General features: G+C 47.1%; 4 protein-coding genes across 4 annotated transcripts; 2 read left to right on the top strand and 2 right to left on the bottom strand.

Annotated features, from left to right (window-relative positions):
* Positions 1-6,266: 6,266 nt before the first annotated feature.
* On the bottom strand, positions 6,267-14,587 carry LOC129387913 (uncharacterized). Its single transcript, XM_055077675.2, has 3 exons — positions 14,345-14,587; positions 11,539-11,849; positions 6,267-6,379 (listed from the first exon to the last, which is right to left on the bottom strand). Exons 1-3 carry the CDS (start codon positions 14,366-14,368, stop codon positions 6,307-6,309), a joined length of 408 nt encoding a protein of 135 aa, XP_054933650.1. The 5' UTR covers positions 14,369-14,587; the 3' UTR covers positions 6,267-6,306.
* A 6,548-nt stretch (positions 14,588-21,135) lies between these two features.
* Positions 21,136-39,975, bottom strand: Cdc23 (cell division cycle protein 23). The gene is made up of 5 exons (XM_050191821.2): positions 39,545-39,975; positions 35,927-36,259; positions 32,627-33,090; positions 26,338-26,524; positions 21,136-22,505 (listed from the first exon to the last, which is right to left on the bottom strand). The coding sequence occupies exons 1-5, from the start codon at positions 39,938-39,940 to the stop codon at positions 22,146-22,148; spliced, it is 1,740 nt and encodes a 579-aa protein (XP_050047778.1). The 5' UTR covers positions 39,941-39,975; the 3' UTR covers positions 21,136-22,145.
* Positions 39,976-45,108: 5,133 nt separating this feature from the next.
* Positions 45,109-47,579, top strand: LOC126544482 (heat shock 70 kDa protein 1B-like). Its single transcript, XM_050191820.3, has one exon. It carries the CDS (start codon positions 45,299-45,301, stop codon positions 47,147-47,149), a length of 1,851 nt encoding a protein of 616 aa, XP_050047777.1. The 5' UTR covers positions 45,109-45,298; the 3' UTR covers positions 47,150-47,579.
* Positions 47,580-51,572: 3,993 nt separating this feature from the next.
* On the top strand, positions 51,573-70,809 carry LOC126544485 (uncharacterized). The gene is made up of 3 exons (XM_050191824.3): positions 51,573-52,707; positions 53,362-53,470; positions 60,347-70,809. The coding sequence occupies exons 1-3, from the start codon at positions 52,241-52,243 to the stop codon at positions 61,226-61,228; spliced, it is 1,458 nt and encodes a 485-aa protein (XP_050047781.2). The 5' UTR covers positions 51,573-52,240; the 3' UTR covers positions 61,229-70,809.
* The last annotated feature ends 354 nt before the right edge of the window (positions 70,810-71,163 follow it).

Genomic DNA, 71,163 nt, shown 5'->3' with positions numbered 1-71,163 from the left:
AGGGACATCGTCGACAGCCTCGGGTTCTACAGCGTCAAGATCCTACTGGCACTGGGAGGATACCCGGAGGACGGGCCGCACTTCTCTAAGCTTGGCCAAGACCCCGTCACCCTCAACAGACTAACGGCGAACGTGGTGGACGCGATGCGCACTTTTCGTCTCGACGGCGTGGCCGTGCACTGGGTCGACCCTGGGTCCGGTTGCGGGGGTCCAGACGACCAGGGGGCCGTCGCCTTGCTGTTGCGTATGCTTCGGCAAGTATTCGATAACAACGGCATGGCACAGGCCCTCGTGACTGCAATGCTGAACGGGAGCGATTCCGTGGAACGCCTCATGTACACTTCCAAGGACGTAGTCAACTATTTCCTTCTCACCGATCAACACCGGTATCAAAACGTGTCGAGCAGACCCTACGACGCCTGCTCCACTTTCACTAACGACATGGTCCTGACGCTGCAACATTACGTCACCAGAGTGCGAGGGCTGCTGCCTCAGCAGATATGCGCCGCCGAACCCACGGCCACTCTCGCGCTCGACGGTGTCATCGACAGGACCAGCGGCCACTTCATCCCGTCACAGGCGCGCAAGTCACGCTGGGCCCCGATTTACGAAGCTTGCGGCAAGCCCCGCTTCTGCAGGGTGGAGGGAGTCTCGCAGTCGTGCGTAGTGCACTACGCCAACTGGGGCTACCTCCCAAACTCGACGAACCTCCAGGCCGCCACCTTATACTTAAACGACCTCACCCTCACGTTACGCGGACGATTCCTCGCGCGCTCGCACCCACCGACAAGCGACGAGCCGTGCACCTTCGCCACGTTTATCGAGTACGACAACTACGCCGGACAGTGTGGCAGTCGCTACATTCCGCATCTACTTGTGCGCCAGCTGTACTTCGGTGCGCTCGGAAGGTCCATACATAACGGGTCCATCGATGACGCCGCACCCCTGTACGACCCGGCAAACTGCTGACTGATGCTCGGTTCATATTTTCTTTCTTTTTCGACGCGCATCTTGTCGTTCTAGAGGTGTCACTGACACCTGACTATCATTGAAAAGCGCTAGCCCACCCGCAGAACTTTTTCGTCTGTCCCTTAAACACTACACGACTCAGAATCAAGCTAAACTGCGAGAACTTTCATCTGTCCCATTCATATCATTTCCCAGCCATGTCCGTATCGCATGGCTGCTGTTCGCCATGTTTAAAGCAAACGCAACCCACGTTGTAACCCTCAAACGAACGTTTTGTTGTGTTTAATTGTATCAATCTAATTTTAATGCGGGTCTAGAAGAACATCTGAAAATGACACTCCATCATAGCAGCTAATAAAATGCGAATCTACATAATGATGAGCATTACAAAACATATATGTTGCATCACAAAGCTGCATAAAGAGACCTTGGTGATGCCGATAATCAAACGTGGTAAAACTGACGATATGGTCCACAACAGTGCTTATTTTCATCTTAGGCAGCGTGCAATCGCATGCAGTGTTTCATCACCGCAAAGTCCGAAACGCAAACTCCAAATCAGGTAGGTGCGCAGCGGGAGATGCCTACGCAGCGTCGTGGCGAGGACGATGTTCGTCGATGGAATAATTGTGATCGTCTGTGCCATTATTGAGAATTCGTCGTCATCCTCAATAATTGTCATGACAGGCGTATGCACAAATAATCACGGGATATACCTAAGCACAGTCAAACATTTCATATCACTTGTGTCGCAGTGGCACGTGCCCAAACTGGCGGATTGGCCGAGAATCGGCACAAACACACAGTGGCACATTGCAAGTACTTAAAGCATAAGCTAGTCAGTGTGCGTTGTTTGCCTGTGTCATGGAACCGCAGAAAGTAAACGAAGAAGAATATACACTGGACACAAGCCCCACTTCTCTGCTTGAACAGAATGTACACTAGGACAAATGGTAATTTGAGGTGATGTTATTCATTTCAAAAGCAAAATTGGATTTTGTGCGGCAGTATTGATGGATTACTAATACATGTTTCTGGGCTAGATTCGGCGTGCTGAGTAACGCCTGAAAAATGTGAGAACTCGCAGCCCTCCGGGGGTCACGGGGAGCACGACGCCGAGATTCGGTGATGGCTCGCGTCTATATGCAAGTAAATAAGAAAAAAATCGCGGCTTTGCCATCGAGGTCGAAGCAATGACTGTGATAGCAACACGCTAGAATATTACCCGAAATAAGGCAGGCAGCTTTAGTGGCCGTATGAATTGCAATAAACGCAAGCCGACCAAGTAAACACGTGTGGTTGGGCTTCCGTGGGTACAGATGAACAGAGAGAACTGGACAAGGGCGAGCACACGTCAATGAGAACTGCAGCAATATGTCGGCGTTGTTGCTTTTTGCGTCGGCCTCGCTTTCCCGTACACTGCGGCAAGCTCACGGCGAGCACGATCTGTGTCCGCTTCTCGGTCAAGAACTGCAGTGTCTTGTCGACGTCGCCGCTTAGCCTCGGCTTCCTTGAATTTGCTTTACCTGGAGATCTTAGGCCTACTCAGGGTGTCTCGATGTCCTCCTTGCCTGCCGCTCCGTAAAGAGTGCAGCCAACCGCGGCATCTCCTACGCCATTGGGCACGCGAATGGCGGACGCCGCCACAGTAGACGCCTTTGACGGACACCTTAGGGACGCGTTGCCAGCGCTCGCGTGTGTCCGCCATTTGTGTGCCCAACACCGCTGCAGACGCCGCAGTTGTCGCTACCCTGTACGGAGCGACGGGCGAGGAGGACGCCGGGACACTCTATACTACGTTTCATGCAACGCTGTGGAGCCTACGCAAGAAGTCTGGTCATCAAAATTTATCACTCCACGCGTTCCCGTCTATGCTTCGCTGCGCGCCAAGAGGCCTTTGCTCGCGCAAGCATGCACGTGAGACTGCCATGAGGGGCAACGAAAAGCAAATTGATTTAAAGCGACGTGTTAGCAGCCGTACGAGCACATGGCTTGTTTGTTTGTTTCTTTGTTTCTTTCTAAATGCAAATTCTTTCTTTTTTTCATTCAAAACAGCTTATATAAAGAAAACTTTTCGCCAACATCGGGTCAAGAAACACCGAGCTATCCTAAGTGCGAACGTAGCCACTGCAAAAAGTATATCTAGCCTCCACGGCGTTGCACCTGACGTTTGAAACGAAGCATAGGCCTCCTGTTGTTCCCGCCGAGGCACACCTCTGGGCGACTCCAGCGTTGAGCTACGCGCACGCAGCAGCAGGTCATTTCTGCGACTGGACCTCGGAGTGGCCTTGTCATGTATGACCTGCCATGGCATTGCCATGTCATGCCTTGCTTCAGCGCGATTAGTATTTCGGCGGATCTCCTCGGCCGGGGTTCTGACGACACGCGCGGGCGTGTTTGCGCGATGACCTGCCAATGGTCGTCGAAACATTGGGTCTCGACTCGCTTTAAGAAAACAAAAAGAAAATGATGTGTGGCCGATTGATGAATCGAGCCTCTACCGTTGAGTACAGCAACCGAGTGCTCTAATAATAATGCCACGATCGCTTTTTTTTTTTCCTCACATGGTATTTATTGCATCATTTATATGCGAGAAACGTACTATACGCGACAAACGTTTGCCCGCTGATTTGTCAAAACCGGCAATAAAGAAAGAAAAACAAAGCAATTCGCTTTTTCCTTTTTTTCTTCTTTTTTTTGAGCGCCGGTTTTGACAATACAGAACCGTGGGCACGGATAAAGAGTCAGTCGGTCTTTACCGACAGAAGTGGATTAAAGTTTAAGGTATAGTGACTGTTGGAAGCGAGATTTTGATTTGCGGCCTGAATTTCCTAAAGAAATTTTCCAAAAATTCGTTATATTCAAAAACCAACGGACGCACGAAATTTACAAATTCGTACCTCTGCACTAAAAATAGATATGGCGGTTCTGTAAAATGCATCTGTTAGAGCATTCAAAGCTGACAGATTTGCGATATCAATTTATATCTTACGTAAACATGTTACATTGCTTAGAACGGTTCAATTCAATCCAACATCAAATGTGTCCGGTTTAGATGTACCATTATATTCAATTTACAAAACTACTTCTAATATGATTTTTCATTGCCGAACTTCTGAGCTGCCAACTTGATACTTTCGTTTTCTGAAAATTTGTTTTCAAACATCTTTGTTGAGAAACTTGATGTCCTAAATCAGAACTTTGCTACAAACAGTCACTAGATTCTAACTTTTTTCTAGATGCAATAAGCCCCATCAAATTCATTGCAATGGGTGCCGAGAGAAACGGTTCCTCCTTTCCCATGTATTTAGACAAGAGCCCCCGAGCTAAAGCTTCCTCTTAAGCGAAATAGGATGCGACCTGAATTCTGCGTGAGAAAGGCCTGAGCTAACATAATGCCCAAGTAATCGGCAGCACTGTGGACGTCAGTGAGTGAGAGCTAAATGTGCTGACGTGTACCGATAAGGCTAGGCCCTATGACGTTGCTTACCAAAAAAAACGCAAACAAAATACGTGCGCGCGTTTCTGCGCCTGCGCTCGAGCTTGGCAGGCGCAGAGAAACCAATAACAAAGTGAGCGAGAGTATCGTGACGTCACAGCACATCCAGCTCCTGGTTACGAAAACCAAAACTGTTTCTCGCATATAAATGATGCTATTTAGGGCGCTCCGCCGCTTTGCACTGCTGTCGCCTCTCGCCAGTTCGATCGGTTAATTCGACTTTTTTGCTTAACTCGAACGCACTAGAGAGTCCCGAAGAGTAACTATATGGCAGAAGAAATCACCTATTTCAAACGCGAAAGCTTGCCGATTCCGTTAATTGGACCCCGCAGTGGTTACTAAGGCTTAAAGACCATCCGCCGTGGTTGCTCAGTGGCTATGGTATTGAGCTGCTGAGCACGAGGTCGCGGGATCAAATCCGGCCACGGCGGCCGGATTTCGGTGGGGAGAAAATGGAAAAACGCCCGTGTACTTAGATTTAGGTGCACGATAAAGAACCCCAGATGGTCGAAATTTCCGGAGTCCTCCACTACAGCGTGCCTCATAATCAGAAATTGGTTTAGGCCCGTAAAGCCCCATAATTTACTTCTAATTTTTAAGGCTTAAAGACGCAAAAAATTCAGTGTACAGCGCCTCTAGGCGTGAAGCATTTACTTCGCTTTCACTTTACCTTCATTTCAGAAATTTTCCTTTCAGCTTATTTATTTATTTATTTAAACATACCTTACATGCCCCTAGAGGCATTTTGTAAGGGGGGAGAGTACACTCAAAGGTTATACATAATTATAATACATATTTATTCAAAAGAACCTTACAGGCCCTATGGCAGGGCATAAAGTAAGGGGGCATATTAAACAGTAAAGGTATAAAGTACAAATTTCCAACAGGATCAGTGCTATAAAAGATTACTGTGTTACACAATATTGAAGGCACTAGGAATACAAAGCAATATCTGAAGGCACACGAACACTTGTTATTGTTAACAGAGCAAAGTAATACCGTTTATGAAAATGATATACAACATGGCAAAAATGCACGATAACATACACTAGATTGGTTACTCGTGAACGGTATTAAATGGGAAAAGCATGAGTAACTGAGAGCGGAACGTGTCGGGATTAGATATGGAGGCTATATTATCGGGGAGGTCATTCCAGAGACGAATGGCACGTGGTAGTGCAGATGAATTAAATGCATTTGTTTTACCGTATATGCGCATGAAACTGAACTGATTATGTAATCTGCGTGAAAAAGAGTGGGGTGTTTGTAGTTGTAACCGGGTTCGCTTATTAGTGTAAATATATTTGTGGAATAAGCAGAGAAGAGCGATGTTGCGGCGGATATCTAAAGGCGGCAACAGTAGGTCTAGTTTAATTTGTGTAATGTGAATACATATACAGTTGAACGCTGAGGCAAGAAGCAGAATTACAGGCTACTTCGAGCAATAAACAAAAATATTTGAATCAATTCATTCTGCCACCGTTTGTTACTTAAATCTTTCGTATAATTCGACCAAATCTTTTTGCTCTCGCAAAGGTCAACAGGAGACAGTGTATTTTTTCCCTTGTTAAAAGCGTTTGGACCCTTCATTTACGGCAATAAAAAAAAGTGGAAAGTGCCATGGAACAGTGGCACCAGATTATTTTCCTTCTGGAGAGTATTTCGAAAAAGCTGCATGGTCAACACAGCATTTTACAAAAAAAGACGCGAACTAATCCGACCATCAAAAGTACGAGCGGCAGCGCCAAATTCGCAACAGCCGCCAGTGAAAGCAAGCAACCCAAGTAGAGCTTTCGCATCAGGTTTCATCGGCGTGCGCGGCGTTTATTTGCGGTCCGTTAGTCGAAAGCAATGTCGGAAAGCGGGCGGGGACTGCAGCAGCCTTGTACGTCCGCACTTCCGCTGGAGCCGCTGGGAGAGGGAGAGAGAGAGAGAAAGGCGATATATGGAAGATTGTACACTTACATAATTTAATTTTGACAGATTTGCAGAGATCTAATTTTTGACCGCACGGTTTGTCATACGTCATTTTAAATAGATAAATGTGTAACCTTCATAAAGAAGGTGCGTCAGTGACCTTTGAAACTTTCCCTTTATTTTTTATTTCTATTTATTTTTCTTCCGTGACTTTTTCTCCCTAGACGCATCTGCCGTGGATGCGTCTAGGGACACTGGTCTAGGTGCACTGCTTACCCCCAAGAGCACGTTGGGGCACCTCGCAGAGACTTCAGGCGCTGGGGCCCCAGGTTCAGATTGCGGAAGGTGCAAGGACCGCCCCCTCAAGCAGTCCTCCACGCCTTCACACACGGCCGGCATTTTTATTCAATAATACGGATCGTTCGAGCCACATTCCCGCCGTCGAAGCCGCCGTCGTGATGTCCCGCTATCGACGGCGCATGCGCGGATCGCGCGCGGAGGTTTAGAGCATACATGTTTCCTAATGAAACGACTAGAGGAAACCGTGGAGCTTCGATCCTTCAGTTTCCAGGGCAATGATAGATAAATAGTGCAGGGATTAGATCTTTGTGCTTGTGGCTTTGCGTACTACGCTTTATCTGTCAGATTTATGTTATGTTTTAATGTCGGAACCCGGGCCCCTAGCCCTCCACCCTGGGTTACTGCCCTGTGGTTTCCTGTCGGTCTCACCTCGTGCGCCATAAATGAGCGACGCCTCCAATGCTACACCGGCGGCGGACCCCCAAGCACGCCAGCATTGTGAGAAGCCTGGCAGCCGCCAGGGTGCTGTTTCTTCTGCCAATCATCAGTTGCTTTACGAGCTGCGTCAAGCTAGTATGTCGCACTGTCGCTAACATTGCTGTGCCTTTCGGGCAAAACTGCCATTTTTTTTTCATTTACAGTACATTGACCAATGTCACCAAAAAATGACCGCAACGAAACTTCACATTGGTTTACAGACTATAGTTTACATACTATAGAAGTAATCTCAGGAAAAGCCGCAGGGCAAGTAATTGTTTCATATTATGATCAACAGCTATGGCAACCAATGCATAATTAGCGGGTATGACGTAAATCCCGTACCATGGCCCCCGAGATGTGTTCAACGCACCGCAGACGCCTCCAAATCTCGGAGGTCATGAAACAGCACTGGATCTCAACGTTCTGGATATCGCGTTGTTTTCGGCGAGCAGTAATAGCGGCGTTTTTTTTTTATCAATGTTGAGACCCTTGCGGTGCATAAATATAAACATTTCATTAGATTACGCGTTGCATCAGACAAAAGTAAACTCAAACTGGACGCATCGCGGTCAGTTGTACAGCATTTAATTAACCGCTTCGCTAAAGCTTCGCTTCACATATTTCCAACATGTGCGTTGGATCTGTGTTTTATTGCGATAACAATTATATGGACGTTTCTGCCGCCGGCGTCGCCGTGATGTTCCTTATAATGTCTCAGAGTGATAACCCCGTCGGCGCGCGCCGTATATGCCGTATGTGCGAGTGAAAGCGCGCGAGGGTAGCCGACGATCGCGGCTCGGACAGGTTTTGGCAGGCGGCATGACAACGTGACAACGGCGACGACGCGACGCTGTCGGCCCGGTAGAAAGCGCGCGACGCTGTCCTCCAACGCGCCCACTACACGCCTTAAATATCATGCAGATCTCACGTGCATACTGTGGGAGTCTAGCGGAACCTGTGGTGAGACAGCAAAACGAAACCACGGATCTTCACAAAAAGACGCAGAGTGGACTTCGGCGACCCCGCAACCGTCAGTCCAGGCGGCAACTAAAACGCGACACAGAGCTACTACCGATCTCAGCATCTAAGCCTTTGGACGCTACAAAGCTACCATGCGAGATTACGTGCGTCCAAGGCCTGCCTCTCTGTGACGTCGGCGCCACGTGAGCGCCTACCAAGCCACTTCGAGACTCTGGCACAACCCTGTTCGGTCCGTGACCTTACTTTCTCTTCGCCTGCTCCGCCTCTACGAAACCCTCTCTACTTCAGTGGGCCCCAGGCAGTCCATCCGCTGTGAAGCCTCGTGTATAAGCGAAAAAAAGACCAATAATGTACACCGAATCTCGGGATAACAAGCATTGGGCTGTTTCGCCCGAACGGCAATGCACTGATATATCGAGAGCAACAAATACACCGTTGCGCTGAAGCTCCTCGGACGGTGTTCCAAGAACACGCGGGGACGACATGTTGTCGTGATACAGCACGCAGGGCAATTGTCGCTGCACATCAGAAACAGCGCCCTGGCATTTATCGGGCGTCTCAGGATGCTGTAGGAAACTCTATGGCTGGCGCGACGAGGAGCGGCATTGCAGGCCGTACCTCGGTGGCGCGCAAGGTGAAACCGAAGGGAAACTGTAGGCGTTCGTACCATAAAGTTGGCCGCACCCTGCCCAGCTAAACCAGTGTGTGCACCACAGTGTGGTCTGCACAACCGCTGCTCAGCAGGAACGCTGGTTTGCATGCACACATGCAGTCACGGTCGTGTGTGTGTGTGTGTGTGTGTGTGTGTGTGTGTGTGTGTGTGTGTGTGTGTGTGTGTGTGTGTGTGTGTGTGTGTGTGTGTGTGTGTGTGTGTGTGTGTGTGTGTGTGTGTGTGTGTGTGTGTGTGTGTGTGTGTGTGTGTGTGTGTGTGTGTGTGTGTGTGTGTGTGTGTGTGTGTGTGTGTGTGTGTGTGTGTGTGTGTGTGTGTGTGTGTGTGTGTGTGTGTGTGTGTGTGTGTGTGTGTGTGTGTGTGTGTGTGTGTGTGTGTGTGTGTGTGTGTGTGTGTGTGTGTGTGTGTGTGTGTGTGTGTGTGTGTGTGTGTGTGTGTGTGTGTGTGTGTGTGTGTGTGTGTGTGTGTGTGTGTGTGTGTGTGTGTGTGTGTGTGTGTGTGTGTGTGTGTGTGTGTGTGTGTGTGTGTGTGTGTGTGTGTGTGTGTGTGTGTGTGTGTGTGTGTGTGTGTGTGTGTGTGTGTGTGTGTGTGTGTGTGTGTGTGTGTGTGTGTGTGTGTGTGTGTGTGTGTGTGTGTGTGTGTGTGTGTGTGTGTGTGTGTGTGTGTGTGTGTGTGTGTGTGTGTGTGTGTGTGTGTGTGTGTGTGTGTGTGTGTGTGTGTGTGTGTGTGTGTGTGTGTGTGTGTGTGTGTGTGTGTGTGTGTGTGTGTGTGTGTGTGTGTGTGTGTGTGTGTGTGTGTGTGTGTGTGTGTGTGTGTGTGTGTGTGTGTGTGTGTGTGTGTGTGTGTGTGTGTGTGTGTGTGTGTGTGTGTGTGTGTGTGTGTGTGTGTGTGTGTGTGTGTGTGTGTGTGTGTGTGTGTGTGTGTGTGTGTGTGTGTGTGTGTGTGTGTGTGTGTGTGTGTGTGTGCGTGCGTGCGTGCGTGCGTGCGTGCGTGCGTGCGTGCGTGCGTGCGTGCGTGCGTGCGTGCGCGCGCGCGCGTGCGTGCGTGCGTGCGTGCGTGCGTGCGTGCGTGCGTGCGTGCGTGCGTGCGTGCGTGCGTGCGTGCGTGCGTGCGTGCGTGCGTGCGTGCGTGCGTGCGTGCGCGCGCGCGCGCACACGCACACACACATACACACGCACACACACACACACAGCAACTGACAGTGGTTTCCTCAGCACCTTATTGGCTCCAGACCGCGATCAGCTGCACCTCGCTCCTCGAAAAAGGCAGGACGTGTGTCGAGTGAGCTGCTGAGCAACACCTCGCAATGCAGTTTAAACGCGGTTTAAATCGTGGATCCGAAACCTAAAGGAGGTGCGAGAGTAATGCTGGTGCGTTTCTTTCGCTCTGACCGCTAAATCACCAGTGATTTTCATTTTTTGCTGTCAAGCGCGCTGCGCTCCTCCCGCGTCTGCATAGTGACCCTCTAAGCTTAGACACACGTGCCACACCTGTGCAGTCGATGCCGTGACAGCACGGCGACGGCGCCAAAGCACCTTGAGCGTCCGTATAATTGGCATTGCAATAAGAAAAACGAAAATAGTGAGCCGAGCTTATAACGTACTGTTTCTAAAGAATGACGAAAAAGGAATTACATCGATAGAACGACAAAGACAAAAAGAAGGAGGACGCTTAAGCTTCGCCTTTAAGAGTAGAACGCGACAGCATTCAAAGCTTCTCACTCTTCCCGGCAACTGGATGGTATGTAACCGTAATGTTTACTGTGAAACGCTGGCCGCGAACGCTATGCACGAAGGCGGGCATCGTGATTGAAACGCGGCCTCTTGCGTGGGCCACAATGCGGCAGAGGCGACCGCCATCTGGAGGTATTGCAAGGAACCGGGTGCGCCGCTCCGTGGCCCCCCGAGATGCTCACGCGCCGGCGCGCACAAATGGCGGACGCCATGGCCGGTCTATGAATGGTAGAAACGTTGAAAAGGGGTTTCTTTGAGTTTTCGCGTAACAGAATTATGTTTTCTCGTATGGTCAAATTACAGACCGACGCTATCATGTCTGTAGGTTGTGTGTAAGTCGCACTTTGCGATTTTTCTACGTATTTTAGCTTGAGAAAGTCAATTAGTTCAGTACCTTCCTTGCGCCACGTGGAGGGCCTGGGTATGGGCGGTTCACAAATCTTTTTGCCGAAACGACGTCCGACGCTGGACGCTGACACCGTATTTTCGGAAACACGGGGCCCTTAACGCTCTCGCGTTAATATGACGACGTTGGCTTGACGACAGTGGGGTGATGTTACTGAAGTGATGACGGCAAATGAAAGCGTGACGACGACGGCATGAAGACGACGGAGATTCATAGCATGCAGCGCACGTCAGAATTTTGCGTGATAATCGCTATCACCTCAAAAGCCCAAGTCCAGTTCACGGAAAATTAAAAGAACTTGGTCACTTTTTTTCTGTACAAGGAGATATACATCAAAACAAAACAAAAACACAATAAACAATGAAATGTCATTTTACTTAAATATGAATTAGTGTAGCAATTAATTATTAGTGATTGCTGCGCTGAGCTACCTACAACTGAAACTTCGCTCCAGCCTGTCAAAAACGCGGCTATGGGTTTAAGCATATTGAGGCCTTCAACTCGGCGTATCAAGGCATGTTTTTTGCATTGCAAGGTCCATAATTGACATTTCACGTATCGAGTAAGCGACACGAGCCCGTACATCTGCCGCTGGGCCTCGGCGACGGACACGTGCCCGGACGACTTGAACAAGAAGGACTCCGTGCCGGTCACGCCTCCGTAAGCGGCGTCCTGCTCCAAGATGTCCGCGTCGAAGTCCGGCGGAACGGAGTAACGGTAGATGTCGGCCACGATGCCCTGCTGGCTGCTGGGCAGGCAGGTGGCGGCCACCACCATGCCTCCCAGTGCGGCCAGATACAGGCGGTACATCCACGTGGCCACGCGGCACGAGAAGCACAGCACGAACGGCCACGACAGGGGCATCAGCAGCAACACGGCGGTCACGGCCGAAAACTGCGCGCCCCCAGAAGGCGGGTGCGCCAAGGAATTAAAGGGTATACACTAACGAGAAACGAACCCTCCCCGGCTTTCACTGACCGTGGCTGCTGCTGTCTTGCAACATACACAACACGCAGGACATGGAGGAAAAATTGCGATCGTGTTGGAACATCGGATGGAATTACGGATGGAACATCGGTCTCCTGGTGATTACGGACAATTACGGATGCAACATCGATCTTCTGGCACAACACCCCGGTGATGTAACTATCAGGCCACAATTACCTTTAATGCAAACGTTCCTCTGCGAGCTCTCCAAGACTTTTCTGAGAGTAGCTGCGGTCTTGCTAAATATATTTGTATACAAAAGTTACACGAAGTGGCTCATTGTATTCTGATCACGTAAGTCCAGCTCTGTTCCGATAAGAAAAAAATTACTCTACATAAAGCTTGCACGCCTGTTCGCCCACAGGCATCTCTAAATCACACCGGCCTGTTAATGGAATGGCAAATTACATTTAACGTATTCCTTGATATCCTTTGCTTTCTTTCATTTAACCACTCAGTATGTGCCACTGGATCCTTGGACACTCCTCCAGAAATGACCTGCCTAAATATGTAAGATTCCTACATAAAGCATGAACATATAACGTCGGCTTATAGACATCTTAAAGTCCATGATTGAAGTTAACTATATTTCACGAATCCTTTGAATTACTTTTTTTTATTTAACCATTTGGTATGCACCACTGTGGGAGTGTCCGTTCTGGCCAGTCATCCAGATTGAGTATGTACTACTGTGACATAAGAGGTACAGAATCTCTAAATGTTGCTTGATACGTGTCGTGCGATTTTGTGCAAAGAACTGTCATCACCAAATTGCAAGCATCACCGTTAGCTGTAATGTAATTAACTGCTTTGATTAGGCTTCACGAATTTGCATACATTCCAACATGCACGTTGGACCTGCTTTCCTTTCTTTTTTTTTCTTTACTGTGGTGTATCTGCGCGGTACGGGTTCGTCTGGGGGGACAGCTACAAGCCAACACTTTCCCACACAGCACGAAATACCATCTCATTTAATTACCCCACACTTTACGAATACGACTGCAAATTCTGCCACACGCCAAACACCCCGTACCACATGGTATGGGAATGCGACTGAAACACCAACGTCCTCCACAGGGTAACAGCGCCAAATGACGGATAAGTAGAGGAACACGCATCAGCGCTGTTCCCGTGTAGAGTATGTACCGACTAGCCAAGCCGTCACGGTGCTGCACCAACATCCCTCGATCCCCAACCCCGCACCGGAGCAGTGGGAGGCCCAGCTCCCCAGCCTCAACCTTGATGACCAGCGCCAGCTGGTGAATAGAGCAAACCGAGCGGCCAGGTCACATGGCTTCCGGGACTGAGGCCACCCGCCAAAGAAAGGCGACCAAACAACTCATCTGCTCTCAAAGTTCAATCTCTATCTTTCTCTGCCATACCATTAGGCCACAATAGCACGCATATGTCTCTCGCGCGAGCGCCAAGTAACTGTTCGTCACGTCGCCTAACCCGTATGCACGAGAGCACGTGCGCGCAAAAGAGCACACGCGCGCGACAGCCTCCAATAGAGGCACGTGCTCTCGAGCGAGAGCGTTGTGACGAGAGCCGCCGTGTCGCGTCTCTCCGCTGCCTTCGCTGACGGTTACGGCGAGCGTTCGTCGCCAGAGTACGCTGCGCGTCTCTGATCGAGATGTGCCGTTTCGTCGTGGCTGTTGGGCAAACCTTCGCTCACACCGATACCCACGGCGTCAGCACACAACAAAAAAGCCAACCTTGCGACAAGAATTAAGAGGAACTAAGAATTAAAGGCGAAACAGGCAGGGTCGCCGTGACGTCATGGATTTCGCCGGCGTCCGCTGGAGCCAAGTGAATTTTTCAGCGGTAGAAATGAACTTGCACTGTATTGTAGAAGTGCCGCGGACTGAGCTTAGCAAGCCGAAAGAACATTTACTGATCCACAACGGCCCAACACGAGCAAATGTGTCCAAATTCCTGACGTCACTCCGATGACCTGTCGTCGCTGGGCTTTCGGCGCGAAATTAAAAGGTAGATGAGACTGACCTTCACTTTCTTTTACATTAACCAACTTACCATAATATTAACGAAAATGAAGTTTCGAAGCAATACCTTATCAGCCTAAACTTATTTAGCGTTTCCCATTAGTGGTCCCTTTGAAACGGATAATTCTACGCCGCATGAGCACAGTTTTCACAAGTCCACCGTCTACCCATCACGCGCGTTCTGGGTGAAGCGCTTTTACTGGCGACGCGCGCAGGCACTACTAGCGCATTTTTTTGTCTAAATGCCAATGACAAGTCTAGAACGCAGGGCAGGCCCCCCACACAGAAACACGCTGCGCCTGCTTTCCCTAAGTCCGCGCTCCCGGAAAACAAGAGAATTTAGGATTGCCTGCAAAACGCGTTAATCTTCACCGAATCGGTTGGGTTTCGCGGACTCACGTTGCAGGTGTTGGAGAAAATCATGGCACAGCTATCTCAGCGGTGCCGTCGCCCGCGGGTCGTGGCCTTGGCCTCAAGTCGACGTGCGCCTCCGGCTGGCTCGAGGTCCGAGGGCAGCAGGACGGCGCTGCCTAAGAGACCGGGCGCGCCAGCGGCTTCTTGGGTGCTTCGGCAGCAATCCACCGTGTCGATACAATTTTGGTCGCGCGCGGGTAAACAAACGCGCCCTGCGGGCGCGATGACGATGGTACTTGACGATGGTGTTGGTTATGATGATGACCTCGATGAGTTTGGCAATACCCACTCACGGGCATTGGTCAAAAGCCGGGCAGTCTTTACTAATCTGTTCGGGTAGTAAATTTAAAAATCTATAATCTTGTTTCATAAATTCAAAGCGATGTATCTTCGTCTTCGCTGTCACGAGCAGAAATGCTCTTCTGGATACTTACGATTTCCGCCATATTGACGGATTCGTCATCTTGTCAACTTTGATTGGCCCAGAGGGTGGTTGCGGCCTCTCCGATTGGCTGAAGATGCCGCCATTACAAGACCTGACAATATGGCGGAATTCCACACTGTCCAGAACAGTATTCTGGAATAGGTAAACGGAGCGCTATTCCTCACATTAGACAATTTTAGTGTCCGGTATTCCGGCAAGCGCGGGCGGTTCGCCAGATGAGCGGGGGCGTAAACGTGAGTGGCCATATTGGTGGCGCCAGTTGGTGGTGCAAATCTCAACCACCTAAACACAGAGCCAATTACTATATCCTTCTTAGCTGGGGTGCGAATTTTCGACAGCGGGGTGATTGTGAACGCAATTGTGAACACAATTACGCCACTGCCGAAAATTCGCTTCAGCAGCGAAGCAGAATATAGTAGGTTACTGTACTTTTAGCTCTGTGTTTGTCTGGTTGAGCTCTACAACACCAGCCGGCTGCATCGCTTCGGCCGCTCACGTTTACGCCCCCGACCATCCAGCAATCCGCCCAAACCGCCCCGGTTTGCCGGAATAGTCTGTATTGACAAATTCCACCATGTTGCCAACTCTTACCGACGGCAGGGCTGCTACGGCTCCTTATTTGCTCCAAATGCCCCCATTGCATTATTCGACAACTCCTAGTAGCCCCGAGCGTTTACGGCTTCTTCAAAACACACGCCCAAGGCTCAGGCGATGCACTCGCGCGGCCGGCAGCTCTTCACTCTGCTTCTCCGACCCATTTCTCCTTTGTCTCGGCGATTTATCGACATCCCCTTCCACACGGGGCAGTGACAAATAGTCATCTGCCCTGCTTAATTAGGCATGCTATACATGCTTTTCATTCTAGAAGTTCTGTATACATCTCCTTAATATTGTTACGGGGATGTTGAAAGGATAGAAAGACTATATTTACAATATATATATACAGAATGAGTCAGAGTAGTCACATCAAAGATGGCTGACCACCAACACGCAGCAGCCAGCGTCCTCTGATCTGCTTCTTCTCTCTTCTTTCATCCTTCCGTAACAGTACCCCGGGTGGCGAAGCGCCGTCTCGGCGCATGGTAGGCGAAGAATTGCGAGCGAAGTATGGCGTCAGCCGCGAAACGTGCACGACGTCAATAGGCGTTCGACTTGGGGATGCATCAAAGTGTAGCGGCGAAATCTCGTAATTTACGTAAATCTCGTAAGCACCTGGCGCGAACTTAACATCGCGATGGCAGCGATCGTAACGCTCTTTTTGCATATGCTGCGAGGCTAATAAACGAGATCGGGCGACTTGACGTGCCATGTGAGCGCGATCGATGACTTCACGAGCGTACTCAGTTGCAACACGTGGTACAGAAGGGAGGATTGTGTTAAACGGCAATGTGGGGTCGCGACCATACAAAAGATAAAAGGTCGAATATCCTGCGGTGTCATGTCGGGACGAGTTATACGCGAACGTCACGTAAGCTAGCTTGGCGTCCCAGTCGCGGTGATCGTACGAGACCTACACCGACAGCATTTCTGTGATTGTTCGGTTGAGACGTTCCATAAGACCGTTCGTTGATGGGTGGTAGGCGGTGGACAACTTGTGCTCAGTGGCACAAGAGCGGAGGAGGTCGTCGACAACTCGAGACAAGAACGAGCGGCCGCGGTCTGTAACTGTCGAGGTGCACCGTGGTGGAGAATGACGTCGTGGAGGAGAAAATCGGCGACGTCTGTTGCGCAACTAGTCGGCAACGCCTTTGTTATCGCATAGCGTGCCGCGTAATCAGTAGCGACGGCGATCCACTTATTCCCTCTAGTCGTCGTCGGAAAAGGGCCAAGCAGATGAAGGCTTACGCGAAAGAACGATTCAGAGGGAACTTCAATTTCGTCCGACAGGTGCCAGGGGAGGTTTCTTCCGGCGCTGACACAATTCGCAAGTTGCGACATAACGACGCACAAAGCGGTAGAGACCCGACCAGAAGAACCGGCGTCGTACGCGGTCGTATGTACGCAAAACTCCAAGGTGTCCCGTCGTCGGTGTATCATGAAGTTGTTCGAAAACGACGGATCGCAGATCACGAGCAAGGACAAAGAGCAACTCGGGGCCATCAGGGTTGATATTGCGGCGGTAGAGGATGCCGTCATGCAGCACTAACATGCGGCACATGCAGTCGGTGTGGCCAGATTGCACTCCGGCGATGATGGACAGTAGGGATGCGTCGCGTTGTTGTTCAGCGCGCATGTCGGTCACGTCCGTCAAAGCCACCACGCAGGTCATCGGATCATGCACAACAGGATCGGGACTATCCACATGGTGACGTGAGAGGCAGTCAGCGTCCTTGTGGAGGCGTCCAGTCTTGTAATGGACACTAAATGAAAATTTCTGGAGCCGCAAGGCCCAGCGACCAAGCCGTCCAGTCGAGTCCCGAAGGGGAGACAGGCAGCAGAGTGCGCGATGGTCTGTGACGACCGAAAACGTGCGACCGTACAAATATGGCCGCAACTTGGCCACAGCCCAAACTAAGGCCAAGCACTCCCGCTCGGTGATGGAGTAATTTCTCTCGGCCGGTTACAGCAGGCGACTGGCGTAAGCTATCACGCACTCAGTACCATTCTGCTGTTGGCCGAGAACAGCGCCGATACCATAGTTACTTGCGTCAGTGTGGGCTTCGGTCGGTGCAGATGGATAAGATTGGGCAAGTATGGGAGGGGTGGTCAGAAACCCGATGAGAGCGGCGAACACGTGAGCCTGCTCCGGTTCCCATGAGAATTGCGTGTTCTTCTTTAGAAGATCTGTTAAAGGCCGAGCAACATCGACGAAGTTTTTGATGAAACGGCGAAAGTAAGAACACAGGCCGACGAAGCAGCGCACGTCAGAAGCAGAACGTGGCCCAGGGAAACTGCGTACGGCGCGAATTTTTCCGGATCTGGTTGGACACCGGATGCGTCAATGAGGTGTCCCAACCCGGTAATCTGACGGCGCTTGAATTGACACTTTGTGGAGTTCAGTTGAAGGCCGACTTTTCGGAAGACCACAATTGCAGCAAGTCGGGTAAGGTGGCTGCCGAACGTGGGAGAAACACCAATAACGTCTTCAAGATAACAGACAGGTGGTCCATTTGTAGCCTCGCAGAAGAGAGTCCGTCATACGTTCAAATGGCACAGGAGCAGTGCATAGGAAAAAGGGCATGACTTTGAACTGATATAAGCCATCCGGCGTGATGAAGGTCGTCTTCTCGCGGTCCATTTCATCAACGAAAATCTGCCAGTACTAGCTGAATCGAAGATCGATGGACGAGAAGTATTTAGCTCCGTGCAAGCAGTCCAAGGCATCACCAACGCATGTTAGTAGGTAGACGTCTTTTCGCGTGATCTTGTTTAAGTGACGATAATCGATGCAAAAACGCCAGGTACCATCTTTCTTTTTCACAAGGACGACAGGCGAAGCCCAAGGGCTGGTTGATGGCTCGATGACCCTTTGCGGAGCATTTTGCCCACTTCTGATTGGATGACTCGAATTCAGCATGCGATACCCAATAGGGACACCGACGAAGAGGATTGGTGTCTCCAGTGTTTATACGGTGCTGAACAACAGATGTTTGGCCTAAAGGCCTGTCACCGAAATCAAAGATGTCACGGTACGATTCAAGCAGACGTATGTCCGTGGCCTGTGCAGATGTGAGGTCAGGTGCAATCATTTTCGCAAAGTCATCCGTTAAGGAACCAGAGCTGTGAGCTGCAATTGGCGCTAATAAGCCACTCTCGGCATTCAGACTCTCAATGTCAAATTCATAACCACTAGAAACACTGGCCAAGAACATGGCGGCCGGAATCACTTGAGGGCACCGGCTGAAATTCAGAAGCGGTAGAATGACGTCGTTATTAGTAACCGTGACCAACGTATGCAGAGCAGCAATGTTCCGGTTCAAAAGCACGTCGATGATGGGGCAAAGCGCATATTCACTGTCAGGAACCTGTGGCTGCGCGGTCAAAGTGACGTAAGTAACTGCTTCGGGTGACAGACACACATCGTGAAGCGAGCAGAAGTGCGGTTGGGCGGTGCTAGGCGCATCGGCGAGTTGAGGCAGTTCCAGCTGAAGAATGCTGGTCGCACAGTCGATGAGAGCAGAATGAGCAGTTGTCGATCAAAGCAAAGAAAACAGAAGTAGGGCGGCCGGCTATAATTAAACACACAGTACACATTCCAAGAACAACCAGCACGCCACCGTCGGCCACACGAAGCACTCAGGCAGCTGCTGGGGTGAGGACCTTCTTTAAACGTCTACGTAGGCTGGAACCCATCACTGATACGTGGGCTCCAGTGTCGACGAGCGCTTGGACAGGTACGCCGTCTATTTTAACGTCTATAACACTTCTCCTTGTGAGCACAGACAGGATTTGCTGCGGTAGTTGGCAGCGCAGCCCCACCTCCAAAGGCTGCATTTCTTAGTTTTTCGAATGGATGCGGCCAAACGCCACAGGGGATGAAAGGTGACGTGGCTGCAGCGAACGGGAAGATGGACGACATGTTTGTGGTGAATGAGACTGCTGCCCGTGCGGCGATGGTGAGCGACTGTACCATGTGTTCCTAGCAGAGTTGTTGGCACTGTTAGACTTGGTGGTGGGCGAAACACTGTGGGCATTTGCATCAAAACGGCACAGGTTGATCGGCGTGCGAGGTGGTGAGGGCCATGAGTTGCGACAGTATCGGGCAACATGACCAATGTGGCGACAGGTGAAACAGATCGGCTGGTCGTCCACAGTTCTCCCTTTAGTCGGGTGGCGATAACGTAGAGAGAAGCGTCGGGCTGGAGCGCAAATAGTAGAAGGGCGTTCGTTAGCTCTGGGATTGGCAACAGCACATAACAGAATGTAAACCAATGTTTTCAAGTTCCTGGCAAACGATGGCTTGTATGAGAGGAACAGAAAAAGTGGTAGCATCAGGGCTATGCGAACAGAAAGCTGCAGGCGCCATCGCATCCAGTTCATGTCGAACGATTCGCACCACGTCCTCTGATGGCGATTAATGCTGCTGTGCGGGTTGATCTTCACACGTCGACGTTGCGGCAGTATTGGGAAGTCTGGCGAATGGGTGCAAGACGCGTCGGGTTTTGGCCTGCTCCGGTATGGCACTCTTTAATGGTAGCATCAACTGTAGAGCGACTTTTTCACATGAGCAGATTAAAGGCGTCGTCAGCAATGCCCTTAAGCACGTGCCCGACCTTCGCAGCTTCTGTCATGTCGTGATCGGCTTTATGACAAAGTGCCAGCACGTTCTGGATGCACGAGACATAGGACTCCGTGGGGGATTGGGCATGGGAGGCCAGTTTCTGCTTTGCAGCAATTTTACGGCAGGCTGGTTTGCCAAACAACTCTGTCAACTTCTGTTTGCATTGGTCCCAGCTGGTTAGCTCCTCTTCGTAGTTTTCGTACCCCACCTTTGCCGTGCCTCTTAGATAGAACAGGCTAGCTAGCATTAGCAGTGGGTCCCATCTGTCGATTCCACTCACACGTTCGTACATAGCCACCCACTCTTCAATGTCGGCGCCACCAGTCCCGCAGAAAGTTCCAGGATCTTTGGGTTGCACAACCACAACCAAAGGTGACAGCGATGTAGCTGGCGACGGTGACATTGGAGGCGGCAACGACGCTGATCCCGCGTGCTCACCGTCATTCATGGTGCGGACAGTGATGCGACATCCACTGAGGAGCTCCGTTTCCAGCCGTGGTACCCCGCACCTCCCACCAATATGTTATGGGGATGTTGCGAGTATAGAAAGACTATATTTACAATATATATGCAGGATGAGTCAGAGTAGTTAAGATGGCTGACTACCAACAACACACAAGAGCGGAAAGAACACAGTGCACACAAAGGTATGAGCTGTCTGTAGATCCCTTTAAAGATACAGTTTACGCGACCATGCAAAGTACACGCTTGCTGGCAGAGTCGAAGCCGCCACCCCCTTCCCTGCTTTCCTCCATATCTCTATATAGGGCACACGAAATTGAGCCACGATCATCAGTTCCCCTTGCATCCAGTCGCGAAATGTGCAGTTGCCAAGGCACGTCGCCCTCTTCCTCCCTCCCATCCTCCACTGCCTTTCGCGTGACTGAAGACAGCGCATTTGCTCTCCGGTTTCTTTGCGCGCGCCAGATTGAGCAGTGATCGCCGGCTTCCCTCGCGTGCTTTCACTCGCACATAAACATACGACACATGGCGATATTGTTATCGCCCTTAGACTTTATGCGGAACATAACGACAACGCCGATGGCGATGGCAAAAATACGTCCGGAGTGTCCATATAATTGCCATCGCAATAAAACAATGTCTTCACAATTTGACATATTGACACAGTCATTTTTAATGATAATCCATATCTTGTTGTCACTTATCTTTTAGGTTTGTAACCTCAAAGAAATGTGCCTGGATCATTAGCCATTTCATTTTCCTGCTCCTCATTTCATGTGTTCCAATACTGCAGTCCTCATCCAGGAACATTGTGACATAGTGTTTCATCATCCCATGCGACACAGAAACATGGATTTTATGGGCGAGCTGATGTTTGTGAAGCTATAACAATTGAAGGAAATGTGCATGCCAGCAGATATGCTTTCCGGATATATCCTAATTTCACATTGGAAGCTAAGAGTTCGTTGCAAACTGACCCTGCGCTTAACAAGTCCTTCGAATCTGTGGTATGCAAAAGAAACAGCGATTTATGGCAACGGCCACTTGTCGCAGGTCCCTCACCCTCACCCAAGTTTCAAGAGTTTCGTTCGCCCAATGGCTAATCATTGCACTTGTCACCTCCTTGTTCTGTAGCCTGTACTTCACTGCTGTCAATGTCAGGGTTCAGGAATGCTCTGAAGCTTTCCACCTGGCAAAGATTTGCCAATCCAACTCCAACTGCAGCAATAGCCTTATTAACACATGCAATGAAAGAAGCCACATTCATTCACTGCGGTAATTCACCTGAATGGGAACTGCGACATTACCACCCATGACGAAGCAGGTCGTCAATCCTCTAGCCAGACAAGAGCTTCCTTTCATATCACCATTGTCTTCAGTATACAAATCAGAAGCCCAAACCTTCTCATCATCACAACATACCAACAGTCAGTGAGGTTTCACTGATGCATCACCTGTTGTTTGCACCACCCTTTAGGCAAAAGGGTAGCAAGTGCTTCAATAGGTTACAACAGCGATCACTTGTTAAGACTGCTAAAGCCTACCACATCTGTGATTTTGCTGATGGGCGACTCTTGTCAAGGCGAAAGTCATCATTAGCTTCTTGCTCTTCCTCAACCTGCATGCCCCACCTTCCCGGGCCCTATCTACAACAGCAATCACTTGTTAGGAGTCCTGAAGTCTTCCACATCCGCGATCTCACAGATGAGCAAGTCTTGACCAGTAAGGAGAGAGTCGTCGTCCTCTTCGTCTTCTTCCTCAACCTGCATGTCCCCACCTCCCGTGTCCTGCTCAAGGAGTGCCCGGGCGTCAGCCACCTGCTTGAGCAGGCCGCGCGCTTCCTCCTTGGTCTCCGGGAACTCGGTACACTTGTGCGCAAACTCGTACGCCGCATCGAGATCCTTCTGGGTCAAGTGGTGTCTGGCCAGGAAGCGGCAGGCATGCGCCAAGTCCTCGCGGTCAGCCCGGTAGCACTGGCTGTCAACCTGCCGCACGTAGTCGGTGAACGCAGCACAGGCCTGAGCAAGTCGAGAGAGAGAGAGAGAGGTGTCAAGTCAGGGCAGCCATGCTGAGAAAAGTGTGCAATTACGTGAAAAAAAAAGTTACACAAACAAAACTGTCGCCTTCTGGCACTTATCTTGTCCCCAAACAACAATTGCCATCAGTGTGGTGTGCATTTTCTTTTCTACAGCTGCACTTGCGGGATTTTCAGGTCATGAGCAGCATGCCCGCATCAGTGTGAGATAGCATTCCCTACAGGAAACTGGTGTAGGGAGAGTGCTAATAAAAAAGAAATGCACACATGATAGGATATTACTGGATGAGCCTGAAAGAGTGTAAAAGAGTGTGACCATGGCCACCATAGCAAGATCTCATAGCACCATCACAGAGTTTAACCCTTTCCATTGCCAATTCTTATTTGGCAGAAAAAAATGTGCTTGTGTTAAGTGAGAATCTACTCACTACCAAGTCAAAGCAGACATAAAAAATGTGGCATACCATGACAAGCTTTTGTAACGTAATGAAACCTTTGAATGAACTTTAGGACTGCTTCAAAACTCTTCATGACCAGCTAAACTATTCCCATCCCTTTTGCCACTCTTGACATTTCAGCAACCTTCAGCTCATGGCTGTGTGGAATCCACTTTTTTCAACACGCACTGCTACTGCTAACACCCAATGGATAACACAAGGCTAGCATACAAAGGCCCACACCCTTGTATGCTGCCACTCATGAGGGCCCATGTGGCAGCATAGTGTATGACCAAACAAGGCAGAGCAAGTGTCAAATCGCTGCAACGTCTTGCTTCTGCGTGACCACATATCCTTCTGGGAAATGAAGCCAAAACTGGCTGTAGAAAAGCTATACTAATATTAAATTATGTATGGCGCTCTGAGGCTCATTACAATTTTTCTAGGCTTTAGAGCTCTAAGACCTTCACTTAACACAAAAGATATATAGCCAAAACCTGCGATAACGAAATCCTGCAGCAGCGAAATTCTCGTGCCAACGAAACATTTACGTATACCTGGCGAACGCCCATAAGACTCCAATGCATTTAATACCTCTTGACAACGAAATGTCGCTGTACTGCAATGCCGCGTCACTGAAATCTGCCAGAACGTAACTCCACATATTACCTACTCACGTAAGGCTAGCAGACTCCAATATATGCTTAAATGCGATTGTTTTGCACTAAAATTGCGTAAAATACCACCACATTACACTTTTGTGGGTGCTGCCATTTCTGTTCACAAAAACAACCAAGCGCCAGAAGTGGTCAATGCGCTGGAAACATGTCATGGCCGCCATCTTGTTTACTGATCGCCCATTTGAAGCAGCACGCATGTTGCTACCGATATGTGACGACGATCTCGCCTACTACAGGCGAGATCGAAGATCGTTGTTCTAAACATGCATTCAGTTTGTGTTCCCCGCGGCTGACGATTCCACGAGACCTAGGCCAATCGTGTGAGGTGAAACTGAACGCAAACTGAACGCGCGTTTCGAAGAAAATCGCCGATCGCGGCAGTGCACTGCGTAATGTGCGCCTTGGTGAGAAAAATACAGCAAGAACAAGGAAATCCACGTCCCACCAACATAGAATTCTTTATGCCGCTTGAGATAGCAGTCACTGCATATGGAGGGTCATGCATTGGGCCATGATTGAACGATTGTCCGGGAATAAGGATCCCTTGCTTCAAGAATGTTGGTTTTGGTGTCACCCAACAGGCATTGTGTGTGGATTCGGCGCAGGCCATAGATTTGCACCAAAAGGCCCTTATATCAATCGTTTCCCTTCGGGTACATGAGATACAATCACTTTTGCACTCAGCACCTGACATATCGGCGCCTATGCGCAACAGCGTGCGCTGAAGAAATGCTACTGCATGCGCTGTTGCTCTGCGTCCAATGCAGAGTTACACAAAATCTCGCAAAAGTGATCACATCTCCAAAAGCAATTGGCCGAGAACACTGCACTATGGAAGTGCTGCCACAGCTGGTTGACGCATGTGGCACACTTTGTACTGCCGGCAATGCGGTTCTATATCCTCGAGCAAAGCTTGCAAAGTAGGCTAACAGAATTTTGACAGTAAAGTTTTGTTCTGCGATGAATTAGCTATTTGTGCTCTTTCTTTTCGCAACGATGACATTCTCACGAAAGCGAATTTTTCCGCATTCCCCGCTGATCTTCGTTATTGCGAGGTTCAACTGTGTATACTTGAACCTCGTTACTACGAAATTAGACATAATGAAGTAAATGCAATTCCCCTTGAAATCTCCATAGAGATCCATGCATTTTAAACTTCACTCAAACACAGTGCTGCACAGAAGCAGCACTTCTCCCTTATCTCATCGCATCTCTCTCTCGCTGGAGCACCTAGCTGGCAAAGCTAGGTACACCCTCCGAGATCGCAATCTCAGAGGCCATGCCTAGCTGTGCCACACATCGATGATGACGCTTGTGCGGGGCATGCTAAAAACCAGTGCATTCACTTGTCTCTCTCAGTGCAGCAAGCCATGCTGCGCTGACGCAGCTAGATGTGACATCCGAGATTGCATGAAACCGGCACAAGCCAGCCGAGCCTAGCCGGCACGTTCACACAGCGGAGCCGCAGGGTCACCAGAAATTAGCAGATCAGATAGTTTCGTAATAGATAGCTATTACCGTATTTACTCCAATTTAACGCGCACTTTTTTTCCGCTATAACAAGTCCAAAAATTGCGTGCGCGTCAGATTCGTCAGATTCTGCGTTACCATATCGCCATCGGCATTCCAACATGGCCACCTCATACGCACTTCGAGCCTAGCTGCTGTAGCTTCCTCCATGTGCCGTAGTACGAGTGCCAACTGCGAAGACACACCGAGTGTTCATGATGCCGCAATTAAAAGGAAAGTGATCACATGTGTGGAGACGGACGGAAATGGGGCCACATCAGGGGCGTTCGGAGTTCCCGAAACTTGCGTGCGGAACTGGCGCAAACAGGAGAGGCGTTCTACTCTGGCAGCTGCTGCGTACAGCGCAGCCCCTATCTTGAAAGTGATGTGAATGGAGACAGAGTCTACGCATCTAGGCGCACCGCGCTGCGTTCTCGTTGTTTAGTTCACGTTGAAGCGAGAGGCTGCACAAAGGTCAATTCGCTCGCTCCTGCTACCGCACTTCCTCACTCCGGTGTTTTGATAAAGTTTCCACAGTCATTGAGTGAGATGTGTTCATGTTTGCTTGTGCATGTGTGAAACCATGCTTGTTAATTTAGTTAGTAAGTGAATTTTTAAAGGTTTATATGGCCGATAAAACTACTATTCTTACCTGTCGTATAGCTGTCTACTAATTTGCTATCGTAATTGATGCTTTGCCTTTTGGGAAAAACTGCAACTTTTCTTATTTATCGCAACTTTAATGCATTGGCAGTAAATTTTTGTTTTGTTTTTTCAAATCAGAGAAAGTTGTACTTCTGTATGAAGGACTGAGGTGCGTGGTACTGTAAAGAACTTTCCTTCTTTTAGGTCATGGCAAACGGGCGCCCGTTACAATCGAGAGCACATTACAATTGCATAAATACTGTACCTGTTCAAGCAATTTACAGCTTGCGCTTATTAGAAAAATTTGTCTGTAGTTGCAAGCTGTTAGCCTGTTTACCGATTTCAATATGGGAACTACTCTTGCCGTGAGCCAACCTGCGGGTAAGGAGCTTTGATTGAGTGAAGCGTTAAACAGGACATAAAGGTAATGTGATACAACCTCTGAGTATCATACAAGGAAGGCATTCGGTACACCCTCCTTTCATGCACATTGCTTGTGTTGCTAACATTCCATTGCAAATAAAATGCAAGAAGCTTAGCACACCTGTTGGGTTTCGCTGAGGCGCTCGTAGACGCGAGCCAACTTGAACAGGGCGAGCCCCTCAAAGTCCCCGAGGTAGTGGGCGCGCCAGAAGCACCTCTTGGCCTCATGGTGCTTCTCCAACTTCTCGTAGGCCTCGCCCAGTGCCACCATCATGCGCGAGTCATTGGGTCGCAGCTCCTGCGCTTGCCTGCATGCAGCCACATATAGTACAGTTCAATGCCAGCCATCGCAGTAACTCCATACCTGCCAACCTGCAACCTGCATTAAAATTCGTACAAACACAGACGACAAGTGGAAGAGGGGAGGGCGAAAGAGGGAAAAAGAGATTTTTGTTTGTTTGCCCTGAACATACATGCCTTTTGCAAGATATATACACAAATTATTTATGGTTATTCATGTTTAGACACAGCGCATAAGGAGCAAAAAGACGGACACAGCAGAGCCTTAGAAGCAATACACAGTGTTTCCAGATCACAGTGACTTCTTCAGCAATCTATTTGCCAATTCAGCTTGCTTCAGGAAGTTTTCTGAATAAACTTGCTCAAAGCAAGTAGTCCTCTGCTCAGCGCCTTTTATTGCCAGAAGAGGGAGGTGCATTTTTTTTTATTGTGACAGCAATTATACGGACACTCAAGGCGAATTTCCGTTGTCAGCATCACCGTGCTGTTTTGTATAAGTCCAAGTGCGATAACATTGTGGCCGTGTTCTATACGCTGTAGGTGCGAGGGAAAGCATACGAAGGTGAGCTGAGAAGGATGGTGGCCTGGCGCAGCAGCATCTTCTCGTGCACACAAGGAAGGAAGGCGGGAAGGGTGCATGCAGACTTTTTGGTGCGTGACTGGGGAGGGGGTGGGGGCAGGGTAACGCACATTTCTACTTCTACTCCAGCCATGGGTGTGCATGGTGCGGCTGAACGTGGCCACGCGCATCCTGTTTTGCACGTAATCTGTAGTGGGTTCGAAGGCTAGCCCACCTGAGAAAGCTGGCTGTTTCATGTGCACTGCGTTCTTGTACGTCTAGTGTTCATTGCAGCGAAAAGCAGCACGAGGGGTAGTTCGCTTCCCGCTGCTGCCACTCTTCGTCACGCCAGCACTCTGTCAGCGAGCGTTTGTGGTCATCAAGTAAGATGTGCTCATATTTGCCTGTGAGTGCGTAACTGCATGTTTGTTAATTCAGTTAGTAAGCAAATGCTTACAGCAGTTTTACACCTGATAAAACGACTAGCCTTACTGCGTACAGATGACTAATAATTTGCTGTCACAATCGATGCTTCACCTTTCGGGCAACACTACCACCTTTTCCTTGAACCTTGCTCGCCCCATCCTTCAACACCTATAAAACATTTTCGTGAATGGAATCTATTTTTCGTAAGACATGATGACCATATAACGAGCCCAAATTCATAAACATTACAAACCTGGGAGAGTTCGCAGGTATACAAATCCATGGTATTGATGTCAAAAGTTAATGGGGCGCATGATCTGAGAAAAAGCTGAGTCATTCTACAATTGCTGCATGTATCCTGGTAAAGCAGATTTCTATTAATTCTACTCCAGTTATTTCAATCCCGACTGAAGGTCCCAGCCAAGGCCCATAGACAAACCTTCATTATTTTGATACTGGAATCAATTTTGCTGGTCAGCAAGCATGCACCTAACCACAGGGGTGACCCCGATTGCGTTTCTATAGCTGTAGCATCTGTCTAGAAGCCAATGAATGTCTGTCTAGAAGACGCTAGAAGATAGTGAATGCATCGAAGACATCTACCACAGAAAACACTGATTCTACGGCCTGCTTTCAACAAGTTTCAAGGTGAAAACGGAAGCTGACAATGAATTATTACATTTACTTGACTCTAGTCCACACCATGTTTTTCCGAGGAAATGCATCCAAAAACTGTTCACTTGCTACAATCAGGCACAAAACCGGAGCCGCATTTGCAACATTGACAACTGCCTATTGCCAGAGTCAGCATAATTGCCAGTGTCATCACAAGACACGTGACACATGACAAGTTCTCGCTGTGTTTTCGCATAAGTTGGCAGTAACAATGCGTCATCTCCCTTACAAAAGCTCATTCAAAATGGAAGGTATTTTGCACACTAACCTAGTGCCAATGGTGTCATGCCACAAACTTTCAGCATGTCAGAGTCCTGCACCACATGACAAACTGGCAAAGTGTTTAGTCTACACCTGGGCCCCCATCCCTTTAGTCATGGCTGCCAAGTCCTTCAAGACATGTGGAACATCAAATGCACTCGACTGCAAAGACTAAGTGACCCATGGGCACAAAGAGCTGTCCATGAGTGACGACAAAGAAAATTAAGTGCAAATATATTTCCTTTCTGTGGAGGTAGACTTTGCAGGCTTAATCTTTTTCTGATTGCCAGAATGGAAGGCATGATGCATTTGTCTTTTTATAAAATTGGGTTCGCGTTAGATTTGGGTGCCGGTTATTTCTTATTGTGAAACCCATAAAAAAAAATGTGTGCATGTTAAATTCGGAGACACGTTAGAATGAGGTAAATACTGCCAAATAAAGCAGCAGTGGGTTTGCATGTTCTCTCTGCTGCTTCTTTTAACTTGACCTGCTGGATAATTCGATCAGTTGCATCGTTTCCATCAAGGCTGAATTTATGGAAGTCAACTGTACTTTTTTTTTTACAGAATCAGAATTTTATTAGGTTCATGGCAAAGCTACAATAAGATAGCATAATAACATGCAGGAAAGGCTCTTATAGTCAACAACTTTAGCAGGACTACTGAAACTTTCACCAGCCTTTATGGTATCAGTGACTAATATTGATATCTTGTCTATCACCACCACCTTTTCTTTGAATGAAATTTCGCAGGAGAAATCCCTGTAATACTCGTATTACCTCGCAGGATCCCAAAGCATTTCTCAGCAAAGCCCTGAACCCCCTCGAACATCCCACAATGGCTGCATGGGCAAGCAATGACTGTATTTACTCGAAAAGAAAAAAAATTATGCACATCAATATATAAGGCGAAACAACTGAATCGATAAGTTTACTGCATTTCTCACTCTTTAACGAAGCAACAGGCCTTCACAAACCCTCTCCTGCATGGCAACATTCACAGCGGTGCACTACTATCGTCTTTGGAGACATCAGTGTCCTCGTTGCTGGTTTTGCACTCCCAGAGTTCATTGTCCTCTGTACTATGAAGAGAGCTTTAAATGCAGCATTTTCTTTAAGGATGCTGCCGCGATTGCTTTAGGCACAGCCTCCCAGGCATCTGCTACCCACTGCGCCAACATAGACGGTAACGCTTGCTTCAAATGACCCCATGGTGTCGAGGCTTTTTTGTTGAAGGCTATCCAGTCATACAGCCATCTGACATGATCCTTGCAAGGCTTGTTGAGGCAAACATCCAAGGGTTGCAGCTGGTTCGTCATGACTCCAGAGATCACTGCCAGCTCAGTTTCTTTCTCAAGAAACGCCTCTCCAAGGTTTCATTTATGTAATAAACATGTTTATTCTCTCTCTATCTCTCTCTCTCTCTCTCTCTCTTTCTTCTAGGAGTTTCTTTTTTACTCCCTCAGTCAGAACTCCTTGAAAGGAATCCAGAACAAGAAGCGGTCGTCAACTGAGTAGTGACCAGGTCGGTGACACCACACTGTCTTCACCCAGTCCAAGGCTCACAGATCACCCAGTCCTTGTCCTGACAGCGGACGTGGGCACTTCTTGAAAAATGCTGTTTTGTAACTGTTTTTCCCTTATAGCTATATATGGCAGCAACATGCACCTTTCAGCGGTGTAAGCCAGCATTACAGGCATCTGCAATTCCTAACTTCTGGTGTTCCTTATCTTGACTTGGCAATCCCCTTTCTGGTGTATTGTATGGGCAGATGGCACATTGAAGAAAAATAGCATTTCATCTGCAATGCCAACCTACCCCAGGAGAAAGTCTTACTGCTTTTGCAAGCCAATAATGTACCACTGAAATAAAATTAGCTTGTTTTTTATAGTCCACCAGCAGCTTCTGCATCACGGAAGTCCATCAACTAAGGGAGAACCTGGCCCTTTTTACGTATTTCTGCACCCAACCTCAGCTCACCTTAAACTTAGATTAAGTGGCACCATGGGTTGTTGCAATTTCCCGTGCCTTCATTTGCACAATTTCTGTTACGGCAATCAAACGGCGACTTCTTTCCCTGATAAATTCTGTCAAATTTGCCTCCACTTCTGGAAACACCTTTTCGCAGGCCACAGAAGGCTTCTTTGTGTTGCCACGCATGCATGAAAGTCCTCCTTTTTTTTTTTAGTGATGTACGTTGTTCTCGGGGACGCCATATTTTTGACCTGCCGCACAGTTTCTTACGGTTTGACCTTCCACAATCGCTTTCCTTTCAAACGGCGCATCATACTAGCAACTACAATTTTTGATAGCAATACCTAATGTCAGCCTTAGCACCAATGCAAGGCACCAGTAGGAAATACCACGAAGAATATGCAACATGCCACATCATGAATAGGCAGGGACGAGTACGACAAAAAGGGTGTCTGTGCATCAAACGACGGGATCAACGAACCTGCTCCGAATGGATTGGATCTTTATGGCGCAAAGCAGAAGTTCTAAAACCTGGCGGCCATTACATGTTTCCTGCTCCTCAAATTGTCAAGGCAGCACCTGTAGCAATTTGTTCTCTCTGTTCATTCAAGTGACTAGTTGTTGCCAATGGTGACAGCTTAGACAGGCAGACAAACACTGTCTCACCCATGAAAGTTACCTAATAAGTTGTTACAATTTGCACGGCTGTCAAAACCTAGATCATCGAAATAATGGTGGTGCGGCCACCATGGTGGAACAGTATCCATGGTAGTGGCGCACGAAAAAATGAGGACACAAAAAAAGAACAAATGGGAAAAGTGGTGATCTGCGCTTGTCTCATCTACTTCTTTTTTGTGTACTAATTTTGCCGTGCGCTGCTACCATGGATAAGTTCCAATATGCCCGATTCAGCATCCTTGGAACAGTAATTGCACCACGAACCTTGCACATAAGATAAGGTGACTGCGACGCTAGGAAGTTTGGGAAAATAAGCCTTGCCTTATATTCTAATGAATACTGAAAGTTTGATGATCTCCCACGGTCCATTTGCGGAACCTACTATAAAAACTGGAATAGAAATATAGTTCTTTTTCAAAAAAAAATATAAGAAATTGGGGAAAAATGCCCCTTGTCTTATATAAATCTTTGGCACAATTACATTTGTCATCTGGCCACTAAGGGACAAAAAAAAAGAGAGAGATAATGGAGAATCTGTTGCCATTTTTTGTTGCTGCTGTGCCGAACACGTGAGCCTGGCAAACTCTGCGCAAACGTGCTTTACTGCTGTCTTGGAGTGAAAAATTAGCAGGCCCCACTCAGCTTTAGCGGCGCCTTTGAAAACAATTAGAATACACCAAAGTGAACAGCAGCATGGCAACGCTGCACCGTTCGATTTCGGCAAACAGAAAAGGAAACAGCGCAACTGTCAACTCCCACAGTAAACTTAGTTCAGCAGCCGCTAAGCTGTTCGTATTGAACGAAATAGTGCAATTTCTTTGTGAGCACTGCGCGAGTTCTCCTAGTAACGGCAGATTTGATTCATTGCAAAGGAAGAAGAATTTGCTCATAGGTGTGGTCACTCCGTGAAACGGAAAGGCTTGTCTTTTTACCAGTGGAGTTGCATCACCATTTCGCACTTTGAAATAGACTGCTAGGAAAAACGACTACCCGTCGAGGCAAATCAACAGCATAACACAAAGGTCTTGTAGGCCACCACAGTCTGCAAACACGGTGCTAAACACCTCAAGGTGCTATCGACAGGAGACCACCAGAATGAATGAACGGCCAGCAGTAACCAAAGGACGCCCACAAGCCAGCTACAGTGATCACTGCAGCACATGTGTTTTTAACATGATCAGTGCATGCCGATCATTGCTCGATGACAGTACTGCAAGTCCCGCATAACAAATGCTTTGGACATCACTAGTGACAATGTGCTGTTGGATGTCAAAAACGAATATAGGTGCCATTGACGGAGAAGAATCCTGACAGTTTGGACTAGACGAAGGTGCGTTTATCATCACTGATGACAAATGAGTGAGATGACCGAAATGTGTTGCAGAATGTTTTTTTTCCCCAGCAATCTTTTTACATCAAGGCAAGTGGTCAACCTATACTCGGTATCGACCTATATTTCGACTTATGCAGTAATCATAGAAGCAGTTAAACTCAAAAAAAGGTTTTCCTAGAGAACAAAAGAGATCGCCAAACTGACCTGTAGTAGTAGAGGCAGTAATTGGGCATCCTGAGTATCTCATATGTCTGACCCAGCCCGTACCAGGCCCGGTAGTCCCGGCGGTTAACCTCGATGGCCTGCCGGTACGACTGGATGGCAGCGTTGGTGTTTTTCATCTCCATGTACTCGTGGCCCATTAGCGTCCACGCTGCAAAGTAGTTTGGGTTCAGGCGCAACGCCCGGCCGAAGTAGAGGACAGCCTTCTCGTGCTGGGCCCGCAGCGAGTAGAAGTTGCCGATGACGCAGCAGGTCTCCGGCCTGTACTTGTCAATGGCGCACACACTGTGAGCCAGGTGGCTGAGCTCAACACGCAGTTCTTTGACGTAGAGCAGGTTGGAGTAGATGTCCATATTGTCCAGCCGGAATGGGTCAGCCTTGCGCAGCTGCTGGAAGCCCTCGATGGCCTTGTCCACAACCCGCATGTTGTGGTACGCAATGGCAACCTGCATTGGCCGGGAAATCGTCCACTTCAAATGCTCGAACTTCCTTACGTACATGGAGCCAATGCAAGGCCGTTTTAATTGAGAGGACTAAGAAACTGCAGTAAATACAAGACATTCTTTTAAGAAGACAGCAAAGGAAGATATTCAGTTGGGCTAGACTGAAAGATCAGGTTTCTGTAATAACTAATTCGTTACTGATATCGAGAACAGAGTTTTTGTAAGAGAGAAAATGAAGAAAATGGAATATTGGAATGGCACTAGCTGTTGTGGACTATGGTACCTGTCATGTAACATCAGCACTGGCCGATTCATAGAGAGCAGCTGCTAAGTTCCACCACCGCGAGCTACATCGCTTTCCCTGTTCATAAATGCTGATATGGCAACCACCCTCACCCGTTCCAGCCGCTGAGACTCACGTGATCGTCTCCTATATCCTGAAAACTGAGCTGCAAAGCGACTCACGCAACCAGAACACCTGCAGTTGCCAAGCAGCACACTTCATATCTGGAGCCAAACAGAGAGTTTCTAAAAGACATAAAAGTGGCATAGAGGGAGGTCACGTGGAGATTACGTCAACTCATCAATCTTGGTGCAGGTAGTTCAAATTGATGAGCAGCAGTGGGAGATTCGGCAGCAATTTTCTATACAACAAAGTGATGTACTGACACACAGAAAATGATGACAGACTTCTAGACGAATACGCTAGTGATCTAACTTTTCCTTAATTGTCCCTGTAAACAGCACTCTTACTACTAAGAAGCAGGAATAGAGTTTTTAATATGTTCCAAGTGGGAAATCGGGTTTCATAATAGGCGCTGTGCCAACATGGGAATTCTGGGATGTGAGTGTGCAAGGCTTGTCTCGAACGAGGCCTGACAAACGGCAAAGAGGCAAACGGCACCGCTGAAGACATCGACACCAGCGAGCAGCTGATTGCCGACTTGCGCAGCAGTGGGATGGACCTTCCTGCTGCTGTTACCTTTCACGAGTTTGCTGCGATCAACAACACAGAGTTGTGCACGGAGCTTACGGACGACGAGATTGTGCGTCAGGTGACTGGACCACCGCAAAAGCGACTCGGACTCCGACGACAACACCTCTGGCCGCCCGCAACCATGAATGCAAGACGTCAACGCTCTAATATTGTTGTCTAGTGTGTATGACGAGAACATGACACTTGCACAGATGCAAGCAAACGTCGTAACAAAAAGCAGAAATTTAAAACAAGGGACCATCCGCAACTATTCAGTCCAGTTTAGCTGGAATAAAGTTTGGTTTTGCGACTCACGAATTTTTCGGACTGTTCTTTTATTTGTACTATTTTTCGGTCCCCTCCAGATCCGGAAAATCAGTCGGCTACTGTACATATTTCATTATTGTTTACTGATGTTTTATAGAAGCAAGCGGAGGAAAGAAAGACGCGACTGAATCTAACACAAATTCAGCGCAGACCTTGTCGTTTTTCTTGCGACTTTAGCAGCCACCGGTGCTGTTCACATCTGATATTGATTGCACAACCCAACAAGAGGTCTCGTGGTTGGAAGTGGCTTAATTAAAGAAATCTTTCATATAATTAATAAAAACTGAGATTCTATATGATGTTTTAGTAAACAATGAACCCTCGTGACACACGTTTAGCTGCTAGCCAGTTGTGTTTTCCCAGTGTCCAATCCTATAACACCACAGCAGCCTGTTTCTTGTTTCTTGCTGACTGACCTGTGGTCAAGTAATAACTGCTGAAAATCTATTGTTCTAGAGAACGAGATGGTATTTGCAGGTTCCATTCGTAGCATATACATATGCGCTATGCAAGCTTTACTAACTTCACTAGTATCGTCGACACAGTTTCGTGTAAGAACTTGAGGATAGTTTCAAAGGCACTGTTACATGCAGCTTTCTCTGGCTCGACGTATCGAAGGTGTACAAATTGCAGTGTGCTGGAACATTATCTACACACTAGTACAAATGTGCTGACTCACACAATTTTGAAAACATGAGCAAGGAAGCTCATCAAACCACCTTCACATGGTGAGCACGTGCGCAGTGTGGCGATTGAGTCTGCCAGCTGACTTCACAGGCGAGAGGGTGCCACTCAAACTTCTCACGGCTAATAGGCACGTTCTCAAGCGCACATTCTTTTGCTTTTTGCCTATGACAATTTTTCACTGGATTGTCACTGTTATCAAGTTATAGTTTGGCACAATGTATGCCTGCTGTATCCGAAATTTCTTGTTGTCGCCAATTCCATAGCCGAAGGTCCTGTCTAATCACATTGCACGCACAACTTGAATAGTGCTGCACATTCTCACATGTGTGCAAGCACCAGCGACCACTTTGGAATGTACAGTGACTACAGTGACACATGCATAGATAGCGGACAGACTTGACCTGCGCGCATGCGAGATTTTTAAGCCTTTTAATGTTTTACACACGGAGACGCATGCGACACCTCCCTCTATCAACAAAATAAATAAAATATCTGTCATGCTTATCCTTTTTTGCTTTTTGTGAGTATTTCTTATTCGTGGCTTTGCATACCGCCGGTGGAAATAAAGCATTTGTTTGTTACTGTCCTATCCCATGGTTCTCTCGCTGTCCTGTATCGGGCTGTTTAATGCTGCTGCTTGACAAGATGTACAAACCACCCCAAATGAACACGTTCTCGAGCCACTAGGCCAGATTTCGACGACCATGCTCGCCAACATCGTTGTGGTCTGAGCATTGCTTGTCTTTCTGGGTGCCCAAGTCCACCCGATAACAGTCTAACTCGCACTATTAGCAGTGCTCGCTTCCTCGCCGTCACCGCAGCACGACAACATACAGCTCTGTCACTGACCTGTGCCATGAGGTAGGTGCTCTCCAGGAAAGGGCCCTTCTGGAGCTGCTCGTACGTCTCGAGCATTTCCTCACTAAGCTGCAGCTCGAGGTACGTGTGGCCGAGGAAGAACTTCTTCATCCAGTGGTCGGGCAATTCGAGGCTCCGCAGGTGGTCGCAGTCGGCCACCAGCGACGACAGCTCCAGCCAGGCGCCCCAGTGCAGGGGTTCAGCTTGCACTGCCTCGACGAAGACGTCGATGGCCTGCTGCCGCAGTTGAAGACGCTTGAGCACCACACCATAGATGTACAGACAGAACCCATCAAGCTTGGGTCGGAGGGCCCTCAGCTCAGTCTGTGGGCAAAGAAAATAAAAAGAAAGAAGCAGAGCAGCCGAAGTTACTCTCAAATGGCCATGCAAGACTAGTCGTTCTTTATCAAGACAGGCGGTGACTGCAACAATCTGCCCTCGAATGCCATTGTTTATGTCAGCCAGACTCGCTTCAATGCCACTATTGAGTCACTCTTTGTCAACATCAACAAGCTTGTTTTTTTATCCACTTCTCATGTAACACCCTGTGTACATGGTCCTTGAAGTAGCGTCAATAAATAAATAAATAAATAAACAGGCACAGGTCCGCATATCCCAACATTCGGCTTCAACCAATCTGCATTGAAAAACATTCATTGAGCTGTGTTAGTAAATAAGCCTTCCAAAATACCAAAACTACTGCTCTTGGCGCGAGAAGACGCTTGGTAAGCCAGAAAAGATAGGTGGTGATGCCACCTTAAAATTCCCACACCAGCTTGCATGTCATGGATTTTGATGCCATTTCCTTGGCCCTGTTATCTACACTGTATTCTAAGGAGTGAAGGACTGAACTTAGCAAGTTTTAAGAACATTTACTAAACCACGATGGACGAAATGCGGAAAAATATGTTGCCATCCATAACGTTGCGCTAACATATTGGCACTGTCATTTCAAAGCTCAGAATTGAAACCTTTACCTTCATTCTTTCACTTAATAATCAACCTATTATGTAGCAATCAATTAAACTAGAGTCCTTCGAAAATAGTTTATCGGCCTAACTGATCCAGTGCTTTTCTTTAATGTTCCTTTAACCAGAAATGATTGACTGACTTTTCACCTTTTCTGACTGACTGACTGACTGACTGATTGATCGGCCGAGTTTAACATACTAAGGCTACACAGGTACTATGAGACGCCTTATTTTGAAGGGACCCAGATCTTGACAACCTGGTGTACAGCAGTGCCTGACATTGATTTGGTTGGTGTTGCATGGCTTCTCAAGTGTGAGAAAGCAAAGCAAGATGAGGACAGATAGAAAGGGGACACTTGTGCTGTCTCCCTTCCTATCTATCCTTGTCTTGTTGCAGAGCCTCGCACTTCAAACGGTATTCGACCTTTTTCAACGCGCACGTAAATCTACGCACACAGGCATTTTTTGCATTCTGGCCCAATAGAACTACAGCCGCAGTGGCTGGGGATGCAACCAGCAACTTCAAACTCAGCAGCGGAATGTCACAGCCAATAAACCATTGTGACAGGTAACGAGAAATATTGAGCCTAATGGAGTGCTGTCATTATTTTTGACATCGTAGAAACTCTATCGCAAGCTTCCTGAATGTAAAAAGAAAAACACAAGACACTGGGCTAGTGCAAAGGCTGGGAAACAATTATAAGATGTTTTAACTCGACACTAAAGTAGGTCTCAAAATGCCAGGCAAGGTGTTATTGGCATCATGGCGACATCAAGACACAATCAAATTCGTTGATGTGTAGCAATAAGGCTAGATAGGGTGACGTCGCACATTAAAAAAAGAAATGAGACAGCTGCATGCATTCCTTTCGTCTAAGCCCACGTCTGGAAGCCGCGGCAACTCGGCAAGCCAGTGTATCATTAAGTTGTGCTGCATCCACCTCTAGGGTACTAAAAGTGAAACTTGTAAAACTGGAAATGAGTCAGGTCACTGATACCTGTTGTGGCAGACTCGCAGGGCACTGGCACTACAAACAAATATTATGGCTGTGATGCCAAATGCCACATCTGTTCAGTACTCGACAGGACAGGAGGGCAATTGTAAGAGGCAATCTTAGGGCAACATAGTCATTGTATGGCTTTCAACCATCACAGTAAGGCTGATTAGAGCACTCGTGGGCTTCTTGCGACACCACGTGACCGCCACCTCTGCTGTCGGTTATGTGAGCAGCCTCCTTTTCTTCATTTCATGTGCATTTTGAACGGGTTGTATGACAAGTGATGCCATTAATTATTTGTGGTGCTCTCAAGGAACTGAGGCCTTCGTATCATAATTATGGAGCCGACAGCTGCCTAAAAGAGCCGTGAAAGCTGGACACAACATTTTCGTGTCAGTACTCCTTTAAAGTGTACGCTTTACGTCTATTTCATGCAACCAAGTTTTTCTGCACGTGCTGCACCTAGACCCTCGATTTACCGAGATTTGGCAGCGCACCCTGCACCCCCTTCCTCAAGCGCTCGGGGTGCAAGGCAAGGTACTGCTGTGGTGTAGTGCACCCTTGAACCTCACAGTGAGCGGGTGCAGCCCGGCACACCCCAACTGACGCTGCCTGGTGTCGTGCGCCTTTTCGGAATCAAACAAACACCTTGTTAAACCTGTAGGTATTGCTTTTCTTATGGCGAGCCCTCTCGAGTTTTTCTTCTTTCTTTTTTCTATTTAGACGGATTTTCTATCTAAATAAACCACAACACACCTTGACTTTGACCTGACGTAATACAGTGAGAAAGTACTGTTAAAGGTTGGGCAAGTTGGTGACTAACCATCATACTGAGTGGTCGAAGCAGCGCAATGAACAGGACAAAGCGGAGAGAACACAAGGCGGCGAGAGTCGTGTTTCCTCGTGTTCACTGCGCTTTGTCCTGTTCAGTGTGCTGCTTCACCCACATGGTACGATGACAGTGAGACACAACAAGCATGTTACAAGAAACAAGTAATCAAACAGAAGTTTGAATATGCTTTGCAGACCCTTACATCTCGAACACAAGAAATAATTGCGGCAACACCAACACACTCTCTCTCTCATCCCAGCTAGCCATAACAAAGCTGCCACTGTTGGACGCTGCAGCGACAGCAGACCATTGAAACGGATCATTGAAAGTTAACGCGACACATCTATTGCATTCACCCTGAAGGAAGGTTATATTTACAAAGCACCGGACAACGCCGATCATCCGCGATGCAACCGTTAAGCTGTGGTTGTGTATGTATACGTACGTACACACACACACACACAAACACAAACACCTTATCTTTCAAATTCTTGGGTTTTACGTGCCAAAAGCATGGTACGATGATGAGGCACGCCGTAGTGAGGAACTGCAGATTAGTTTTGACCACCTGGGATTCTTTGACGTGCAGCCAATGGACAGTACACGGGCGCTTTCGCATTTCGCCCCCATCGAAAAGCGGCCGGCACGGTTGGGATTTGATCCCGGGCCCTCGGGCTTAGCAGCACCACGGCAAAGCCGCCACCACAGCGGATTGTAGATCTTTCATCTCTTGGCTCGCCCCACGGTAAAAACTGACAAGCCGCGCACGTACGCACGCACACGCAAACACACACATGCACACACACACCTGTAAATCCTTCAGCTCTTGGCTCGCCCCACGGTCTGTGGCCATGATGGGCTCGACAGTGTCGTCGAGACGCTTCTTCTCGTCGGACAGGTACCGCGCGTAGTAGTGGAGAAACCGCGTCGTGCCGGTGGCATTCTTCGTGAAGTACGCCACCCGGTCGTACTCGTTGAGGTCCAGGTAACTCTTGGCGAGGAAATACGTGTCGTCCAAGTCGTCATCGCGAGCTGACCCCGCCGGCGCCTGGTCCGGCGGACTCGCCTCGATGTCCCGCAGTGCGTAAGCGAGCTCGGACGCCCACTTAGCGCTCTGGCGAAGTCCACGCAGCGCGCACTCGTGGCGAGAGCGGAGCAAATCGCGCTTGATTAGAGGAAAGTCTAAACTCAAACTTTCCGCCATATTAAAGAGCGTACAAAACGCTTCGAACGCTGTAGTGTGCAGAACGTGACGCAACAAAACAGTGGCGCAGCCATCGCTAGCGAGCTTCGTTGCATCGTGCCAAGCAGGTTTCTGCGTAAGCTTCGCATTGAATGAAAAAGGCCCTTCATACAACTGAGTAAAGTGTTATCTTTCAAATTATAACCGAGTGCGCCGGTGTACTTGAATTAGAAATAGAGGAATTAACATGCAGCACAGCGGTAGAAAAGAATATATGTTACTTCACTAGGGTTTTCAAGCATTTGCTTCAGTTGCCCACGAAAATTTGATGCGGGTCGCTTCACATGCTCTCTTTGTGTCGAAGTAACGCATGTTTTCAAGTTAGTTGAAAAAAAAAAAGTAGGCTTCGTAAAGAGAAGCATGCTTGTAAACAGTAGAGACGCTGCAGTCTCAGGCGTGATCAGTCTCAGGCGTGTAGGTTACGCTGACGGAATGCGGATGTGTCAAAAGCGTTAGGTACACAGGAAGCATAATTTTGTTTATCCTGCTCACAACGACACAATACATCCGGAGCAACATGGAAGACAGAGAGAGGGGGAGATCTCTAAAGGATTTAATAAGGCAGAGAGGTCGCCCTAAGTTATGGCAAGACGTAGAAAAAAAAAAGAAAAAAACATGCGGTGAAGGTAATGATGCAGCCCATGTTTCGAGGCAATAAAAAAACCAAGTACAGTCTACACGTCTTATCCCAGTGAAAGCGCTTCTTCCATAGGGCATCCAAGTCATATCAAAATATGTCCGCGCACGGTTTCGGAGACAAAGACATCCGCTGAACGTCCAGTTTCGGATATCCTATTACAATATATACCAAGGATATCTCGCATAGACTTGTTTCAGATATCCTACCACGGATGTCCCAAGAATATCGCACATGGACATTTTTTGGAATATGCCTCAGTATTCATCCTTCAATTAAGAGGCTTTGTCCTTTAGTTTCCTCGTAACAGAATTTTGCACATCCATGGTTTCTCGCATGTTCGAATTACGATATCCGAGGCTATCGTGTTTGCGGCTCACGTCGTGCTTTGCGAATTTTCTTATGCAATTTAGATTGAAAACTTCAGTTAGTTAATAAGCCACTTGTGCTTGGCAGAAGGTCCAGAAGAATCATGAGTACGTGCACAGGTATACTATAGCTTGTGCACATAATTAATGTGTCTGTTCTTGATGCGTTTGGCGCTCTGCCCGCTACATCTGTCACAGCGCGTGCTGCGCGAAAGTAATAGACATTATAGCAGATACTGCACGAAAGGACCTGGCGTGTGTCTATAAAATGTAACCAGCGTAGGTCGCCGTGAAGTCCCTCGCAGACATGCAAGGGATGTCCGCAGGACACGGAAAGTACGGCCAAACAATCGTGTGAGGGGGCGTCCGCAGGACGTATTCGATAAAACCCCTTAAACTTCGTAAAGTAGTGCCACGCTTTGAAGAATGCCGCCTCCTCCTCGCGCGCTCTGGCCGAAGCCGACGCCGCGTCGCTATTGGCCTAATAGCATCACGTGGGCCCTCGCGCTGTGCATCAGCGCCATTTTTGCTCGAGAAGCGTCTACGGAGTGGCGAGGAGCGCATGTTGGCGCCGTTGCTACGCTCGAGCAGTGTAGGCGGCGCCATGGTCAAGGAGAGAGCGTGAAAGAGAGGAGAAACGAGGAGGAGTGAAGGCGGAGGAGGAGAGTGTCGCTACTTTACGAAGTTTAAGGGGCTTTAGTATTCGACACATCACTATAGTATATCCATTTCCTGACAGTGGATGTCCACAGGATAACCGTAGGACGTCACTGTATTCACTGGGGTGCGCAGAATATTCTAACCATGTGCGCAACCGTTTGTGCTGTCTGCGCTTGTGTTCATATGAGACGGGATCGCGGGAATGAAAAATGGTGCTACACGCTAAAGTCAAAGTCACTTACAGAGAATTATTAAGTCAAAGTCAAAGCGCAAGACCTCTGGAAAAACCATGACTAAAACGACAGGCCAATGGGCTAGTTGGCATGCTGGCGATACATGGTGTAAAGCTTCACGTATTCAAAACACGCAACACGGTCGAGGGTGCAGCAGAAGATGATATTTAGAATGGCAAATAAAGCAGTAATAACGGACTGCCCCTATAGCAGTCAGTGAAATCATGAAAGCGATCTATATTAGCTCCTCTGTTTTTTACGTCTTCTTTTTTGCGGCTTTGATTTCCTCGTTCTTTTTCTATGACTGAATGTTAAAGAATACGTTCTTCTTATTACTCTATTCTTAAAGATACAGTAAAAAAAAACGTAATTTTAGCTCTGTTAGTAAAATGCCCTTCTGTTTTACAAAATAAAAGCACCCTCTGACCCTCAGAGGAGAGTTTATAAGCCAGAAGAGATGCAAAAAACGAAAGACGCACGGGTGGCAACGCCGCGTTGAAGTTTCTGCACCAGCTTGACGTACGTCATAGATTTTGAAGGCCTCTGCGCGTGCCCAGTGATATCTTTATCGACAAGTATGGACCACATTGTATTTTAAAAAGACTGAACTCCCCAAGCTTCAAAAACATTTTGCTGAGCCCACAACGGCCCAAATATGCGAAAAAAATACGTCAAAATGACGTCACACTGACGTACCGGTGCTAATATAAAAAAAAATTCAGTGTGAAATAATGAAACATGGAACTTTACGCTTTAATTTTATATTCTTGTGATCAACGCATTTCCGAGAAATTAACGAAAATATAATTTTCGATGTATCAGTCTGAAGTTATCATGTGAAAGTAATGATTTCTAGCTTTAATTTTCTATCACTACTTTTCCCCTTGTCCTCTTTTGTTGTTCTGCGTACCACCCGCGCTATGGCCCCATTGTAAATATATACTAACGTCTAGAATAACCATCATATTTAGGCTGTCCCGGCTCTCATCCACCGAAATTAAAAAAAAAGAACATCATCTTAAGCGAATAAGACCAAGCGCATGTGCGGAGTCAACTTGGGAAACCGCCAGTCACATTTTTTTTACTTATTTACATCTAATGAGTTAATTTAAAGTAATTATCTAAAGCTCACATTGTTGATCTTATCGTCAAAATGTCGATTGAGTAATTGTAGATAATCGTAAGAGACATCGAAATGTGGTGTTTTCCGCGCGGTACACATCGCCTTTTTTTCCTTCCCCCCTCCCGAGGTGGGGAGAGAAAGCCCGCACACTATGAAATACATCACGTGACCACTCTCTGGCGCGCACCAGGATGGATGGATGGATGGATGTTGTGAGCGTCCCCTTTGGAAGGGGGCGGTGGGTTGCGCCACAGAGCTCTTGCTACTATATTGCCTAATGTCCTACCTAGGTTAAACAATAAAAAAGGAAATAAGAACACTATGAACTACCACACCCACATTTTCTGATCCCCTATTGCGAACTGTGCTTTTGTACGCCTCCGTCTTTTGTCGTTTTCCTACTTTTCTTCCACCAATCCTCCAATCGCCTCTTACTAATGCCTATTGCGGACATGTTTACTTTACCACTGCTCCAGCTGAACCCAAGTGCTTCAAGGAGGCCAGTGGTGCCTAAATCGACCGCTGGGTAGACGTCTTCACATTCCAATAAAACATATGCTCCATGGTTTCCCTAGCTTTACCGCAGCAAGCACATGCTTCTTCTTCCTTCTTATATCTCGCTTTATAGGTGCGTGTTCTAAGGCATCCCGATCTCGCTTCTAAAAGTAATGAGCTTCCCTTTGAGTTATCATAAATGGTTTCTTTCCTGACTTCGTTTTTTCCTCTTAAGTAGTTACTCATGGCAGGTTTCTTTTCCATTGCCGCCACCCATGAGATTATTTCAACCTCTCTGACTTCCCGCCTGACCTTCTTTGTTGTTATGTTGCCCACGCTACAGGCCGCATACATGCTGGTAAGGTTTCCTAGTTCTTTTCCTCCACTGTGAATAAATGTTTTTCCTGTACAGATACCTGAACACTCTCCCAGCCCCATTTACTTTCTTCCATATTCCTCAGCCGTTCTTCATACTCAATTTTACTGCGAGCTTCCCTCACTTCAAAACTAGTCCAGCGCATATCACCCTGCACAGCTTCATTTGTAGTCTTCCCGTGAGCGCCCAATGCGAGGCGACCCACTGACCTTTGGTTCCCGTCTCGTCCTGATTGTGCCCCTGATTGAAAGCAAACGACCGCATTTCCAAAAGTAAGTCCTGGAACCACTACACCTTTCCACATACCTCGGAGGACCTCGTAACGAGGGTGCCTCGATGTCAGCGCCGTTTCGCGCGCACGGGACAGCAGCTTGATCACAAAGACGGCGCCGAATACAACACACGAAGAAGGGGACACGAGACCAGCACGTAGGCGCACTAACAACTGAGTGTTTTATTTCTTGACATAGTAATATATAGCTGCTATAGTACTATGTCAAGAAATAAAGCACTCACTTGTTAGTGCGCCTACGTGCTGGTCTCGTGTCCCCTCCTTCGTGTGTTGTTGTATTCGGCGCCGTCTTTGTAATCATGCTTAACCAACTAGCCCACCAACATATGCTCAGGGACAGCAGCATAGTATCTGTCGGAAAGGCCTGATGCCACTGGAGATGTGCCACTGTGGCTTTTAGCTTGCTTCAAACCTTATATCTTGCCCTTAAAAACATTCTGTCTTGCTTATTATAAATATAAATACTGGAGCCTATAATATATATCAACATGACCGTTCCCGACACAAGTTACGTTATGCATACAGCCGTTCCCTACAAAGCATGAGTGCTTCGCGTTACGTAGACGCGTCAACTACCGTTGAGTCTGCTAAATTTTCTCTCTCATTCAATAAACAATTTTTCTTTACTTCTCTCTCTTTTCGATTCTCTATGCTGTCTTTGGGAGCTTCCTCTGACATTTTCACAGGGATGTCTGTGCAGGATGATGTCCTTGCTAATTTCTTAAAACCGTTGTGCTATCTTTTTATCAAGATTCCTCGTCATAGCGTTCGATTTTTTTCGTTTCTATTTCCTTTTCTTTTTCAGACATATGACTAATTATTTCATTAACTCACCCGATTCTTAGTCTATCCCCCATAGTGGGTACGAGGCAAACCAACCAGCCAGCTGTGCACGGCTGTGTCCAGGCCGAGTTTTTTCAAACAAACAAAAAAAATGACGAAGTGTCGGGCCTAGCGCGTGCGCTACGGGCAGCGCGTTTCGGGCCGGAAGCCTCCGACAGGGCGTTCGAGAGAGAGCAGCCGCCGCGCCCTGCCACCGAGCCCGGGCTTTCGGTAAGCGCGCCGCCGCGTTCGAGCCTCGGGTCCGGCCGCGCCGGCACCGCTGACCAGCAGCGGACCACGAGCGGCAGTCGCCATGGCCGCGACAGCGGACGAGCCGGCCATCGGCATCGACCTGGGGACCACCTACTCGTGCGTGGGCATCTTCCAGCACGGCAAGGTCGAGATAATCGCCAACGACCAGGGCAACCGCACCACCCCCAGCTACGTGGCCTTCACCGAGACCGAACGGCTCATCGGCGACCCGGCCAAGGCGCAGGTGGCGCTGAATCCGGAGAACACCGTGTTCGGCTCGAAGCGGCTCATCGGCCGTACCTTCGACGACCCCAAGCTGCAGGACGACCTCAAGCACCTTCCCTTCGCCATCATCAACGAAAACAACGCGCCCAAGATCAAGGTCACCTACAAGGGCGAGGAGAAGATCTTCAACCCGGAGGAGATATCGGCCATGATCCTGACCAAGATGCGCGAGGTGGCCGAGGCCTACCTGGGCCAGAAGATCACGCTCGCGTGCGTCACCGTGCCGGCCTACTTCAACGACTCGCAGCGGCAGGCGACCAAGGACGCCTGCACCATCGCCGGACTGCAGGTGCCCAAGATACTCAACGAGCCGACGGCCGCCGCGCTCGCCTACGGCCTGGACAAGGTGACCAGCGGCGAGAAGCTAGTCCTCATCGTCGACCTCGGGGGCGGCACGTTCGACGTGTCGCTCCTGTCCATCAAGAACTCGCAGACGTTCGACGTGCTCGCGACGGCCGGAGACACGCACCTGGGCGGCGAGGACTTCGACAGCCGCCTGGTGGACTACTTCATCGAGGAGATCAAGCGCAAGTTCAACACGGACATCTCGAGCAAAGCGCGCGCCGTGCGCCGAATGCGCACAGCGGCAGAGCGGGCCAAGCGCATACTGTCGTCGACGGCCGAGACCAGCATCGAGATCGACGCCCTCTTCGACGGCAACGACTTCTATACCAAGATCACGCGCGCCCGATTCGAGGAGCTCTGCCTGGACCAGTTCAAGAGCATCCTGGGACCGATCCAGAGGGCGCTGGACGACTCCAAGATTGACAAGATGAAGATCGACGAGGTGGTCCTGGTCGGCGGCTCCACGCGCATTCCGCGCATCCAGAAGCTGGTCAAGGAGTTCTTCAACGACAAGGAACCCTGCCACAACATAAACCCGGATGAGGCCATCGCCTACGGCGCGGCTGTCAGCGCCGCCCTGTCCGCCGGCATCAAGGACGATACCATCAAGGACGTCAAGCTGCTCGACGTGGCGCCGCTGTCCCTGGGAATCGAGACGGCCGGAGGCGTCATGACCAAGATCATCAGCCGCAACACCAAGGTGCCGTGCAAGACCTCCAAGCCGTTCACCACGTACTCGGACAACCAGACGGGCGTCACCATCCAGGTGTACGAAGGGGAACGAACCATGACCAAGGACAACCACCACCTCGGCCGCTTCGAGCTGACCGGCATCCCGCCGGCACCCCGGGGCGTGCCCAAGATCGAGGTGACCTTCGAGATCGACCACAACGGCATCCTCAACGTGTCGGCCCGGGACGAGAGCACGGGCCACGCGCAGTCCATCTGCATCACGAACGAGAAGGGTCGCCTGTCGGACTCGGACATCGAGCGCATGCTGAAGGAGGCCGAGATGTACCGGCTGGAGGACATCGCGCAACGCGAGCGGGTCGCCTCCAAGAACTCGCTGCAGAGCTACGTGTTCAGCGTCCAGCAGGCCATCAAGGAGGTCGTCAGCGACAAGATTTCCAACGAGGAGAAAGAGAAAGTGCTCGCCAAGTGCAAGGAGGCCAACACGTGGCTGGAGGACAACCAAAACGCGGCCGCGGGAGACATACAGGCCAAGCTCAAGGAAGTACAGGAGATCTGCTCGCCGCTGATGATCAAGATGCACATGGGGTGAAAGGGCCGGGAACCAAAATGGCGGTGCGCGCGTGTGCTTGTGTCATCGGTGGCCGGCGCGCTATTCGCTCTCGCCTTCCTCCTCCTTTGTCCCGAAAAGGTCACGTCGAGGTCCAAGTGAAATTAAAATCGCCCGTGCGCTGCCCACTTGCAGCGTATTACCACGACGACGTTGCTTGTACGTGCGTTACCTTCGTGGCAAAGGCGTTGCGCGGACGCCGGCATCACGAGTATGTCGTCGTGCGGCGACAGCTGCCGAGGCTGAAGACCGTGCGAGACAGGGCCTGTTGCGGAAGACACTCCCAGAGATTGAACATTAAATTGTAAAAAAAAAAAACTGTTTCACGTTCTTTACTATCCACGCCACCCCCCCCCCTTCCCCCCGCGCTCTCTATCTCGCTATCTCAGTTACAAACCGGATCTGTCGTTTTGTACGCTTCTCCGCGTGACACTGCTGCCACTGAAAAAGTACCCTTTACAGGCTGCGAAAGAAATTTGATGGGGTATGCGTTCTTTTCAAATCTATAGCGAAATCATTTTCTTTGTTCAGATGGAAACGCTGGCAAACTGCATATGCCGCGAAATTTAAAGAAAGTAGCAGCCATACAAACACGCACCCTAAAACTGATGATTGCTCGGAAGGAAGAACTCGCGCATACGATCGCGGAAACTCGAATTTCGCAAGGGTTTCGAACCACAGTAGTCAGCGAGCACACACAGCTGAGCGAGCTACTTGATAAAGATGAATTAAAGTGTCAGCCTAGCCAAACGAGTTTTTCCCCCCAAGAAACTGCGATAATAGGAGGCGCCCAAATCCGCGCCCCAGAGATGGTTACCGCCTATTAAAATATCTCGAAGGCTATGCTTTTGCTGGCTGCATGCCTCGGAAGTAAACGTCGAGAGGGAAGCACGTCATGGCCGCCATAGTTTAGGTGATCCAGCGTTGCCTGAGTCTGCTGTCACTGCAGAGTTGGAAGCTTTCTCTGTAACTATTGATTTCTGTTTATTTTGATCCTGACTACTGCGTAAGCTCAAAGGCAATTACAATGCTCTGTTCGATAATACATAGCTATTCATTAATCCGCATTGTTAGTTCTCGCGCTGCGAGGTTCAAAGTTTATTTCTTTATTGGATAGCTGTCGACCCACTAGTTACACTATGGGGCCTCAATTCTTCGAGAGCGTCACAATTAATTGCGTTACCTTTTGATGCGATCAGTTCGAAAGGCGTGTGAAATGCAGTGATCTGCAGTCAGTTATTTTTACTCTAACAGATAATTTCGCGTTCTACAGCACTAATTTAATTCATAGAACTTCTGATTTTGTTTCATTATCAATTGGAATAATCCACCCAATTCCTGATCAATCCCCTACAGTGGGTAGGACCTACGCGATCGACAGGAAATAACAACAGTGGGGCTTCGGGCGCTGAAGCGAGAGGGCTGTTCACGTGGCCGAAACCTGTTGTGGTGGTCTCGTGGTAGCATATGCCATGGTTACATGGCATACACGTACATACAGCATACGGCATACGGCATACAGTACACACACGTACGGTATGACCATGGTGCCGAAAACTGGCTCCATTCAGCACTCGTCGGTACACGAGGCGGCAGTTTACTTGTTGCACATTCACAAAGGCCGCAAAGGTGCACATATTCAGCGGGAACATACGACGTATGCCGGTATTGAACGAAATTTAGTGGAAACTCATTTTATGCACGCCAGCAGACATAACCCTCGACGATATTGTGACAAGTCTTTTGTTTTCGCTTTAGATATTCCATGCACTTTTCGTCTGTTCAACTAGCTACGGACAACAATGGTTAAACGCTTCGTTGGCGGCGTACGTCTTTTATTATATTCCTTCCAATAGCCATGTAGAAACCCGTACAACAGGAAACGATCACAATTATTTGTCAGGCACGTCACATCTGCAGCTGGTATGCCAGTAAATTTGCGTGATGACGATTGCGTGACGTACGCACATATGGGTATCTGTTTTCGCTGGAGCTCGGCAAAGAACACTTTCGTATTGAAATGCCCTATTTGTAGAGCTCTCAGGGAATTTAGGTTTTGCGCCATAATAATGAAGCCGATAGCTACGTAAAATAAAAAAGAAGGTAGAAAAGCTGGAAAAATTTTTGTGTCAGTATATTGCTTTAAAATTTTGCAATTGTTCATTAGAACCCTCTGCATGCTTTATTTTCAATAAAGTTTTTACTCACTCACTCACTCATCCCCCGTCAGCAGCGAGACTGACTGGACAGCCTGGCTCAAGTCCGGACGTCGACCGACAGCTTGAACTGGGGGACCGGGCGGAGAAGGACAAGCAGGCCCAGGGCCTTACTTGAGCCCGATCCCTCGGCCACCTCCCCCTTTCTCCTTGCCCCCTTTGAATAAAGTTTACCACACCACTCGCTCACTCTGCATGTTTCATTTCTCCGGTGACACATACCGTTTTCGAATGCTGACTTTCTCAGTCAGAACGGAATTTCCGTACGCATTGAATTAACCGGGCGCACTCTATTTGGCTTTTACTCACGCTTTCCTGGTGGGTGGCTGGCTGGTGGCCGGAGGTCATCTCAACAAAGGCGCCAGCCCAAATGGCGCACACGTTTAGTTACTGTAAACCTTAGGCTTAGGTAGCAGGTACCTTAGGTAGCAAATACCTACAGTAACTCTACGCGCGCCCCTTGCCGAACGCCACCTGTGATTACTGTTTGAGACGAATAACGTGCTAGATATGTGCTGGTTAACGACTCTGGTCTATACGGAATGACGCAATGAAACGACAGGCGTCATCTAAATATCCTCCCTGCAGATATACCGGGTGTTTCAGCGAACACCTTCGAAAATTTTTAAAGCTTTCCTGTGGCAGATAGCACAGTTCTAGTTCATGAGCTGGCCTACTCGAAGGGCTGGACATCGCTTGCAAAAAAAAAGAAATGCATATAATAGAGCAATTAACAAAAATAATTAATTAACTTTCTAACTAATTACCTATCGCATATTGCAATTACAATTTGCAATCCATTTTGCAAATTGCAAATTCTAGCCGTGGAGTTCGCAAGGCGGATCCACTTGGAACGAATTCTCAGGATGGCACCGGTTTCGAGATATAAATTCCCGAACTTTGCGGAGAAATGCACTGGCGTTCCAGTTACTTTCGTGCTTCAATGCATGAAACGACGTTGTCTTAACAAAGCGACTGGCCGCTCGAGGAACTTTTCGTGTATTCGCGGGCTTCTTTCGCGCTCGAAAAAAAAAAAAATGCTTTTATGTAGCACGTATTGAACAGCACAAAGCTGTATCGGCGAGTTTTTCACGTTTCCCTACAATTTTCTCATTGACGCTTTTCATCTAATTATAATATTGGAGAAGCAGATTAATTAAGTAATACTAAGTATGCAATTAAGCGGAATGCAAAAATATAACATGAGCATCTCCCAGCGACGGCAAACAACATATATGGCCTCGGTTCTGTCCAGCTACGTGGCATTTGCATATCTTTAAATCTTGGTGCATGATAGTTGGGACACCCATACATTTGTACTGAACAACACGTTGGCGTGTCGTTTCCCTGTCCAAACCGAAAAGTATACTGAACAATTTTTGTTTAAATCAGGACGTGGTATTCCAGGCCGCCGGTCGCTTGGGATTTCGCGCAAACCTTCGTGTGCTCCGAAAGATGTGTAGATCAAAGTGAATTCCGGTAAAGTCATACCAGAATCCTTCATTAAAAGACTGGTCATACTAAGGAGAAGGAATGGCGTTGCTCATTCACATGCAACTTTCCGATTTTCGCCCTCTCAGCTAACCGCCAGGAGGAAGAGTGTCACATACATACATACATACATACATACATACATACATACATACATACATACATACATACATACATACATACATGTACATACGACTACATGTCAAAAGTAGCAGAGTTGACATCTTCATTATTTATTGATTCATCTCATCATCTATCAAATCGCAACTCCGGAATAGGGATTGTGTTAAAATAAAATTTACTCTCTCTAAATATACCACGTTTCCATTAACCTTATAAAAAGGGTGGGACAGGAGCAGTGTGACGATTATTGGAAAAGAAAAACCGTTAAAGGGATCTGGAGGTTAGGGGTGCTATAAGCTCTCGGTAACCTCCTGAACTCACCCATTTACCGAAACTATGTTGCCTTTCTGCTTACTTTTGTTGCTTTCGAGTTAACATGCGTTCTGCTGATAACCGCGTGTGATTTTCGCAATGGGAATGAGAAAAGGAACGTCATAAAATTTGAGGAATAACAATTGTCATGTGGAGAGATCAAGTTTAGTTTAGATGTTTGCCCAATAGAAAACAAACACCTTGGCCTTACAGTGACTCTGCTATATTCCAGTGTCTCTTATTGCCTCTGTTATATTTTATATTCAGAGCAGCCGGCCCTGGAAACAATTGCGAAAGCTCAAGTCATGAATTCAGCCAAGCTAGCAAATAAGGGATGCAGCGCAACTAGCGATCCTGTTTAGACGTCGCTAACGCCACGCACAGAAAATGCAGCGCCCACCATCAATCGATTAAACAGGGGCGCACATCAGTCGACGAAGCGCTCTAATTGAATCTCCGAGCACTGTTCGTGAGTTTTTTGTTCTTGCGTTTTACTTAGCGTTTCGGTTTCGTTTCGACGCGCTGTACACCTGCAGGCATCAACTTGCATTCCCCTCGGCCCCCTGCATCGGAACAAGAAAATAAGAACAAAAGTAGGGAAAGACCCTGCTAGAAGTTACGATAGCCACAGTAAACACAACCCAACTAAAAACAGAGGAAGAATAAGCCTGTGTACGGCGCACGCGATTAGAATGCAAGCGCGCACCCCTGTAACCGCGCGCTCGCGGAGTCCTAGCCCCAGGAAGAACCCCGCGATCTGCTGTTCCATTGGCCCTACCGCGCGCAAAGTAACGACGTAACGAGGCCACGTGGCCAGCGTCGTCCAATCGCAGATTTGCAACGGGTCGACGTTGTCGCGGCGCGAGCTGTGGCTTGGCGCGAGACGAAAACGGTGGGGTACGGAGGAGGGGTGGGTGGGGAGACCGAGAGCATGGAGATGTTGGTGGTGGAGAGCGAGGTACGGTGGATCCGTGTGGGGGTTCCAGTGGAAAGGGAGAGGCCGTGGTTGGTGGTGGTGGTGGGAAGAGGGGATGCGAACGGAAAAAAAAAAAAAAATGCGGCGCTTCGGCTCCGTGGTGTTGACGCGCGGCCGGTCCGAGTTTACGTGAAAAAGATGGCCGCCGACGTTACCTTCTTCGTCGGCGAAGAGTTCACCTCGTTCACCGAGCTGCACCGGCGCATCCAGTCGTTCCAGCTGCGCAACTCGGTGCAGCTCTACATTCGCAGCTCGCGCAAGATCCAGGCGGCCCAAGTGCGCTCGACGGACGGCTACAACCCCGAGCTCAAGTTTGCCGAAATCTACTACGCCTGCGTTCGAGGCGGCCGCAAGTTTCAGACTCGAGCGAACGCCAGCAGCACTACCAACGCCCGACACTACGGCCGGGCCGAACAGTCGAGGTGGGTACCGGAGAAACGAGAGAGGGTGTGCTCTGATAGCGGCGGATCAGCTGATGATAAGTGCGCCGGCTATGAGCCAACGCGATGCGCCGCTTGGATGCCGGCGTAACATTCCTCACCGCGCGTAGGTTTTGAGCGCGTGGTGTCGGGTTTCAGCAATCGCGAAGTCGGCCCTTCAGCGCCGCTGCTTCTCTGCATAACGCGCTATTCAGGCCTGGCCCAACGTGCTGGGATCTTTTTTTGCGAACGTACACACAATTTGGCGCTCGATGACAAAAGAAAGAAAATCGCGGTGTACGCGTCCTCGATGTTGCAGTTGTCGCGTCCTCAGGCCTCTATAATTAATTCTCTGTCGCATCTAACTTTTGCGCGAAACCGCTTCCATGGGTAAGGCGTTGCGATAAATATTCGACCATCCGGATGAAGCCATGTCCGCGCCGTGACCTCCGCATTGTTTACACTTAACCGGGGTCGCATTTTATATTTAGAACAGCCCGACGGTGTAAACGGCGTTACCGCCCGTTAAATAGAAATGCCCACTTCACGCTCTCGTCACCTTCAGTTTCTCTCGTCTTAGCGCATGTGCACGCCGCATATATGATATATATACGACCTAAAACCACCAACTGTGTCTGTGTCATTCGCATTTTTCAGCTCACGCCAGATCAACTGCCCGTTTCACATAAAGATCCGCTGCACAAGGGATGGCCAGAAGCTTTACATTAAGGACTTCAACTCCTCTCATAATCATGGGACGACCGAGGTACATATATCTTTTCTCAGATGCACGGTGATTTGTCATTTGAGACATGCGTACTGTTGACAATGCATGTATTGTTGGCAACGATCCACTGCACAAATGCACTGCAGACTGTTGTGCAGCACACGCTTTCAGTGTGCATCACATGTGTCTTATGAGTCATGATGATTCATATCTATATGCAACACATACAGATGCATGGCCATACATATACTTAGCTTTCTTCAAGGTTAACAAGATTTTTCAGGACCAGTAAGTTTATGGAAAATATCCAAGTGGAAGCCAGTTGAGACCAGTTCAGTCACACAGTTTAGCCGTAAGCCAGTTATAATGACTTCTATCAATTCTCCTAAGTCGCAGAAAAGTTAAGTCTGTCAGGAAGGATGCTGACAGTTATGTAACACTGGGTATATGGCCTGTGAAAATCCAACAAGCAATCCTTGCAACATTCTAGTTTTAGGAGATTCTATTAACTGACACTTACTGTGTGTAATACGAAGTACAGAGCTTGGAAGATACTCTAAAGGCTTTAAAATAAACGTGGCTACATTTCTTATATGAACCAGTTTTTAAGCATGTGCTCTTTTGTTGTTGAGAATCTCTAGATTATTGCCTCTGGTTTAGTGGTAAAACTTATATATTGTAACTGATGTGTCTGAAGCAATTTTCGTTGAGATATACTGAAGCATATCTCTAACAATTCTCGTCTGGGTTCACATTTATGATTGAATGGTTGCTTTTGGGGAGGCTTTCGCTTTGGTACGACGTAATGTTATTTGTGGTGCCTCAAAACAGAGTGTCAGGCTTCGCATTGGTGCATTTCAAAGCTACACAATGCGAAGATAATGTGCTGATGGCGGGCCTGTGGTTCCAGTCGTGTAAACACGTCTGACACACAACGACTGGTCTTTGTGAGCACTGCGTCGGTAGACTAGGCAACTGGAGAGGAGAGCATGGGGAAGGCAGTCCCCGTTGGTGTCTCGATAGCAGCAGCCGCCAGTTCCAATAAACGGCATGTCTGTCGTTACCCCGACTCGTCTTAACTCAACAGCTGTGGTGACAGCACATGACAGTTTCTGTCGTCATGTCCAGATCTACTGGCCTTGCCACGCAGTGCGTCATTTCTGGATGTAGTCGACCGGGAGTGCGGCCCTTGAAATTCACATTCCACTCTATAGCAGGTTACACAGTCGTTCACGCTCCGTGAATGATGGCCGTGGCTCTGAATGCGGTTACAAGCGATTACAAAAGCTTTCCCACTAATTTATGCTGTAATCAGAAACCTGGGGCTGGCATTTTTTTGACGATCTATTTCGGTTTCCATAACTTTTGCCCTTTGTTGCTGGCTTGGACAGCACTGTTAGGAGTTTTAGATTAGGAAATGCAAAAGGCTTGGCGTCCACAAACTTTGGTTTCTTCACTACTCAAGTCATTTGCATACCCTAACCTTTCTCTCTGTTGCTGGATGTTACAGTGACAAAAGAAGAATGGAAAATGAAATGTTGGGTTACGATATACAGGCATTCTTCTAACTTTCTTGACCACTGACATGTCTGTCAACTGTTCAATTTCACATGCGAAATGATAAACTTATATGAAGATGTGGTGGTGATATTCCAGGTTGTTAGAAGCAGAACTGTTAGAACTGCCAGCTATGTTTTAACAGCTGTGTTTGTTTGTTGGTTTGTTTCTTCTGTAGAGAAATGGGAAGCTTGACATCGAAGTGCTCAGACCTGCGATGGATAATTTAAAAATAGTGCGAAACATCTTTTGTGCAATTTCTTTATCTGCAGAATGTCTCGAAGTAAATGTACACCCATGAGCAAGAGTTTTGGACCACAGAGTCACCGAAACAAACTGAATTTATTGCATGTAACTGAAATGCTCAAACTGAAATGTACGAGTGCACTGGAAAGTTTGAAAGAGGAAGTTTGAGCTGCAGCCCTCAATTTCAAGTTACACGCATAGGCGGAGAAGAAAATCCATTTTATTGGGGTAGCCCTGGTCTGTATAAGTTTGCGCATGAGTTACATACAACCGTAAACACTGACAACCCAGAGATGGGAGGATGGCAAGCTGCAAAAACTGATAAACTGAAAGCAGAGGAAGAGTAATTTGCATGACATGACAGGATTAAGACCTTGTCAGCTATCACCAGCATATAATCTACCACTGCAGTAATATCAGTCAGCCATAGTTGTAGTCCTTTATTTTAGTACTGTCACTTACCCGCTCTTCAGGTATTGGCCAATAATCAGGTAGCACGAACATAAATTAATATACAGGTAAAAGAAAAGGCGAGTTGGGTGTAGCCAGGTTGACGGGAAGAGAAACGGAATTCAGGATGCATGAAATAACAAAAACGGATTGAAAGAAGATAATATGAAACGAAGAAGATAGCAAGGTAACTGCTTACATATTGTGCTCATGTATCATTGTGGACAAATTTAAAATGTCCTGTTTTATTTCTGCTTTCACCACTTTGAGTAAGACCTGCATGATTTCTGCGTGCATGCTTAGTTTGGAGCAGAGACAGTTTTTGACAGATGGCTAAGTAGTTGTGCGACATCATTTTCTCACGCTCGCACTTGTAACCTGTGCTCTCTATGATTTCCCTTTTGCATATGTATCATTTGTCCATGATAGTATATCAATTAAGAATAATTTGACTTCTTGCAATAGGAAAAATATATTGGTAGTATATTTTGCACCAGAGGGTCCCAAAATCAAAAGATAACGCCGAGGCACTTAGTAGGCACTGTAAGAAACTAATACGCACTGATTGCGGTGTAATACGTATTAATGAAAATAACTGAACAACAACAGTATCAGTTCCGAATCTCGATTAATATTCAAAAGCATAAGTGATTATTCTTGCAAAGTAAAATCGTGAAACATATTGCAGCAAAATGTTCACATATAACTGTTGCAATTAGTGCGCAGAATAAATTCTATTTAATATAAAGAAGGGAATGTGGCAGAATTTATTGTTAAAAGAATGTTCTTCTAAGGGATGTTTTAAATATGTAAAGGATGAGATGATTTTAGTAAGTTAGTTAAGTTATTCTATTGTTTTGTTGCTCTGCATGGATGTCCATGTGGTTATCCATCCAATTGTGGTCATTTGACCGTAACTAGTACAACGACTGGGGAGTAAAAAATTGCTTATAGCGAATCTCGTAGAAGTATTGTTTATGAATAATGTGATATCGATAAAGTTATACAGTATCTGATTTGTTAGTGGCATTTTTTAGTAGTAACATGTTGTTCTCTGGTGATGATCATGGTTATGCCCGCAAATGCAACTGAGGTAACGACATAAGAAGCGACACAATAGTGGTATCAGTGAGGAGATGCGTCCAAGATTAATGTCCACCCTTCTCTGCATCATATGTTCCCACTTTGAAGCTTTCTCGCTCTCTCTCTCTCCTGGTGTTGTCGAACATTTCACATCTTGGCCTCGAGTGCCCACCTGATACAGCTGTTGCCACCGGATGTTTAGTGAAAACGAACGGGATGCAAAAAAAAATTTAAAGAGAGTGCTTGAAGTGCAGCACAAACCTCCATAGATAAAGGATTATCTTTCATATACAGAGATATATCATCCAGAGATATTCTATAGGTCTCAAGGATTATCCTAATTGTCCTGATGCAGCCATAGGCGCCAGCTGTTTAGTAAAAATGAAGAGAATGAAAAAAAGAATTAGAAGAGTGTGCTGAAAGTGAAGCACAAACTTCCATATTTAAAGGATTATCTTTCAGGGATAATCCAGAGATATTTTCTAGGTTTCAAGGATTGCATGGATTATCCTGTACTAGATAATCCTACTTTAAAGGTGACGGGAGAAGGAAGCATTTAGGAAGCATGGGAGTTAACCATGTAGTAAGTAATGTGACCATGTGACCATTAAGTGAGCAATGCAAGTTTTCTTTTTTTCATACAGAAACTGCTCCGTAATTCACATAAACATGCTATAGCCTTGACGGTAGCAATGAAATAGCCTTTGATGAAAAGCTTGAGTGGACTGGAATGTGATTAAGGTGCGCATGTCGATGTGAGGTCCTGCGATGTAGACTGCTACATTTTCTGCAAGTTCATCGCCAGGTTGTTAGCTCTTGTCATTTATTGCACCTTTCCGTACTAGTTCAAAAATAGCACTGCTAAATTCGAGGTCACTGTATCAAATCACGGCCACGGCGGCCGCATTTCGATGGGGGTGAAACGCAAAAGCACAGCCGTGTGCTTAACTTTAGGTGCATGTGGCCAGGGTGGCCAAAATTAATCCGGAGCCCCCCCCCACTACGGCATGCCTCATAATCAGATCATGGTTTTGGCAAGTATAAAACCCCACATTTTTTTTTGGTCTAGTTCAAAAATAAAACATTTTGTTTTGGCAGATAAAGTCATGCTTGTTTTCACCGGTGTTTGGGCATGATCTTTCCTCCACTGCACTTTTATTGTAGTTTGTCACCAGACATAGGTCTCTCTAAATTCATTAAAAATTGCTCTGCTGCTTTATCAGATAAGCCTTCTCGCACAGCCTGGCAGGACACTGTTTAGTTATTTTTCTGAAGGCTTGCCATTTGGCTCCATGGGATTTCTATGTGCACACTGTGAAACCTGCATTGCATATGTATGCAAGGGCGTCTTGCTCTATACCAGTTCTGTTTAAACTGCAAGGATAGGAAAAGCTGTCTTACAGAAGAATACCACTGAAGCATTCCGATGGTAATGCTAGACAAGCCCACGGCAAGCGACTGCTTCCATCACTAGTGAAGTACACTATGCACCACCATATGAAAGGGAACACTTATTCAGTGGTGTTCGATCGGTGAATCCTGTAAGCGTACATACATGTACGTCCCTAACTGCCATTTGCTGTATTGTTCTCGTGTTCACGAATGCTTCCAATGGAGCTTTTTGATTTCAGTGCAAGAACCCTGGTGTTCCATTTCACTTTGGTACATTGCGTACCCCGCGGAGCAACACGAAAGGGAACAAAATAAATGCTCTCAAAATGTTGTTGGAGCTAAACACACATTCCAAGTATATTCAAGCACCTCTACAACAAACACCTCTATAACAGAAGAATAATTATGTCCCAGTCGTATAGTAAGCCGTGCGGTGCGCGACCTCCGCTGTAAAGGCATTCGACTGTACCGAATTGCTCGATGCCACCAGGCGTTGGAGGGAGGGCTACCAACTGCGTGTTAATATGTCACATTCGAATTCACACATCACGAATAATTGTTTCTTGAAAACAAATTTGGTGTTCCCTCTCATACTTCCTCACGACTATATCCTCTTCAGTCACAAATTACGATCAACAGTCAGTAAATGTGTGAAATTTACATATTTTTATGCGAGGGTGCTGGAGACTTCGTTGTTCAGCTTACTCTAAACTTAATGTTCCTGGTCTATTCCTTGTCATCACTGCACAGAAATGGCAAAAATTGGTTGCGTGCACAGATGCGTATGTCGCGACCTGAAGAGGATGCACACGGGATGTAGGGTTGCCACCTGTCTAGTATTTAACAACTGCATCCGGCATTTCACTTATGGTGCTGGTTGCTGGGTCGACCTCCTGACCAGCGCACGTTTGCCAGTTTTGCAGTCCTTTGTGGATGAAGGAGTGCAATACTGCATCACGGGAGCACCTATCGGGTAGATGGAGTGAATCGGAATACAAGGTATATTGAAGAAATGAGCTTCCAAGTTCCCCAATGCAATTTTTGGTGAGACAACTGCCAGTTGTTGTTATACTGTCCTCAGTTGCCATGTATTCTTCAGATTTGTACATACTCGCATCCTGCTGCCTGTTCTTATCGTCAATCTGGGTACCCCTTCCGACTAAGACTAGGGACCATTTCCCTCATGCTGAACTCTAAATTTTTTCTCAAGATAAATTTCTCTCTCTTATGTAGTCCTCCATACAATGTTAATTTCTAGTTTAGTGCATTTTCAAATTGTATAAAATTCGGCACAACTTCGTTGTTGTCCCCTTCTCCGTGTGGTATGGTTTTGTATCAAGTCCAGTGCTACACACTCGCCGTTCCCCGTTGCCTGTCTTGGCCAGTTTTGTGCCGCAGCAAATAGTTGACCCAATTGGCAGATCCCATTTCATCAAACATCTGCCGGGTTCAAAGTACAGATGACAGTATGTTTAAGGCCTATACCATCGCAAAGCTTCCTAAGCACAGCATTCCCCGCAGTAGTAAGAGGATGAGGAATGTAGCAGACTCACAGTGGGAGAAGAATGTATCAGTCCTGCTGGGAAGGATTCTTGCATAGCTGGTGGGAAGAGGGTAGAGGGCAAATCTAGATAGCATAATAAGTAAGCCCGCTGGTCAGCAGTAAAGCCAATGGGTTGTGAGCATGGCTTTGAGTCAAACCTAGCCTGATGGAGGTATGTACCTGCAGTATTGCCATTCAGGATACGTATCTCTGCAAACTTTGGTTGCCTTGTAAACCTTCTTGGGCCCTGAAACAACAGCTAAGGAATTTGTTAAAATGTTTAGAAGTCGGAATTCAAGCTGCTCGGAGCCCACACATAGCCTGCATGGCATCGTGGTCGGCTTGAAGTTCTGTTATAGGAGGACTGGCTTCCTGACACGCGTAGTGCTGGTGAACTGGCATGAAATCACTTGTTGGATTGAGAAACTGTATGTATTTTTCGTTTGGTAGGATTGCGGCATCTTTGTGAATGTGACCAGGATCATCTTGTTGTGGGCTAGAGAGCAGGAGCTTGTCAGTCAGTGTATTTGTATCACTACATTGCAACTTGTTTTTGTTTTTGTTTTCACATCAGTGGGTGCCCCATGCTACATTCTGTAATTTGTCCTTAAACCTACTGATTCGGTTACTTATTTACTCCGCAGCAAGATGCTGTTCTGTCACGGAGCCGCACCCGCCACTACTGGCCAAACAGCGGGAGGCAGTCCGACACACCACCACCGGTACCGTCGTCACAGGCAACGTACGGTGCCGTGTCCAAGCCAAAATCCAGTGTCGTCACAACAATCGCCTCCAAGGATGGTCAGCGGCAGGTGACGGTCCCGTTGTCATCAGACGGTACGCTCCCCAAGGATCCTGTGCTTTTCCAGCTGCTCAGCTCCCCGCAGCCATCGTCCTTAACCTTCCAGAACCTCCTCTTCGTGCCAAAGAACCGAGGTGTTGGTAACAGCCTCCCGAGCCCACACCCTGCCATTGTCTTCCAGCCCGGCACCAACCTCAACCGGGCAAACAACGCCGCATCTGCTGTGAAAGACGAGCAGACGGACAGCGACGACTGTGACGTTTACATCGAGCCCGAATGCATCTTGCAGTACGATGAAGACAAGTGCTTTGAGCTGTGCACCGCTGACACCAAGGACGGTGTCTGCGGTCCAAGCCTGAGGCTTGCCGCCACCAGCAGCCCCAACGCCGGACACAATTCCGACTGGAAAGTGGGTCACAGGTGCAGTTCCCACAGCACCTCCAACGGAGGGACGAATTCCGGCGTGGTTCTGCAAGCGCTCAAGGCAGTGTTGAACGGAGAGCGTAACAATACTGCCGCAGAGAAACCCAGCAGCAACATAGAGCCGGTTGCGGAACGTTACGTGGTGGGCCGCTCGGACATCGAGGCACTCACTCGTTTCTGCAGCCACTGCGGCGCCAAATCCCTGGAAATGAGGAGCGAGAACCAGAAGGACGGCTCGCTTCTGGTCGCATCAGTCTGCAAGAGCGGGCATCAGATCGAATGGAGGTTTCAACGTCTATAGCCATGTCCTAGGTGTTTGTACACCGTCTGGTCTCTTTTCTACGGTACGCATCCACTTCTCATGGACCCAAGTGTGTTTTCACAATGTTTCTTGACACTGTTGTGTGTAAAAATGAAAGCATGACGCGAGAAACAGTGCCCGCCTGCTAGTCAACCCTTGTGTTGTCGTCTGCCTTGTTGTTTTTGCAAGCTAGCTGAGCTGTTGGGTGTATAACTAACACATCTGGTCGCATTTGGTTGTGTAGATGGACTTGCTTAACGCATCTTTCAAGTTAGTATGAAGAGCACTATTTCTGTCATGTCATCGTCATAAATTCCGAGTTACGTGGCACCTGTATGGTGAGTTAGATTTCCCATGTTGTGTCAGTTGCTAGGGCTAATTTATACACGTAGTTACTGTGTGTCTTGTAGTGTTATGTTTTTTGTGTTTACACACTGAATGGTAAGTGGAAGGTGGTTGTTCAATCCATTTCCGAATAGTGAGACTCTCTGTGCTTTATTGCTAACAATGGAAGTGAGGATTTCTAGTTTTGATCAAATTGGCTCTTTGACAAGTTTTCCCCAGCCTAGCTTCAACTTTGAGCCCAACATCACAGTCGCTTTCAAGTTCCTTTCCATGATTTTGATGTTGTGGTATTTCACAGCTGCACAAAGACAACTCCTAAAGCGCTAGAGCAATGCTTACTGTATTCTCATTACATAGTTATTATCAGGTCGCACAAATGGCAGCATCATTGTTACTAGAGGCATATTTATTTTGTAGTCACTATCATGTCTCTTTCACCTACCAGTTTACCGGAGGCAAGCTTCGAGGGCAAAACTTCAGTGTCCTTGATTAGCCATAGCGCATTGGAACCAGTGGTCACAGAAGCACCTATTTCTTCGATACGGCACACACCTTTATCTGCCATTCGTCTGCCTTTTCCATCGCGTCTAAAGAATTCTTAGAACTTGATTTGTTATTCCTTCATCATCAATGCTAATTTTGTATTCCCAAAGCGATTCAAGAAGTTGCAAAGCCAAAATGTCACATATTTTTTTATCACAACTGGGTGTACAGCATCTGTACCAGATGCTTGTGATTTATATGAGAGTGCCATGCTGGTGGTGCCCTCTTGAAATGCATTTTTTTTTTTCGTTGTCGTGTGATAAGCTTGCTGCCCTTTAGTTTGCTTCCTTGACGCCATGTGTCAGCAGCGGTATCGGTGGCACACGGGTCACCTGGCCATTAACTACAGTCATTTTGTGTCACATTTTTGTTGCTTGTTATTGAATTGTTAATGTTCATTATGTTTACCCTGTCTCTTGTGTTACTTATGTTGTACACAAAAATAAGCTTCCTTTATGAACTGCGTTTCTATAGTAAAAAAAAAAGTTATGCAGATCCAACGCCTATGTTGAAACCTATGTGAAGTGAAGCTTTTCGTTGACAACCTTGACGCACACACCAGTCGTCTCAAAGAGCCACTAGGTGACACCATGAAAGAAGTATGCGTGCAATTGTGGCCTAATGGTCAGGGCACCTGGCTGTTGTGCTCTCCAATATTGTGCTTGGAGAGCAAGGTCCAATGTAACTCTCTTATTTTCTGCATTTAAACTATTTGGAAAGACAGGAGCACCCAGCATCCATGATCAGCTAAGCCCAGGAGGGTTTGCTTTATAAGAGAAAAAACAGGAGGGGCAAGGATTTGTGCGCCCGAAGGACCATGTGCTAGACCTGATGACATTGAGAGCTGCTCCTAATTACTACATGTCACTGTCTGTGTGACCACATGTTTGAGTTAAACTGCTTGGAAAAAAAGAGATTGCTTCAAAACTATTGTCACTTTAAGATGGACATGAATAATAAACATTGAGTTGTGGTGTTTGTTATGGGGCATTTGTTATGGCCAGACTGTAATTTTCTTGCTCCCAGTTAAATTGTGGAAGATCAATACCTTCCGTCCGCATTTGATATTCGTGCTAATAACATTTTGTTGCGGGCTGATGTGTAGTCAGAAATAAAAAAAAAAAACGTCAGGTCCAGGTAGTCTGCGTCCGAAAATTGGCTTGGGCTGATTCAATTGGTTTAAATCGTGTTACTGGGCATAAACCAGTTGACGAGCTCTTTTTTTCTTTTCACCGATTGTGCTGCATCATGCATGTACTCAATGTTGTCACTGCCACATTGAAATAGTTCCGGAAGTTCTCAAGCTGTGAGCCGCTTCTCTCTCTTTCCACTAGTTTGACTCGCATCTTTGATTTTTCTTTTTTAAACCAAAACGTTGAAGCCTGTCCCCTACAAATTATTTTCCAGCATTGGCAGCTGTTTCCTTAGACCTCCATGTATCATTCCTTGCGATTCAGAGGCCTCCTTGTCTTTAACAATGAACTGTCTTAGTTGATAATAATTCGTTTTTTTACCAGCACATCATGAACAAAGATGAAAGGGGGCTGCCCGATTAGGTGCACCTTTCGTATTAACCTTTGTTCCCAAAGTGTTCTCAAGGATGTAGACGAGTCTTCCTCTTGGCATGATTCTTCCATAATTGCAACCGCTTTGTGACATTTGTAGATTCACTATAAATTACTGAAGTGGACATTGGGCAGCAGTTGTGGGCACCTGATATGCCTGCAACCTCTTGTGCAGGCATGACATGTGGTGAATTTTCACGAATATGAGAACAAAATTGAGGAAGATTACTGTGGAATGCGTTTGCATTTGGCTTCTGGGCATTTTGGAGCTGTCAGGGGGTCCATCTTTCTCTCCAAGCCAAACCATGGATCTGTTTATTTCCATGCTTGAAATACTTGACTTTATAATAATGTAGCACACTGACTTTTCAATAGCATTTGCAGGACAGTAATGTGTTTGAAGGTTCCCATACTTTTGGGAGGGGGGTGGGCAAGGGTGTCTGCCATTGTGCGACGCTTTGTTCAGGGTCCTTTCACGGCAAAGCTATTTCGAAACAAAATGTATATTAGGAAATCCCCAAGCCTCACATACAGCTGACACCCAGATTCCTTTGCATGAAGCTTAATCATTATGTAAATATCCTTGAATTCCATTGGTTGATTTCAGGTCTCTTCTCTACTCAGTTGTGCCCCCCCCCCCCAATGCTCTATCCATTATTATTATCACGTTAATGTTAAAGTGAAGCTTTATTTTTTTTGCCTTTTCCTTCAGGTTTTGCGATTCGTTGGTGCGAGTAACCCCACAGTAGTGAGAGCAGGGTTGACAGTTACACCACATATTTGCCATTGCGTCTTCTCTGATTGGCGCACGTGGTCCCTACAGCTTCTCTGATTGGTTCAAAATTGCAACGTGTACGTCTGGCTTTACTCGACACCAAACGGCTACACATGTTCCTACGTTGCCACTGCGATCATTTGGTCAAACTTCAACGAGCAACAAAGGCCGCGTAGGGCTGCGGGGGGTCTTCTGGTGTTAGCGAGACACAAGTGAATTTTTGTCGAATATGCACGGACGCAAACACTTGCATCATGAAGGAGACGCTTTCTCATTGACATTGATCCTAAGCATGTGTTAACAGATGAAGAGAATGAAGTCCAGAAGAAGCTCACAAGCCAAGAAGAGGAATTAGTTAGGCCACATACCCTATTGGTTTCAGTCACTGCCGCATTGCATGTTTCAGAGCGAGTGTCAACACGCTCTAAAGTGTTATCGCAACACAAAAGAGAGCAAATGCATAAGCATAGTGGAACAAAGCATCGCATCACATGAATGCCAATAGTGCATTGGGTCTGCAGAATTTTTTAATTGTTAGTGCTTTTAACGGAAGGTTTCATACTTGATGAGTGGATTTCGAGAAGCTCGGATGAAATACACCAGTGGAGTGTGCAATGTTACATTGGGCCGGCAGCCACATTTCGACGGGAGCGAAATGCAAAATTAATTTTTAATGTTGGATCGTGTTGACCACGTTTCGCATGTTTTTCATTATGTGCAGAGCAGAAATGAGCCATTCGGAGTGTGCCGCGTGAAGTTTTGGTTGATGGTTGCATAAGTCACAGTTATTTTGTAAACTGATTGAAATTGACAGTCTGTAAAGTTATTTGGACAGAGATAACCTACTTAAGAAATGTTGCTTGGCAATACTTTGGAGACTTATTCGTGTGGATGTAATTGAAACCTCTTTGTGGTGTCATCGTGAACACCAGTGCATTGCGTATGCAGTTTGGCTGCATATGAGAAGCTTCTGGCTATTCGTTGATGTCTATTTTTTTCAATTCAAAGTGGTCTGCCTGAAAGCATACAATTTTTTTTTTTTTAGTGCACGAGACATTATGAGGCAGCGTCACATTAATCAACCATCACACAAGTACACATTACACTGATTCCTTGGGTGTTGTCAAACAGCTAAAGCAAGTCGGTAAAGAAGCTCTGTTAATCTGTTGGAAGATACATAAGCCAAGTAATCAATGTTCACCCACGTACAAGGATATAGCTCTGACTCTTTCTTCTTGCCATGACAGGCACATAACAACACGAAGAACACACACCTGCGCACGTTTCTTACACCAGAATTCTTTACTCTTCTCCTAGCCTGAAAAAGGTTCCTTTTGACACGACACGTATGCTCATTATTCCCCTGTGTGCCTGTTCCGTACACATCAAACTCATTGGGCCTGGTTCAGAGGAGCTTGTTGAAATGTGTGACCTAACTGTCTTCACAGGTGCCCTGCAAGCTCTCCATCTCTGTTCCCCCTTTTGTTTTCTTTAATGTTGAAGCCTTGGGTTTGAAGTGGTTTGAGCATTGATGTTTGCCCTATCATTGAGTTTCTTTTTTTCCTCTCCCATTCTTCTTCTAGAACTTGTCCAAACAATTCTAGCCTAAAAATTCATGCTATGTTTCATATAAGGTGCTCTGAGCTATGCAACATGCATTGTCTGACTCACCCAACGTCCATTACGTACAAGTGCCGAGGAGATTGAAATCTGAACAATGCTGAACTGAAATGCTCAACACTATACAAACACACACCGGGCAAATAATTTATTCTCCACGCATTCCTTTCTTGCTTGTCTTGCAGTATGTGGCACAATAGACCTTTCCGTCATTGTTAGGCGAGATTCCCCACGATGCAGTTTTGCCAAGCTGACAGCGGCCGAAGCCATTCTTTAGTTTATTCTTCACATTCGCAGATGGAGTGTGTTTAGGAAGTGGAAGATGTTCATTGTGCGATGATGAAATCATGCGCAGTATCGAATTGCCAGCTTGCACAATTTGCTGTTCGTCCGCACTTGGGACGATGACCCCAGCAGCCATTGGCGGGCAGTGTGGTGAAGCACGTTTGCAAGCCACAGTAGAGGCTCTAGTAAGAGTATGATAGACCAACATTTGGGAAAACGCTGGTGACCAGCTTCATTGTCGATTCTGACTGATGCAACCTGTGCCCACATGACTAGCCATCGTTTTGTATTTTACTTTAATAACAGCATGTTCTTTGAGACTCCAGTTGTGATCACGAGGCATTGTATTACACCAGTGGCGCAAATGAGTGCAAGGACGAGAGGCAAACAAGGCCAATGTTTCTTGTCCTTGTGCTTATGTGTTCGCTTATCTGATACAGTTGGACCTCGATACAAAGAATTATCGGATGTAACAAAACAAATTTAATATTTGGCTGGCTGTGCTTTATTTTGATGAGCATTGTACTGCTATAACGAAACCGAAAATATGAGATCCGAGACATACTGGCTACAGTGAAGCGAATATTTCTTCACTCAGCAGCCCAAAATATGTATTCTGGTAGCAAGAATGTAAAACACTCGGCAGGTGCAACTTGAAAAGCCAGCAAGCCGATGTGTCAATCCTGCATGATACACAGATCATTCATTTCATTCATGGTTTCATTCATTCACGTATTCCTTGAGAATTAACAGGAGAGCCTTTTGCTGACCTGTCGGAGGTGTCATGCTTGCATTTCTTTTGCCCGAACCCGATCGCGAATTGTTTTTTCGCTGCACGTGTACGCTCGTAACAACTACAGTGTAGGACAAAAGTAGTTTTGTGTTTGGACGAGGCATTGTTTCAGTGAAGTTTGGCTGTACTTTCGTTATTTTCCAGCTCACCTGGTAAGCGTTTTACTCGAATGTGGTGCCATGCTAAGTACGTGTGTTATCATCACTTGTAGGCGGCTTGCCTGCGATTCCGTGTGACTTCAGAAGGATTAACTGTTGGGCTGGTCGGCCTGACACGTTGGCTGGAAAAACCAAGCACAAATAAATTAGACAAAGACTCGTGGAACAGATGAGGACAAGCGCTGTACGATTTGCTTGGACTGTATATAGCGTGCATTTTTTTTACTATTTAGTTACAAATATTTTGTTGATGGATATGCTGTGTTTCTTGCTTATTATTATAGCATGGCTGCAGCTTGGAGCACACTTCTCTGCTTTCACAAGTATGAAATGCTGACTTTTTAAAAAAACATGCGCACCCATATGAAAGAGGGTGCATGTTTAATCTGTGTTCAAACAACAATTCTTGCAGACATGTCGGAACCCAACTCACTGCTGTTTGCTGTGTAGTTCTCGTGTCGAAGAATCGTGCTCGTGGAACTTTGTTTATTTCAGTGTGGACCCAAGGGGAAAAAAAAAAGACGGCCTCAAATGCATTTGTGAAAGTACATATGTGAAATAGTACAGGCTGAATGAAGTGAGGGGTGTCGACTCATTTACAATGCAGCTCACTTGTGTTGTGTCAGATGTTTATTTATTAGAATTTTAGATCTGTCAAACAGCAGGAGTTGAGTGACTTATCTGTATTCAGCTTGACTGCGGTGAACTTGCCTGAGGCACTGCCTGTCATGTCTGAGTTGTTCAAGCACAAGTGTGTAACTTGCAATGAGCGTCGGTTGTTGGCTTACTTATGTTCTCCATTGAATGTCGTACAAGTAAAGGAGTCTGGCTAAACGGCTAGGTTACTCGCATCAAATTTTTGCACGGAGGTAGCATTTCAGCACAATGTTTTGACACCGTGGTTTCGATACCATGTTTAATTAATACCACGTGTTTGTGCATCACTACACATCATCAGCAGGTGTTGCAGGACCAAAAAAAATATGTAACCGTGTTGGGGCAATCATGTCAGATGCCACCTTTCATCTCTAACGCAAAGTGCGGTGACAGTGAACAATGACAGTGGAACAGTGACAGAGGGTATCACCGTTTCGTAGCTGGGAAAATTTATACATTTTGGTTTGGCATTGCCTTAGATGACGGATGCATCCAACTTATTAAAAAAAAATGTGATTATTACACTAAAACATAATATCTTGAACAAAGTGCACCAGAAAATGCTGCCTCTTTGCAAAGTTAACCCAGGAATGAGCCAGCATTTTAGCTGGAAAGAGCTGTTTATATCCATCTTCCATTATTTGTGCAAGATTTGGTACATTCTGCTATGATTTGGTAATCTACGGTTGTCTGGGCTGCTATGTTATGCCTTGAGTAGGTTCTCACCATCGAGCAAGCCAAAAACAATTGTAGTGCTTATTTTGGAGTATCCTGGACGCTTTGCAACTCAAAGTAAAAGACGAGTACCATAAAAAAACACTCATTGTTTGTTGACGGTGAAATGATTATATAATCGGGAGCTATCGTTCACGGCACTGCACTTGTATAAGTGCCGCATGCAATTGGTTGTCAATGGGGCGGTTGCCTTGTTATCACGCTCATCGCTATCATGATTGGCAGGCACCTGAACACCAGCCAACGAAGAAATACTCTTGCGTAAGATAATTTCTTTTAGAATACAATCCCAGATCTCCAACGTGATTGCCCCAATTGAGTATAGACTTCTGAATATATGCAGTCTACTGAAGTGCTCAAATTTTATATGTGAAACATTGCTTTGTGTTGTCTACACTGTAATTGTTTGTGATAAATTTGTCTGTTCTTTTAATTAATACTCATAATGATGCAGATGAAAATGGGTTTGGCTAATTCACCAAACACAAGTATTTCCCACGACCATCACGAGGAAAGCTTGGCAAACCTTTTGTTTGATTTGTAACTTTGCGCCTCGCCATTTTTGTGAGAGCTAGGCTTTCGATTGGGTGTGTCTGTGTGATTATGTCTCGCTGTGCTGTTCACACCCAACACTCATTCTAGGACTCATTTTTTGCTGGTCACACACGTGCAGTCTATTTCTGTGTGGTTTATTTAAGGCCTTTTTAAAGGTTATGGTCCTCTAGTCACGCAATGGATGCTCTTGCTACAAAAACATGGCTGTCTCTGGTCACACATGTTGTACAATGCTATTACTTTACGTTGGTACATACATCCAAGTCATGCGTCGCTTGTTAGCCTGGTCTATAGGTGTCTGATGGAATGTATTGATCTCGCATATCTGTACGGTTCAACCTGCCCTTGCTAGAAACCCTGAACCGCCACATTTGCATGGTTTTCTGGTAGCTAGCTAGTTCCTCATTGAGTTACACCTGTATTTTGTTCTTGCTGTTTCACTCTGCTACGTCAAATAGTTTACAGATGTTTTAATCCACATTCTTAATTTGATACAGTCAAGTAAGCTTTTCAGTGTCATGCCTGTTTACAAACCGGCTGCTAGTTATGTTGTCCTTATTTTAAGTGACACCAGATTTTGCTGTGACACATCTAGCCAGGTCAGATGGAACATGCAAATGCTGTAGTGTGCTGATATTACATCACTCTTCAGTCAACCTTTGGGCCTGGCAGCAAGACCCAAAGCCAGTCACATTATCAGGGCTAACTAATCCATAGACAGACTCTGGCTAAGGATTAGTTAGCCCTCGTAATGTGGCAGTATGGCACAAGCACTTGCATTCTTGCTTCATGCATACATGTAAAGCACAATGTGCAGGCTTTAAGTTGACGTGATCCAACATAAAACCTTTTTGTCTGTTGGGCCTGTCCCAAGCATCATCTAGTCCTTAGAAGCTTAAGTACAGTTGCAATCTTTTCTTGTGCCATATGTTGTGCAATTTTTTTAGGTGTAGACGCACACTTTTGTCTCAGCTGTGCAGAACATTGAGTGGAGAACTGTGTTGTGCCATAAAGGTTCAGACACGGATGGAATAATTGATAGTTTGCAAAATCTTTTTTTATGTTGGCTGCCCCGCAAAGCTTTACTCTAACCACTGTCCTACCCAAGAACTTTCTCTGACAGATCTGGTTGTCACATTTATGGCCAAAAGTTAAAGGCTTGACATTTTTCTCCGTAAACTGTTTGTTAGTTAGAAATTTCTGAGATTTTTATACAGGTTGGCTTCTTGAAAGAGAAACTAATCTAATCTGTGGATGAGAGTTGTTAGAAGAAAGCAGTGAGGAGAAGCTGACTTCTAGAATATTGCAAATTCTGGCCAGTGAAAAAAAAGAAAATGCAAAATGAGTGTTGCCTTGGAAAACCCAATGTATGCCATGCCAAAGCCCTTCTCACACCAAAGTTTGCGTAATTTCATGTGTCACTTATCCTTGTTTTGATGTATTTTTTATGTATGCAGGATGTGTGTGTTGTGAGAGTCTGCAAATTTGTGCAGATATTGCTTGACCGATGCATAAAAAAAAAAAGAAAAATAAAGCACTTTTAAACCTGCGCCTTGAGTACATTAGATTCATTCCTTTGCACGCTTTGTTCCACGAGTTGAAGGAGTGGCAACACGACCATTTCAACTTGCCGCTTTCTTTTTTTTACATTGAATGAAGGTCTGAACCCTCTAAATCGTACATAATAAGTGCCCAATGTCAGAGCACCTTAAGTAATTTTCTATAAATGCTTGTTTCTACCAACTAGCCTTGTTTTTTGGCAATGTGAGAGTAGATGTGTTCTGACATGTATGACACACTTGTTCACTCTGTTCCTGTGATTGCTGCCACAGCTAGTAGAAATGTGTGCAGTGCTTTTGGTTCTGTTTTTTACAAGCAACATTACCGTGCCTCCTTGCCTCATC

This window comes from Dermacentor andersoni, chromosome 10 (assembly GCF_023375885.2).
Source record: "Dermacentor andersoni chromosome 10, qqDerAnde1_hic_scaffold, whole genome shotgun sequence".
NCBI classification, from domain to species: domain Eukaryota; kingdom Metazoa; phylum Arthropoda; class Arachnida; order Ixodida; family Ixodidae; genus Dermacentor; species Dermacentor andersoni.
Note: the sequence above shows the minus strand (reverse complement) of the source record. Positions and strands in the feature narration are given on the sequence as shown.

What these genes read in the sequence shown, in the direction of transcription:
- LOC129387913 (XM_055077675.2), bottom strand. Translation starts at nt 14,368, where the DNA reads ATGATTTTCTCCAACACCTGCAAC. An exon ending in TTTTCTCCAACACCTGCAAC is followed by an intron (nt 11,850 to 14,344) that starts GTGAGTCCGCGA and finishes GGGGGCGCGCAG; the next exon opens with TTTTCGGCCGTGACCGCCGT. An exon ending in GCCGAGGCCCAGCGGCAGAT is followed by an intron (nt 6,380 to 11,538) that starts GTACGGGCTCGT and finishes TCCCTCTCCCAG; the next exon opens with CGGCTCCAGCGGAAGTGCGG.
- Cdc23 (XM_050191821.2), bottom strand. Translation starts at nt 39,940, where the DNA reads ATGGCGGAAAGTTTGAGTTTAGACTTTCCTCTAATCAAGCGCGATTTG. An exon ending in AAGAGCTGAAGGATTTACAG is followed by an intron (nt 36,260 to 39,544) that starts GTGTGTGTGTGC and finishes CTTTGCCCACAG; the next exon opens with ACTGAGCTGAGGGCCCTCCG. An exon ending in GCACCTACCTCATGGCACAG is followed by an intron (nt 33,091 to 35,926) that starts GTCAGTGACAGA and finishes CGGCCAATGCAG; the next exon opens with GTTGCCATTGCGTACCACAA.
- LOC126544482 (XM_050191820.3), top strand. Translation starts at nt 45,299, where the DNA reads ATGGCCGCGACAGCGGACGAGCCGGCCATCGGCATCGACCTGGGGACC.
- LOC126544485 (XM_050191824.3), top strand. Translation starts at nt 52,241, where the DNA reads ATGGAGATGTTGGTGGTGGAGAGCGAGGTACGGTGGATCCGTGTGGGG. An exon ending in GGCCGGGCCGAACAGTCGAG is followed by an intron (nt 52,708 to 53,361) that starts GTGGGTACCGGA and finishes CGCATTTTTCAG; the next exon opens with CTCACGCCAGATCAACTGCC. An exon ending in ATAATCATGGGACGACCGAG is followed by an intron (nt 53,471 to 60,346) that starts GTACATATATCT and finishes TTTACTCCGCAG; the next exon opens with CAAGATGCTGTTCTGTCACG.